General features: G+C 39.3%; 5 protein-coding genes across 59 annotated transcripts; 3 read left to right on the forward strand and 2 right to left on the reverse strand.

The window, feature by feature from the left end:
- Window positions 1-1,243: 1,243 nt before the first annotated feature.
- LOC123718800 (chitin-binding domain protein cbd-1-like) lies at window positions 1,244-8,756 on the forward strand. The gene is made up of 8 exons (XM_045675698.1): window positions 1,244-1,260; window positions 3,021-3,205; window positions 3,932-4,168; window positions 4,757-5,008; window positions 5,415-5,666; window positions 6,077-6,328; window positions 7,075-7,326; window positions 7,754-8,756. Exons 1-8 carry the CDS (start codon window positions 1,245-1,247, stop codon window positions 8,012-8,014), a joined length of 1,707 nt encoding a protein of 568 aa, XP_045531654.1. The 5' UTR covers window position 1,244; the 3' UTR covers window positions 8,015-8,756.
- Window positions 8,754-16,108, reverse strand: LOC123718799 (uncharacterized PE-PGRS family protein PE_PGRS54-like). Of its 19 annotated transcripts, none has more exons than XM_045675695.1 (5): window positions 16,058-16,108; window positions 13,926-14,107; window positions 12,677-12,877; window positions 11,880-12,006; window positions 8,754-11,513 (listed from the first exon to the last, which is right to left on the reverse strand). In XM_045675695.1, exons 1-5 carry the CDS (start codon window positions 16,062-16,064, stop codon window positions 8,794-8,796), a joined length of 3,237 nt encoding a protein of 1,078 aa, XP_045531651.1. In that variant the 5' UTR covers window positions 16,065-16,108; the 3' UTR covers window positions 8,754-8,793. The 19 variants fall into 19 exon arrangements, with proteins under 19 accessions (XP_045531651.1, XP_045531653.1, XP_045531644.1 ...); XM_045675697.1 differs by having other exon boundaries at window positions 8,754-11,225; window positions 11,676-12,006; XM_045675688.1 differs by having other exon boundaries at window positions 8,754-11,450; window positions 11,676-12,006.
- A 5,753-nt stretch (window positions 16,109-21,861) lies between these two features.
- On the forward strand, window positions 21,862-31,503 carry LOC123718796 (uncharacterized PE-PGRS family protein PE_PGRS54-like). Of its 37 annotated transcripts, XM_045675664.1 has the most exons (8): window positions 21,862-21,946; window positions 23,715-23,902; window positions 25,893-26,804; window positions 27,660-27,929; window positions 28,612-28,908; window positions 29,139-30,678; window positions 30,847-30,882; window positions 30,943-31,503. In XM_045675664.1, exons 1-8 carry the CDS (start codon window positions 21,940-21,942, stop codon window positions 31,416-31,418), a joined length of 3,726 nt encoding a protein of 1,241 aa, XP_045531620.1. In that variant the 5' UTR covers window positions 21,862-21,939; the 3' UTR covers window positions 31,419-31,503. The 37 variants fall into 37 exon arrangements, with proteins under 37 accessions (XP_045531620.1, XP_045531598.1, XP_045531594.1 ...); XM_045675642.1 differs by having other exon boundaries at window positions 29,139-30,882; XM_045675638.1 differs by having other exon boundaries at window positions 29,139-30,810; window positions 30,847-31,503.
- A 6,231-nt stretch (window positions 31,504-37,734) lies between these two features.
- On the forward strand, window positions 37,735-46,454 carry LOC123718751 (uncharacterized PE-PGRS family protein PE_PGRS54-like). The gene is made up of 14 exons (XM_045675519.1): window positions 37,735-37,757; window positions 41,295-41,482; window positions 41,769-41,966; window positions 42,329-42,586; window positions 42,968-43,247; window positions 43,389-43,661; window positions 43,740-44,279; window positions 44,532-44,591; window positions 44,733-44,795; window positions 44,931-45,122; window positions 45,159-45,266; window positions 45,303-45,506; window positions 45,579-45,668; window positions 45,909-46,454. The coding sequence occupies exons 1-14, from the start codon at window positions 37,751-37,753 to the stop codon at window positions 46,394-46,396; spliced, it is 2,949 nt and encodes a 982-aa protein (XP_045531475.1). The 5' UTR covers window positions 37,735-37,750; the 3' UTR covers window positions 46,397-46,454.
- A 2,740-nt stretch (window positions 46,455-49,194) lies between these two features.
- On the reverse strand, window positions 49,195-54,133 carry LOC123718801 (E3 ubiquitin-protein ligase RNF113A). The gene is made up of 7 exons (XM_045675699.1): window positions 53,905-54,133; window positions 52,869-53,011; window positions 51,986-52,135; window positions 51,446-51,573; window positions 51,112-51,173; window positions 49,921-50,089; window positions 49,195-49,397 (listed from the first exon to the last, which is right to left on the reverse strand). Exons 1-7 carry the CDS (start codon window positions 53,996-53,998, stop codon window positions 49,235-49,237), a joined length of 909 nt encoding a protein of 302 aa, XP_045531655.1. The 5' UTR covers window positions 53,999-54,133; the 3' UTR covers window positions 49,195-49,234.
- Between the last annotated feature and the right edge of the window lie 11,107 nt (window positions 54,134-65,240).

The raw sequence follows: 65,240 nt of genomic DNA on the forward strand, positions 1-65,240 counted from the left end.
TGGGGACCGCACCTACAACCTTCGTCACACGCTAACATCGTCGACGACCAATCTCTTTCCAAGCGGTTTGATCCCTTGGCGTTGCGTAGAGATGTGGAGTCTATCTGCATCTTCTACAGCATTTACTATGCCGCTCGAGGCAGAATACGAAATTCCACCCATATCAGCTCGACGTCCATCGTTCCACAACTGAGGGTTTTTTAAGGCAGTTTTTGCCGCGCACCACCACTTTCCGGAACCAGCTCACGCTTTTTCCGAACCAATTCGACTTAGAATCCTTCAAGACGAGAGCGTACCCATTCTTAAATTCTCATGCATTGAGAGTGTCCATGGGTGGCAGTATCACTTAACATCAGATGACCTTCCTGCCCATTTGCCCACTGTTCTATAAAAAAACAGAAAATGGTACGTAGTGCTTGTAGTGGCCGCCATTTTTAACTGAAAACACTGAGCATTAGTAATACAATTAATTAGTCTTGTTTTAGTAATGTATTATCAGTGTTTACATGATAAACGATTCTTAAAACTGTTAACATAGGTTCTCAAAACTAATGTGGATAAAATATTTATGTATCTATAAATACATAATTATGTAATAGATTGGCGAATGCGACTTCGACAAGGAGTCCATGTGGGAGTTGCCTAGTCACACATATATATATATATATATATATATATAAGTGATTGTCGTTGTACCACGTAACACGTTACAGATTAGAAATTATAAAATTCTACAAAATTATACACAAACCATCTACTTCGCAGCCTTCAATTAATACTAGGATATGTAAAAGTTGACAGGAGGAAGAGGGAACAGGGAGCTACATCTTCAGCAATTTCACTTTTATCACTCATACAAAGTGTGAGCTGAAGTCGCAGAGGTCGAATAAAATTCGTTACAAAGTTCTATCAGTAAAACATCAGAAAACGTTAAAATCTGTGTTTTCTATGCAAAAAAAATATTCCTACCCAAATGTGTCGCCCTATGCCAGCCTTCTGGTAAATCCGTCACTGGGCTCGTATGTTGCCGTCCCTAGGCTATAATAATTATAATTTATTTCTGTTTTATTTATTAACACTTGAGTGTGCATGGATATCACTTAAAATCAGGCGAGCCTGCGTTTGCAGGGTGCACCCTATTGCACCCTAGGTCTATAACAAAACAGTTTGATTGTCGCTGTCATTGATATTATTAAGCCTATTTAAGGATCCTGCAACAGAATTTCTATAGGATATTCACCACCATGGACATTATGATAGGTAAGTGAACATCGACGCTTAGTTCCACTCCTCCTCCTAATCAGAACTTATTAATATTGTTATTAAGCTGAACTAGTTATTTGAACGTGTGACTCTTATCCCTGGGTAGGATGGGGTCCGGGTGAGCACTGGACTATCTATGTCCCTTTACACTCGCACGCAAATCATCGTAAGGCCCGGATCCAGAGCCGTTCTTCATTACTGAAGAAGCAGTAAACAACAGTGACAAATCAACTTCTAACTTCTTCTCTTTGTCCTTGTCACAAGAGACAGTCCCTTGTGCAGGGGCTATTTCAGCTCAAAGAAGTCAATTACTCACATAGTCGTAGGGAATTGGCCTACGGATCTCGTGGTTTCCACAAGCCTTTCCAAGTTATCGGAACCTTTTCGTCCACAACATGTCCAAAGAAGTTCAGGTTCCTTTACTAACGCCCTAAATAAAGACGGGTTGTCACTAGTCTTAGAATTGGAAAGTTCGCCCTTTCACTGTCCAGGGAATCCTGAGTGTCAGCCTCCAACAGCAGATTTCAAGGACTATCCGCTTTCGGATGCTCACAAGGTCTACATAAGAAAATGGGGAATTCTAAAGTCTCGACCGTTCTTTTTGGTTTAAGTGTTTTCAATAGTTTTATAATGGCGTCTTTGGTCATTAATTTTCTTATTTTTCATTAAAAAATCCATAAAACTGAATACGATAACTCCTTTACTGGGCATAATATTTTGCTTTGATCTCCTGCTTACCTCCTGATATCACTTAAGGACAGGTACTACACCTACCTTACCTTACACCTACCTTTTAGGCTCTGTGGATTTCTGAATCTGTTTGATGATCATTTGTCAATCTAATAGGCATTTAGATGATCAGCCTCCTGTCTGGCACACGTCCACTTTTTATTGCCAGTTCTTCTCTTCCGTTCTAAGCCCTTGATTTGAGAACTGGCAGTAAATGTAAAATTAGAAGCTTTTAATGTTAACTCCTTTTTTATTGACGTTTATATGTGTACATTGTGTTACCTATTGAATAAATCATTTTTGACTTTGACTTTAGGTCTAAAGCCGGTTTCCTCACGATGTTTTCCTTCACCATTCGAATGTTAAATGCTCACATAAAATAAATACTAATAAGTGAGTCTCTGTGCCCCTCTCTGCCATATACCATCAGCTGTTTCTTTAATGGCAGAGAGGAATAGCGGGACGGGAAGAAGCTTTTGCCAAATGGGCACACATATAAGCAAGTTTGAAATAGAAATGACCTTAACTGTTAAAGTATCTGAATTAAATGGTTATTATTATTATATGCCTCAAAATATATTCCCAGCGTAATAATTAAAACTAAATCACACTAAGCTATCCTTCGTCTAACAAATAGTGTTTAAAGTGTGATAAAAAAGAGACTAACACAAATTTTGGTTTATGATAAATGTTTGGGATGGGCCTCAGTATGGGATGCCAAACCTGTGTGGACGTTGTCACCGTCTCACCAACCTCAAACAGGCACTGAAGCTGCCGCATCCTCAGAGCAAGCGCTAAAACGGCTAAAATATTAGTCTTCAAACTGACGTCTAATTTTGACTTAATATTCTTATAGGGTAAATAGAAAATTAAAAATGTGCACTGTAGCAGTCTTCTTACAACAAGGCTTCAAGAATTAGATTAGTTGAAAGCACCAGCTGTGGACACCATTAGCCCACCTTAAATCTTTACTGTTCACTTGAATTCCAAGGCCCAAGAGCATATCCAAAATTATATTCTGATTTCAGTCAAATTACTCCTGCTCTCACTGGCGTATGTCAGCGGTCAATATCGCTACAAATGCCCGGCGATAGGTCACCACCTATTACCACATGAAACGGATTGCTCCAAGTTCTATTACTGCGAGTATGGCGTGAGGCGTAACGATGCGAGACAGTGTCCGGCAAGGACTCTTTTCTCTTATGAAAAGCAGGTCAGTATTCTAGACGTTTTGTTTAATACCGGCTGCTGAGTTTCATCAGAGGATCGAGACATGAAATTACACCCGTATCACCTGTACCACCTTCCACAACTGAACACAGGTGATACGGATGGACCCGATAATACTTCAATAGGCTGGCTGGTTGAAATATTATCGAACCAATTCGACTTGGGTCCTTTAAAGAGCGTACCAATTATTAAAAGGCAACTTGCAAGCCCTCTCAAGGCTTTGAGAGTCCACGGGCCATATCCCTTAACATCAGGTGAGCCTCCAACCCGTCTTACCTATGTTATAAATAAAATTTTAGGCTTTAATGGAACAGATTGTTTTTGTCAAACGCGAAGTCTTCAATTTTCATTTGTCTAGAGAAAACATTTTTGCTAATCTGTGCAAGGATATACATATTTTAAGACATTACTCCGGCTTTGACCTCAGGAATGAGAGTCGCAGGGGTGGTTGATGCAGCCCGGAAGGCTGTGCACAAATGGACTGCCTGTGAGCATTTACCATTACACAGGAAAACTTTCTGAGGAAACCAGCATACTTTAGAACCAAAAAGTCCTGAGTGTCGCCAGGAGCTGATCACCTACTTGCCTATTAGATATACAAATGATTATATAACAGATACAGAAATATGAGGGCTTCTGGTTTATTTTATAGGTTTTGGACACGGTATGATTAGATGTTGGCTCAGATGCTTTGGTACCACTTTTACAGATTTGCGATCACGCGCATAACGTCAAATGCAACACTGGTCCCACTCATCCTTGCACTGAAGAACCAGTTTGCGATTGCTCAAATCAACCAATATTACCCAATGGATGTCCTTGTGACCACAGCATTCAATTGCTATTGCGTCATGAATCTGATTGTGGGAAATTCTATCAATGTCATAAAGGCAAGAGGGTCCTAAGAGAGTGTGCTTCTGGGACTCACTTTAATGCCAAATTGCAGGCAAGTTTTATCTTTTTGAGGTTATAAATCATAAAACAATAACTTGACAGTGTTTAACTTCACATGTTAAAGTTACAAGGATGTAAATATACCAAAATTCTGAATTCCAAAACTTCACACACACCTCAATTACAGACCGCGCAAGGTTGGTGGCAGTGTAGGGAAGCCAATTATTGGTTTAATAGCTTCGCCACACATTTAAAATCTGAAGCACTTCGCATTGCCATCAATCTTCGCTTAGCAATGGCCATATGTACTCAACATAAGTGTCCCTGTGGCTTTGACATAAGTAGCCTTGGACACCATTTCGCTCGTTGCCAAAAGAGTGCAGGTTGTTTTTCTCACCACGCCGTCCTCAACGAAATCATAAGCTGCTCTCTTGGCTCAGTCAATGTTCCAGCCAATTTGGAGAAAACCCCGTCACACCTTCCTCGGACAAGCATAAAAACTGTCGTGACCGTAGAATAGACGGAAAATTAGTTATTATTATTACTTTTTACATAAAACACACAAAACACTTTCAAAGGTTTCTATCAATTACCTTTTAGCTTTATAAAGGTTTCAAAATAATTAAATTATTCTTTAAAGATGTGCGATCATCCTTCCAAAGCTGGCTGCGACCCTTCTTGTGTTACCACTACTACTACCACTACAACTACTGAGAAACCAGCTTGCGATTGCTCCAATCAACCAATTTTGCCCAATGGATGTCCTTGTGACCACAGCATTCAATTGCTATTGCGTCATGAATCTGATTGTGAGAAATTCTATCAATGTGATAAAGGCGAGAGGGTCTTAAGAGAGTGTGCCCCTGGGACTCACTTCAATGCTAAACTTCAGGCAAGTCTTTTGAAGCAGTACAGAATTTGTTAAAATGTATTTTTATAAGTTGTATTGCAAGATACTATACGTATATGTTGACCATGAAGTGATATAAAGATATTATTTCAGTAAAGTGTATAGCTGCGAAAGCAGTTACGAGTGGCGTGTCGTGTGGCCACTGACCTCATGTGAATGAATGAAACATTAAAGCACATATTCTTCCAGCCTATTGTCAACGAAAAGTAATATTTTATCAGGCACACTACTGCTACGATATTATATATATTTTTATATAACAGGGGTAAACGGACAGGAAGCGCACCTGATGTTATTGGATATCTCCACCTATGGACACTTACATTACCAGAAGGCCTTTAATTATTTTATGTATATTTCATTTGATGACATTAATTTTACTTTACAGGTATGCGATCATCCTTCTAAAGCTGGCTGCGACCCTTCTTGTGTTACCACTACTACTACCACTACAACTACTGAGAAACCAGCTTGCGATTGCTCCAATCAACCAATATTGCCCAATGGATGCCCTTGTGACCACAGCATTCACTTGCTATTGCGCCATGAATCTGATTGTGAGAAATTCTATCAATGTGATAAAGGCGAGAGGGTCTTAAGAGAGTGTGCCCCTGGGACTCACTTCAATGCTAAACTTCAGGCAAGTCTTTTGAAGCAGTACAGAATTTGTTAAAATGTATTTTTATAAGTTGTATTGCAAGATACTATACGTATATGTTGACCATGAAGTGAAATAAAGATATTATTTCAGTAAAGTGTATAGCTGTGAAAGCAGTTACGAGTGGCGTGTCGGTGGTCAATGACCTCATGTGAACGAACGAAACATTAAAGCACATATTCTTCCAGCCTATTGTCACCGAAAAGTAATATTTTATCAGACACACTACTGCTACGATATTATATTATATATATTTTTATATAACATGGGTAAACGGACAGGAAGTGCACCTGATGTTATTGGATACCTCCACCTATGGACACTTACATTACCAGAAGGCCTTTAAATATTGTATGTATATTTCATTTGATGACATTAATTGTACTTTACAGGTATGCGATCATCCTTCTAAAGCTGGCTGCGACCCTTCTTGTGTTACCACTACTACTACCACTACAACTACTGAGAAACCAGCTTGCGATTGCTCCAATCAACCAATATTGCCCAATGGATGCCCTTGTGACCACAGCATTCACTTGCTATTGCGTCATGAATCTGATTGTGAGAAATTCTATCAATGTGATAAGGGCGAGAGGGTCTTAAGACAGTGTGCCCCTGGAACACACTTCAATGCCAAATTGCAGGTGAGTAAGACATAGAACAGCATGCAAGTACTATAAAATAACAGTAGAAACTTACAGCAGTAAAAGTTTTATACTTGTTGTCACAATGTTTTGAAATCCTAATATACCACGGTTTCTGCAAGCATTGTATATTCTCATTGATGAAGTTCATTAAAAATTTTGGAAGAATGTTTGATATCAGTCCAGTAGTTTTCGAATTTTACTAATATATACGAATCTATCTTCTTAATATTAGTAAAGTTATTCAATTTAAGTGGACAACATATAAAACACGAATTCATGAAACATTTCTAAGCCAGTATAATTGGGCGATGGATATACTTATATACTAGTTGCACCCCACAAATTACCAATTCAGTCTGAGTCTCATGTCGATACAAAGCAATCCGCGATAAATGTCCAAATAAAAACTAATATTCAAATAAAACCAGCAGTTTCTAAGTCAGTTGTTTTAACACAAATAATTATTCTAATTGAACCAGTATTTTCTAAGTTAAAACCTAAAGTAACTAAACAGCCGTCCGACCGACGCACTGTACTGAAAATGGCATGATAACTTAAAAAGGCCCCAGACCAGGTACATGCAACTTCCTCGGTAACCCGCACGCTCACGAGGAGACTCTGTGATCGAAGTCGCATAAACGGCTAATTTTAGTAATAATTAACAGTGAAACACTTTCAAATAATTCTGTAAACACTGCCTTTTAGCTTCATTTAGATTTCAATAATTAAATTATACCTTACAGGTATGCGATCACCCTTCTAAAGCTGGCTGCGATCCTTCTTGTGTTACCACTACTACTACCACTACAACTACTGAGAAACCAGCTTGCGATTGCTCCAATCAACCAATATTGCCCAATGGATGCCCTTGTGACCATAGCATACGGTTGCTGTTACCTCATGAATCTGACTGTGCTAGATTCTATGAGTGTGATCAGGGAGAGAGAGTCTTAAAAGAATGTGCATATGGGAATCACTTTAATGCTAAATTGCAGGTATGTAGCATACATTTTTTTTATTTATCATTCCACTGAATCGAACATTCTACAAGCTATAACATATCGTAGGAAACTTCGCTTACCCAAATCAATTGTTTTCCGAAAAAAAAGAAGACATTTCTATTATTACTAGGATAGTAAGTACATTTACATAAATAGTCCCAAAGTTATGGAACATGAAGGGAAGTAACATAGTATTTTAAAAGAAAGGATATTAATTATTTTTAATCAAATTAAAAACATACATAAAACTGCCAAAAAAGTATTTTTTTGGAATTAATTAATTAAATTAAATGCTCAAAATGTTATCCTCTTGTCTTACGCAAATCGCCAATCTTTTAATGAGTCCGCTGCCTGTTGATTTTCGTCGACGATTGGAACTGCTCTTCGTGATTAAATATAAATCGAAATATTGAATTTCCAGATTTGCGAGCACCCCTCAAAGGCTGGTTGTGACCCGTGCATAGTTTCTAACAAATGTGTAGGATGTCATGTTCCACACTGGGCCCACGAGACTGAATGTGACAAGTTCTACAGTTGTTCCAATGGCAAGGAGGTGCTACACACCTGTCCTGCCGGTCTTAATTTCAACGAGGCTCTGCAGACATGCGATTTTACTTGCAACGTCAGTTGTAGGAATAGATCTAGGTTGTTTTTCTTAGACTTTACACGTAAACGGCGTTAATATGTATGATGTCGATGTCTTTGCTGTACTTTTCATATTAATTTTTGCGTAACAAAAAATATATTATTAGACACAGGCTTTATGGGCTAGTAAAGGCTTTTAAAACCGCTCCTTTTACTGGTATTAATCATTTCAAGAAACATTACTTATTATTTTTTTCACCTCACCTTTGGTGAGATTTAGCATAAAATTTATAGTCACTGCTGAAATCGAAAACGTTTTTGACGGGCGTCCTACTATCTTTGAATAACCTTCGTCGGGAGGAAACCTGCTAGCCTTAAACCCAATACGACGATGTATCAGGCACAGGAGACGGATCACCTACTAGCCTATTAGAGTTATTATTATGAAATAGAAACATAAGTCTGTGACCCTAACCTAAAAAGGTTGTAGTGCCACTAATTTATTTTTTCACGAAGAAGGTATACAAAGGTACTTCAAAAGGGTTGAGATAATTTTGAGAAGGTTGAGATCTACACCCCGTGTGTGAAATGTTCGATGACATTAATATAATTGTCAAATAATAAATAATGCATGTTAAAAGTCCTAACTAAATGTCAAAGTATAGTAACTACGTAGTTAAAAGGTAATATTAGTTTTAAAATAGTGCTTCAAGTCGCGTGAAATAAATATTATAAAAAGACAAATGATTACACTCTAGAATTTATGATGAATTCGTAATTTTTCTATTAATAACATGTTTAATTTTAAGGGATGCAAGTGAAAAATAAAAAAAAAGCAATTTTAATTCTTATTTTATTTCAATGAGTCTATTGTTATTACAAATTACCATTTCCTCCGTTTCCCCCGTTGCCGCCATTGCCACCATTACCGGCACCGTTACCTCCATTACCACCATTTCCACCGTTTCCACCATTTCCACTACCGTTTCCTCCATTGCCACCATTACCGCCGTTTCCACCATTACCACCGCTGTTTCCTCCATTGCCACCATTACCACCGTTTCCACCATTACCACCGCCATTTCCACCATTACCACCGCCGTTACCTCCATTGCCTCCATCACCACCGTTTCCTCCATTGCCACCACCGTTTCCTCCATCACCGCCATCTCCACCGTTTCCACTGTCTCCACCGCCGTTTCCTCCGTCACCGCCATCTCCACCATTGCCTCCATTACCGCCGTCTCCACCATTGCCGCCATCTCCGCCATTACCACCGCCGTCACCTCCATTTCCACCATCTCCACCATTGCCGCCGTCACCTCCACCACCGTTTCCTCCGTCACCGCCATCTCCACCATTGCCTCCATTACCGCCGTCTCCACCATTGCCGCCATCTCCGCCATTACCACCGCTGTCACCTCCATTTCCACCATCTCCACCATTGCCGCCGTCACCTCCACCACCGTTTCCTCCATCACCGCCATCTCCACCATTGCCGCCATCGCCTCCGTTTCCGCCGTCTCCACCATTGCCGCCATCTCCGCCATTACCACCGCCGTCACCTCCATTTCCACCATCTCCACCATTACCACCGTCACCTCCACCACCGTTTCCTCCGTCACCGCCATCTCCACCATTGCCTCCATTACCGCCGTCTCCACCATTGCCGCCATCTCCGCCATTACCACCGCCGTCACCTCCATTTCCACCATCTCCACCATTACCGCCGTCACCTCCACCACCGTTTCCTCCGTCACCGCCATCTCCACCATTGCCTCCATTACCGCCGTCTCCACCATTGCCGCCATCTCCGCCATTACCACCGCTGTCACCTCCATTTCCACCATCTCCACCATTGCCGCCGTCACCTTCACCACCGTTTCCTCCATCACCGCCATCTCCACCATTGCCGCCATCGCCTCCGTTTCCACCGTCTCCACCATTGCCGCCATCTCCGCCATTACCACCGCCGTCACCTCCATTTCCACCATCTCCACCATTGCCTCCATTACCGCCGTCTCCACCATTGCCGCCATCTCCGCCATTACCACCGCCGTCACCTCCATTTCCACCATCTCCACCATTACCGCCGTCACCTCCACCACCGTTTCCTCCGTCACCGCCATCTCCACCATTGCCTCCATTACCGCCGTCTCCACCATTGCCGCCATCTCCGCCATTACCACCGCTGTCACCTCCATTTCCACCATCTCCACCATTGCCGCCGTCACCTTCACCACCGTTTCCTCCATCACCGCCATCTCCACCATTGCCGCCATCGCCTCCGTTTCCACCGTCTCCACCATTGCCGCCATCTCCGCCATTACCACCGCCGTCACCTCCATTTCCACCATCTCCACCATTACCGCCGTCACCTCCACCACCGTTTCCTCCGTCACCGCCATCTCCACCGTTGCCTCCATTACCGCCGTCTCCACCATTGCCGCCATCTCCGCCATTACCACCGCTGTCACCTCCATTTCCACCATCTCCACCATTGCCGCCGTCACCTCCACCACCGTTTCCTCCGTCACCGCCATCTCCACCATTGCCGCCATCGCCTCCGTTTCCACCATCTCCACCATTACCGCCGTCACCTCCATCTCCACCATTGCCGCCGTCACCTCCACCACCGTTTCCTCCGTCACCGCCATCTCCGCCGTTTCCACCATCTCCACCGTTTCCACCATCTCCACCATTGCCGCCGTCACCTCCACCACCGTTTCCTCCGTCACCGCCACCACCGTTTCCTCCGTCACCGCCATCTCCACCATTGCCGCCATCGCCTCCGTTTCCACCATCTCCACCATTACCGCCGTCACCTCCATCTCCACCATTGCCGCCGTCACCTCCACCACCGTTTCCTCCGTCACCGCCATCTCCGCCGTTTCCACCATCTCCACCGTTTCCACCATCTCCACCATTGCCGCCGTCACCTCCACCACCGTTTCCTCCGTCACCGCCACCACCGTTTCCTCCGTCACCGCCATCTCCGCCATTACCTCCGCCATCACCACCGTTTCCACCATCTCCACCATCTCCACCATCACCGCCGTCACCTCCATTTCCACCATCTCCACCGTTTCCTCCATCTCCACCATTACCGCCGTCACCTCCACCGCCGTTTCCTCCGTCTCCACCATCTCCACCATCACCGCCGTCACCTCCATTTCCACCATCTCCACCGTTTCCACCATCTCCACCATTGCCGCCGTCACCTCCACCACCGTTTCCTCCGTCACCGCCATCTCCGCCGTTTCCACCATCTCCACCGTTTCCACCATCTCCACCATTGCCGCCGTCACCTCCACCACCGTTTCCTCCGTCACCGCCACCACCGTTTCCTCCGTCACCGCCATCTCCACCATTGCCGCCATCGCCTCCGTTTCCACCATCTCCACCATTACCGCCGTCACCTCCATCTCCACCATTGCCGCCGTCACCTCCACCACCGTTTCCTCCGTCACCGCCATCTCCGCCGTTTCCACCATCTCCACCGTTTCCACCATCTCCACCATTGCCGCCGTCACCTCCACCACCGTTTCCTCCGTCACCGCCATCTCCGCCATTACCTCCGCCATCACCACCGTTTCCTCCATCGCCACCATCACCACCGTTTCCACCATCTCCACCATCTCCGCCGTTTCCACCATCTCCACCGTTTCCTCCATCACCACCGTTTCCTCCATCGCCGCCGTTTCCACCATCTCCACCGTTTCCTCCATCGCCGCCATCTCCACCATTACCGCCGTCACCTCCACCGCCGTTTCCTCCGTCTCCACCATCTCCACCATCACCGCCGTCACCTCCATTTCCACCATCTCCACCGTTTCCACCATCTCCACCGTTTCCACCATCTCCGCCGTTTCCACCATCTCCACCGTTTCCTCCATCTCCACCATCACCGCCGTCACCTCCATTTCCACCATCTCCACCGTTTCCACCATCTCCACCGTTTCCACCATCTCCACCGTTTCCTCCATCGCCGCCATCTCCACCACCACCACTGTCTCCACCATCTACATCGTCGTCACCATCACCATTATCTCCACCAGCACAGTCAGCTTTGTAGGGCCAGGTGCATTTCTGTTAAATACAGAATTAGGAAATATTAGTTATTGCGTTCTTTCGTGTATAAGGCCAAGACCGCCGCCGGTGCCATACATTAATAATAATTGTATGTTGACAAAAAATTAGTCTCATTGCAAAATTAAACAAAAATTACGGATTAGAACCAAGAATATTGTTATAATATTGGCATCTATTGCTCAACTGAACCGCATGGTGCTTACTGAAAAAGAGAAAAGAAGAGTGGAGGCAAGAGAAAACCCGGTGGACACAATTTGCGTTGATAGGATAGCTCTCAAGGACTCTGTAACAATACGTGTTCGCAAGGAGCACGAGATAGATTGTGATGGCGAAATATACTTGATGATGGGTTTAACCCACGGGGGCTGTTCAACCATTGATGCTGATTTCTATACAAAACTAATAGGGTCCACCTGTCTTTTAGTGCCTGTTTAATATATATTTTATGTACAGTCGGTGTGTTTAGGGTGGGCTCAGGAGGCCCACCTGATGTTAAGAGATATCTCTGGACACTCTCAATACCAGAGGGCTCGAGATCACGGTCTTTTAAGAATTGGTATTTTTTGTATTAAGAATTGCTATGAACCTTCTATGCTCACAAGTGCCAGCCTTTTGCTTCAGTGGGCACCTGGTTTCACATAGTGGTGGTGCCCGGTTAATATGTTACCTGCAATTTGTAGCTGAACTCCGTGCCGGGTGCACATGGCATTTCCTGGTAATCTCCATGTACGCATTGGTAGAATTTATCACATCGTGGGTGAGTGAACAGCTTTTCTATTCTGTAATCCCTGGGACATCCGTTTGGGAAGACGTCTGGTGTGTCATTTGATTCAATTTCACATTTAGCCAACACTGGCTCGGTACATCCCTGTAAATATTTATTTATAAGTAATAATACCACTTCTATTTCTACTTCTACTGATCATAAGAAAAGCGTTGGATTTAGAAATACGTCGCCTGAATTTGATGATACTGATTATTGAGGTGTCTCGGTGGACCATGATTGGAACCCCTCCAAGTAATTTTGACTTGCGTCTAAGTATAAAAATAAATATGGTGTATTGTATTGAAATTCGTGAAACGAAACGTACATTACATACTTTTCTCTTAGTTATTATAATATTTCAAGCAGCGTATATTTCAGAACATGTGAAAAGTAACGCAGACCGCTATTTTGACTACATTCAGTCAATTTTGACAGAAATTACACTGACAGATTCTTTCCGTTATTTTCAAGTTTACGTGAATGTCAACTGCGTTTATTTTATTTGGATTTTTTGTAAACTTAATTGAATTGCTATTCCGTACGATCTTAGCGTACATACTGGACACTGATTTCACGCGATCACAGCTTGTGATGGCGTGTGGAAATAGCGGATGTGGACGTGATTCAGAACCTGTCTATGAGTTCTATGCTTAATATATAATGCGTAACTGGATGAATTTGAAGACGATGGGCCCGTTGTCGATCATCACCTCTGTACTGAAGAATTGCGGCAAAAATTATGGAATTCGCTGAAGCAAATGGATTACTGCATTCGCAAAAGCAATGAACGAAAATGTACGAAAGCAAATTGCAAAGCGAAATCGAAAGTTCCTTGAAATACAAGATTGTTTTTCGAAAATATTAAAATGATTTAGTACCACATGTACTTCTAACTAAAATATGCATATTCACAAAATGGTGGTTTTAGTGGGGCATCAATATCGCATTTAAAAAAATGTTAGGTGAGATTAGGTAGTATTTATTTTGGTTGTTATTTTTTTTAATATCTTTCCGGTGCGTAGAAGTGATTGGGGGTGATAACCCTCCTCCCCCCTACTAGCAACCCACAATAATGGCGACGTACTTCTAAAAAATTTTTACGCACTTCGTTAATTATATAAAATCTAAAGAAATATAGAATATCTTTTACCTGAAGTTCGACGGAGAAGTGACTGTTAACAGGGCACTGGGCTTCTTCTTTTCTCCCACCGACACATATGTAAAACTTATTGCAGCTGCTTTCGTGAGCCAATAGGTTCTGGCTGCCATATGGGCAGTCCCATTGTGGCCTAGCGTAGGCCAGACCCACCAGGCACAGCACAAGTAGCTTTACTGTAAATTCAGTCAATAATCTACTGTAGCAAGCTTCTTTGAAGTGAATCTCGCGAATTTGGCAAAATTTCTTTGGACTTGGACTATGGTATCAGTTTGATGGCGGATTATTTTTTAATTTTAGTAATAATATCCGCATTCCAAATTCAAATCACATTGAATCTTTTGAGAAGATGAAAGAAGGAATGGTTTCGCGCGTTTTTAATATTCGAGTTTGAATTAACAGCCATAGCCTCTTCATACAGTATCGATCACTTTGGAAATTAAAACAATATCTACATTCGAAATTCAAATGACTAACAATTCCTGCGGATACAAATGCTCTGCGTGTTCTTTTTATCGACTGCCAGTAACCGCTTTATACAGTTTCTACCTCTTTGGAAATTAAAACATTTACTAAAACAATATCTACATTCTAAATTCAAATGACTAACAATTCCTGCGGATACAAATGCTCTGCGTGTTCTTTTAATTGACTGCCAGTAACAGCTTTATACAGTTTCTACCTCTTTGGAAATTAAAACATTTACTAAAACAATATCTACATTCGAAATTCAAATGACTAACAATTCCTGCGGATACAAATACTCTGCGTGTTCTTTTTATCGACTGCCAGTAACCGCTTTATACAGTTTCTACCTCTTTGGAAATTAAAACATTTACTAAAACAATATCTACATTCGAAATTCAAATGACTAACAATTCCTGTGGATACAAATGGTCTACGTGTTCTTTTAATTGACTGCCAGTAACAGCTTTCTACAGTTTCTACCTCTTTGGAAATTAAAACATTTACTAAAACAATATCTACATTCGAAATTCAAATGACTAACAATTCCTGCGGATACAAATGGTCTACGTGTTCTTTTTATCGACTGCCAGTAACCGCTTTCTACAGTTTCTACCTCTTTGGAAATTAAAACATTTACTAAAACAATATCTACATTCGAAATTCAAATGACTAACAATTCCTGCGGATACAAATGCTCTGCGTGTTCTTTTTATCGACTGCCAGTAACCGCTTTATACAGTTTCTACCTCTTTGGAAATTAAAACATTTACTAAAACAATATCTACATTCGAAATTCAAATGACTAACAATTCCTGCGGATACAAATACTCTGCGTGTTCTTTTTATCGACTGCCAGTAACCGCTTTATACAGTTTCTACCTCTTTGGAAATTAAAACATTTACTAAAACAATATCTACATTCGAAATTCAAATGACTAACAATTCCTGCTCATACAAATACTCTGCGTGTTCTTTTTATCGACTGCCAGTAACCGCTTTATACAGTTTCTACCTCTTTGGAAATTAAAACATTTACTAAAACAATATCTACATTCGAAATTCAAATGACTAACAATTCCTGCGGATACAAATACTCTGCGTGTTCTTTTTATCGACTGCCAGTAACCGCTTTATACAGTTTCTACCTCTTTGGAAATTAAAACATTTACTAAAACAATATCTACATTCGAAATTCAAATGACTAACAATTCCTGCGGATACAAATGCTCTGCGTGTTCTTTTAATTGACTGCCAGTAACAGCTTTATACAGTTTCTACCTCTTTGGAAATTAAAACATTTAGTAACAATATTCACATTCTAAATTCAAATATCCAATATCTACATTCGCCATTCACATACCATTAATTGGCAAAAAAAAATTACACTTTGGTTATTGAAAGATTTTAAAATCATTCCAAATTTAAATTTTTAATCCCTAGAAAAGAAATTTTAGTATTTTTAGAACTAGAACCGAGTAATAAAATAATTACATGATTTTATGATTATTAAACTATGTAAGTGGAATAAGTCAAAACTATTGCCATAATATTTTAAAAAAATGTAAGTTAAGAATATTGTAGATACAACTCAATTAATTTTTAATAATTAAACATAATTTTTAATAAAAAAATATATTTTATATCTCTATAGTACTTACCTATCATGGTTCCAATCAATTCCTTCAATTTTTAAATAAGACTGCTACTAGTTATCCAACTATTTATATTTGATTTAATTAATGATAATCATTGATAAAATTTTATTTCAATCGATAATCTTTGAAACGAGTGATAAATAGAAGACAAAAGATTCCGAATTAATTTAAAGGTGTATTTTTTATAAACAAAGGGGCAAACGGGCAGGAACGGCAACGCACTTGCGAGCTCTCTGGCATTAAGTGTCCATGTACTGTATCACTTAACATCAGGTGAGACTCCTGCCGGTTTGTCCCATTATATAGAAAAAAGACCGGCAACTCACTGATGGGGCTCATCTCACCTGGCGTTAAGTGTCCATAGTCTCACTTAACATCATGTGAACCTGCCCGTTTGCCCTCTGTTCTGTAAAAAAGACCGGCAACACACTTGCGAGCTCTCTGGCATTAAGTGTCCATGGGTGGTAACACTTAATATCACGTGAGCCTGCCTGTTTGCCCATTCAATAAAGGTGTTTTTATTAATAAACTACAAACGCCTTACGTAACATGAATGCGTATGATTTTTATCAAAACTGATCTTAATCTATGTTAAAACGATTAGAAAAACTAAAAAAATACAAATCGAAAATCAAATAATAATTGTAAAGTTATTATTTCATATTAAATTCAATTATTAAAACAGGCAATTATCAAGATCAGATTTTGCAATATAATACTTAGAGCATGGACTTACTTGATTTAGTCCAAAGACGTTGCCAGTATTTTCATTTTTAGAAACAAAAGAATGCGTTTCGCGCGCTTTTTTGTCATATTTTTTAATTGGTCCGCGTGTTCTATTTCTTGACTGCCAGTATCCTCATATGTCGACCTCTTTGGTTATTGAAATCTATATTAATACATAAAGATTACAATTTGTATGTATGTTTGTTACGAATTGGCTCAAAAAGTATTGGACCAATTTTAAAACTTTAACGTTTTGCACCATTATCATTGATATAAGCTATTGTAATTGCAAGAAAAATATAAGGGTCCTACTAAAACTACACTAACGTTACACAAGTTTTGTGCCTATTAAATATCTTACATCGCATGCGCTGCGAAAACTATTAATGATAGAACAAAAAAATATTTAGCGATATTAAAGAACATATCAACATCTACAAAATAACTGTAGTTATGTCACTATAACTACTTTTAAAACATTTTATAGGAATTTTGAGGAAAATTAGACCATGTTATTTATACCTTTGCCTAAATCCTAACCTAAATAAACGATGTCTAAACAATCAAGCAAGGCTGTTAGTACTTTTTAGTTCGAATCGTCCATTCGGAAGATAACACGAGTTTAATAAAATTGGAATTAAAATAATTCGCCGCATCTGACAATGGCTTTCTTAATCACTACGTATGAGTATTGACTGTAGACTGTAAAGTAATAATTAAATATAAATAAATACATTTTTTCACACATAGTACAAAAGAAACGTGAAATACAAAAAAAATCAAAATAATAATAAAAAATTGTACTAATAATTAATCGGCAAGCCGGTTGGTATTCTTTAAACAGCTTGTCCTTGGACATAGGCCTCCTATCTGGTTCTAGCTTTACGCATCCACATAGGGCCAGCTACGCTCAGCACATCTTCCCATCTTTTTATTTGTCTTCCTCGTTTTCTTTTGTTATAGCGAGGAAGCCATTCCACCACTTTCTTCGTCCATTTATCTTTATCCTCTCTCATAATGTGTCCTGTCCATTTCCATGTGCGAGGACAGGACGGGCCGCTAGTAATAAATACAGTACTAACACGTTCCAAATTCAAATAACTTTTAAACACAGACAATTGATAGGAACAAAAGAGAAAAGGATATTCGCCCGTCTTTGTTTTTTTTTTAATTTAATTGGTGCGCGTGTTCTATTTGTTGACTACTAGTAACCTTTCATACAATTCCGACGTAATTTAAACGTTAAGTATCAATATTCACATTCTAAATTTAAATAACTTTTGATCGCTACGTATAAGAACAAAAGAATGCAAGCGTTTCGCGCGTTTTTATTTTTACTGTTTCTTTTTAAATTTTTCTGATTATTTTTGACAGCCAGTAGCATTTTCACATAATAACAAACTGTTTAGTCACACATTCCAAATTCAAATATTTTATGTCAAGTCTAGCGTCCTAAACGACAAGAATGATTCAAATTTTATACCAATATCAAGGGCCTCAATTATCTAACACGTTTAATTAATAATTTGTTTAGTAAAATACTCATTGTATGTAAAACAAAGAAATATTAGATTTTTGAATATAGAATGTGGGTATTGTTGCTAAATGTTACGTAGACGTATAACAAGTTTTGTTTAATAGACAACTTGGCGTCACACAGCTTAAAATAAGATACCTATATCGCTGGAGCTGTAATAGTTATTTATTAGGTAAACAATCCATCGATATATAAGCGACTAAACAACGCGAGTTTTTATGAGACATTTCATTTAATATCCAGAAACTATCAAATTACAAAGCCGTTTCTATGGGACTGGGTCGCTGCTGATCATCCTGATCGGTCCACGGACAAAGGAGGATATATATATTTCATTCATTATTAACATACTATAAATCTTATTTAGTTTATATGACAAAAAAATCTTCCTAATTCGTGTTTTTTTGAAGTCGGTTAAACGCTGAAGGTCTAACAAGTAATGTAAGGTTAAAAGTGCATCACTCTCATGACTCTCATTTTCCCTAAAGTACTACAGTACGCAATATATCGCGCATTATCATATATATTAGTCACTATCATTGTCTATCAGTCTTAAATATTTAAGCTTTGGAGTTTAGGTACTTTAATATATTGGTCGAAATTCTTCCAAAGAGAAGAAAGTACAATTATTTTTCAACGAAACTAATTTTCTGTGTCTCTATTAATCGTTTGGGTTTCAAAGTGATTTGAATTTGGAACGTGTTTAAAATGTATTCAATCTTTCAATAGATATTATAGAGGTAACTGGCAGTCAATAAATAATCTACGCGTACCATATAAAAACGCATTCCATTTTTGAATTTGGACTTGGTATATTGTTACTAAATATTACTATAACCAAAGAGTTTGATATTGTTGTTGGTTACTGGCAGTCAATAAGTAGACCACGCGTACTAATTAAAAAGCATACAAATAAAAACGCGCGAGACACATTGGATTTTTGAATTCGGAATGTTTATATTGTTACTAAATGTCACTATTTTTTGACAACAATTCATTAAAATACAGATGCTGAGATTTGGGAACTTATTAAGTTAAACTTAATAATAAATTTAAAAAAAATATTTAATTATAAATGTTTTTTTACTATTATTTTCTTTTGCAACTGTTTCCAACACGCCTGAGTGAGTGTGTCATACCTAAAGCCACAAGCGACAAAGGCGGATTACGAAGTTCCACCCGTATCACCGTATTCCGCGCACCACCACGAAGAATTCTTAAAACCTTCTTACTTGCGAGCCCTCTGGCAATATCTATCCATGGGCAGTGGCATCACATAACATCAGGTGATCCTGCCCATTTCCATTAAAATTAAACAAAATTGAAATCGGCTTAATTTCTTTCATTTATAACAATCCTATCATTATTTTATTTATCTTTAAGATATGATTAAAATACAGAAGCAAAAATATTTAAATTAATTTGTTATTTATAAAAATATCTTTTATCATCGTTTAATCTAAAATGACTTTCATCAAAGCAAAAACATTGCATTTAGGTTATTTTCCTGGTGGGTTTTACCGACGATATCATGAAAAGTGATAGTGGTACTCCCCGTCTACTATATTCTCCAAAAGAAGCCTTGACAAAGTTTGACCAGCACTAAACCACGACTACCAGCGACTTCCAAGCCTCAACAAACCTCATCTCAAAATGGAGTTGGGGCCAATGTTACCTTAATAAACATCTCCCTCTAGGAGCGACAGACAGTCCCTGCAGAGGCTGTTTCAGCGCAGAGGGATCAGTTACAGGTGGCTTCTCAAATTAGGGTTTAAGTGCGGAAACGTACCACGAAATGACAGTGCACTACACATGTAGATAGGCCTACTTCTTTTCCTAGTAGAAGAAGAAGTTACTAGAAGGAACCGGAAACCTCATATAATATAGGTAATGAGTAAGTCTTCCAATCGTTGAAGTCACCTTCATCTCGACGTCCGTTGTTCCGCAACTGGTTTAGTTTAACTTTCTTTTCTGGGACTATCGCAGGGAAGTAGGTGAGGGCAGTACTCCTAGATGAATATATGGATACGCGAAAGCTCTGTTCAATGGTGCAGCCGCCGAGCTTACAATCGATTGATTACTGTTTGATCTTTTGATTAAAAGAACAATGAATTGATGATTCTGAGCCGTGTATGAAGCTCTTCAAGCGTGATAACGGCTAACACCAAAACAACCCAAAGTCAAAGTAAAAAATCATTTATTCATATAGGTAACACAATGTACACTTATGAACGTCAATAAAAAAGAACATTAAATGCTTCTAATTTTACATTTACTATCAGTTCTCAAAACAAGGGCATAGAACGGAAGAGAGGAACTGGCAATAAACTCTCCGCCACTCTTTTTAATCGCCAAGTTTTTTTTGTATTACACAACGTTTGTATGGAGCTGCAATGACATCAGCAGGATGCATGGTGAAATAGGAGCACGCACTTACATTCTCGTGGGAACAACATGCAAATACATAGTCGAAATAACTAACATCACCGCATACACGAATTCAACCACAAGGAGCACCTATTCACGAGTATCACACATGGCCAGCCATCGGCCCCCTCGCCATATATTAGGGAGAGAGGCAACGCGACGCATGTGAACTTGGCTACAGAAGAAAATAATAATAATTCTGATTATAATCAGATAGATCAGGTATACCCAAATAATTTGATACCACATGGATGACGGTTTGTTCCCACTTTACATTAAAACAGTAGTGGATGTTGACGATCGCCCCAGAGTCTGGAAATGCAGCTGAGAGATTCAGTCGTGTCACCTCTTCATACTGGAGCAATTTGTATCCAGCTAGGGTCGTTTAAATATTCATTTATATTATAATACGCCATATAATGATTAAAAATCCCGAAAAACTTAGATATTACAAAACCAGAGGACATTATTTACTAATCTGTGGTCGAGTATAGTGTCTAATATTAATAAAATGGAGCCACGGACCCTTGTTTGTTTGGACCCCAGTTCTGCCGCGCACCACCACTATGTGGAACCTGAGCTGCCCACTGAAGTATTTCCGAACCAATTTGACTTAGGGCCCTTCAAAAAAAGAGCGCTCCAAACCACTTCGGCACAGGTCAGCAAAGCACTTGAGAGCCTTCTGGCAATGTGAGTGTCCCTGCCCCGTTCTGTAAAAAAATCCATCAGAAGCAAGCATCATCCCTCTGTCTTCTTTGCCGATGAGTAGGGAAGTCTGTGGTACAAATTTAATGACGTGGAGTAAGTGATACCTGTATCTTTATAACATATTTCGTTTATTTTATTTTTATGATATATCGCAAACTTTTGCTGCTGATTGCCTAAATTATACGCATTTTGGACATACATGATTTTTTTAATAGAATAGGGGGGGGGGGCAAACGAGCCCACAGGATGCCCATTTTTTGTGGGTGCGTTGGCAGCCTTTTAGTCATCAAGGCGATGGCTGATGATAATTACAAAGAACATTGAATTAACAGGAAGGATTAGGGAAATGATATAATCATATCAATTCATTTATCATAATCAGCACATATAGTATATATATTAGCTTTGATTATAATTTAATCAGTACGAAAATTAATTAAAGAGAAGAGTGTTGTAATCGTAAAAAATTCGCGTCAAATCGGACGCTATGATAAGTGAGTATATTTTTTAAATGCGTAATTGTTTACTAATTAAATTTTCTGCCGAATGGAATCGTTTTAGGTCTGGGCCTCAGATTTCTGTATCTTTTTCGTGATATTATAGGCAAGTAGGTGGTCATCCTCCTGTCACACGCCGTCTTGAGTCTAAGGCAAGATTCCTCACGATGTTTTCCTTATACGAGCGAATGTTCACATAGACAGTCCATTGGTGCAAAGCCGTTCTTCCTCTCAGGGATGAGAGTCACACGCTGAAGCCACTAGGGCAACACTGCTCTGCCGGTAGTTAGATTTTCAAATATAATAGTAAAGTTAGCTGCTATTTATTTATTTGTTATATTATTATTGGCCTGCTATGTGTGGTTTGAGCCCCGGGTGTGCCCCAATGGACTTTCTATGCTTACTTCAACATTCGCTCAAACAGTGAAGGAAAGTAAAAGTTTCTTGATAACTGTTAGATCGCAGCCCTTTCTGGACCTCTAGTGACTACCATCACCGTAAATCACTGCAATGACACTGAAACACGCTAACGAAGTTATATACAACATCTCAACATTAGCCACTGTCTTCAGGTCAGTTAGTGGTGGACGAGGAGCCTCTACCTTGGAGGAACAGTACACCATCTTCCCTCTACCTAGTTCTTCGTCGTTTAAAACGTAAAAGGATGGAATTGTCGACGTCCAATCCCTTTCCGAGAGACTTGATCTTCGGCGTTGCGTAGAGACGTGGGATCTCTCTGCATCTTCTACTGACTTTCATCAGAGTTCAGAGTTTCATCATCGACGTCGAAGTACATGAAATACCACCCATATCACCTCGACGTCCCTTTTATATCTGAGCGTTTCGTTAGGTAGTTTTTGCACTACCACTATATGGAACCAGCTACCCACTGCTTTCCGAACCAATTAGACCTAGGATCCTGCAACGTAACAATTCCTAAAAGACCGACACTTGGGAGCCCTGAGTTGCGAGCGAGTGTACACAGGCGGCAATCACATCACATCAGATAAGCTTCCTGTAAGTTGTCTATAAAAAAGGCCGCCAACGCACTCGCACCTCTGGTCTACCTCACGCCTCTGGCATTAAATAGCCAAAGGCGTCGTCAGATATTTCCGAACCAATTTGTCTAAGGCCCCTCAAGAAAAGAGCGTATCAATTCCTAGCAAGCCCTCTGGTATTGACAGTGTCCATGGGGGTTAACATCAGGTGAACCCCCTGCCCGTTTGCCCCAAAAAAATGGAATAACTCAGAAGCGGTAATTAAATATTATCTACTATTTAGCTACTTACTTATTATCGGTAGTGCAGAGATAACAGGCCATTTCCTACATGTAATCATATGATTCAAATTCACGTATTTAATTGCGCAATGACGAAATGTGATTTGAAGCTAGGCTTCATTTCGAAGTCCGGGAAAAGGCTATTTTTATCCTGGACGAGTCTATATGAAAATCTTAGTATGTAGTATCTTAGTACAAATTTCTGGTTAACAATCCTATCCATCAGCAAACATAGGTTTAATATAGGAAACGGGGAGGAGGCTCTTCTGATGTTAAGTAATTTGGCATGGCTGATGGCCTGTAAGGGCCTTTACTTGATCGCCTGATGCCCTCGAATCTGTTAGTCATGATGAGTTTGTCTGGATTTTCTGGAAGTCTGCGTTTTACATGTAAAAAACTCAGTATGTAACAAACTATCGAGAGACTATTTTTCACCTGTAACGTTTTACCTGTATTCGTCACGTTACCCATGTTGATTTGTTCCAGTTAAACTTCTTCTACTGGGCCTCGTAGGTCTATCCTACGCCAGGCCACAGTTGGAATGTCCTAACGACGGCCAACAATACCTGATACCCCACGAAACCGAATGTAACCAGTACTACATATGCGAAAATGGACGGCGTGTTGCGTGGTCGAAATGTCCGAAACAAACGTTCTTTTCGTCGGAAAATCAGGTAAGACTCTTCTCGCTGCTCCTCCCCAATGCTGCTACGAAAGTATTTGTAGAGAACTGTCCTAGATTCAATGAAATTGAGGCATATTACTGATCGAGCGAACATATTTAAATTTTGTGTTTGAGACAGCATTCAGTGCCTGGTAAGTGACGTCAGAGCTGGTGCTGTCACCCGAATAAGTATCGCAATACAGCGAGAAAATAGAGCATTACACCACAGGGAATTTTTTTTAATTTGTTTTTATTTTCAATTTATCCACGGAAAGTTTCACGAACTTCGTAAAATTATTCAATGTCAAAAGCTGATTGCTATTTTCTAATGATAACGCAATCTAATTATGATAAAAGGATTATATATATTGATTATAAATCAAAGTTATCAATAATACATTGAAACTATAAATCTAAAAATTTATGATGCTAGCGACGATAAGGACTTTCCTGAAATTTTAATAAATATTAATGTAACAGTTAGCATGTAGTAGATAATAATGTATAGTCGATTACCTCGATTCTATTTTCGTTTCCCAAATTTTCATTCATGAATCTGGACTTGTTCCCCTGGACGAGCTACTACCTGATTTTTATCCATTGGATAAAGAACTATTTTATAAATTATTTTTCCTGCAATAATAATACCAATCATTTATGGTGGCTCCGCTTATGCATTGTCAATTTCTTTATAATAAATTTTCAAATTTTGCGAATATGCCTTTAATAAATAGAACACATGTACTAAATCTATTTTAATATCTTAGAAAAACAATCTTGTATTTCAAGGAACTTTCGATTTTGCTTTTCAATTTTCTTTCGTACATTTTCATGGAAACATGATATATTCTACATTGCTTTTGCGAATGCACTAATCCATTTTCTTCAGCGAATGCCATATTTTTTACCAAATTCCACATCATGACCTATTAAGTACAGAGATGACGATCGACAAGGGGCCCATCGTCCTCAAAGTCATCCACAAAAGCTGGTCGTATACCAAGCATAGAACTCATAGACTGCTCAGGTTCTGGATCATGTCCATGAAATGAATCTGTCAAAATCTGCCTTCAAATATTATGATAATTAATAAAAAAGTATAAAACGTACGTTTCGTTTAACGAATTTCAATACGATACAGTTACATATTTAAAAAAAAAATCTTAGACGCAACTCCAGTCAAAATTACTTGGCCTTTCTAATCAAGGATAAATTTTTAATTTGTCCCTTTAAAGCTGGCATTAGCTCGCTGTATTGCGATACTTATTCGTTGAAAGCACCAGCTCGGGTCACCTATCAGGTGCCAACTTAAATCTTTAATAAGCTGTGCACTAGAACCCCTCGGCCCATGACTGCCCCAAAGGGACAAAATGAAACTTGGAGGAAAGGCATATTATTTTCCATTTGCTCTGCGCTCGCTCCAGCTTTTGTGCTTGTGCACACAAGTATATTTGTGTTTTGAAAATTTATACTTTAAAAAACTATACAGTGTGTGTTCCAGAGGAAAAAAAACTAGCACAACAACCTTTTAAGTAAAAGCAGTGTTGGCCTATAACCTCCCTCATCGTAGGGTCGAACCGCGGCTTTGTGTTTCTTCCTATGAGCGCGTTTAACATCCGCACGTACGAAGGAGAACATCGTGAGGAATCATGCCTTACACCAAATTTTGGCGTATGTCAGGCACAGATACATAAATCTGAGGCCCAGACCTAAAGAGGTTTTAGTGCCACTGGTTCTTTCTTTTGGTATTTATTTCAGTTATGAGTTTCGGACTCATAGCTGAAATCAATTTGTAATTTTAAAAACCTTGCTGTGTTTATTATTTGCTATTATTATTAGAAGACTAGGCTGTTAATGTAACGGCTAATAAAGATGTTTGGATGTGACATAACAAATGTGGTGGACAGAGAAATATTCTCTAATTTGTGGCCCACCGTCACATAAATTATGTATTTTGTTTTTAATAAATAAGATAATTATATTTTTACGTTATTTTACAGAGCTGCGGTGATTTTCTTGCTTCGAACTGTAACCCCAGAAGAGGCCGAGATGGGGAAGATGGCGAAGATGGCAAGAATGGGGAAAACGGTGGTGGTCACGCCGGTCTTGGTGGGGCTAAAGGCCTATCTGGTGGCGTAAATGGTGGTAACGGTGGCAACGGCGGAAATGGAGGCAATGGAGGTGATGGCGATGGAGCCGGAAGTGGTGGAAATGGTGGTGGTGGCGGTAACGGAGGAAATGGCTCCGGTGCTGGCAACGGTGGTAATGGAGGAGGTGGCGGTAACGGAGGAAATGGCTCCGGTGCTGGCAACGGTGGTAATGGAGGAAGTGGCGGTAATGGTGGAAATGGTGGAGATAGCTCTGGTGCCGGAAATGGAGGCAACGGAGGAAACGGCGGAAATGGTGGAAATGGTGGGGAAAACTCTGGTGCCGGAAATGGAGGCAACGGAGGAAACGGCGGTAATGGTGGAGGCGGAGGTAACGGTGGCAATGGAGGAAGTGGTGGAAACGGCGGAAATGGCGGAGGTGGTGGAAACGGAGGAAATGGTGGAGGTGGAGGTAATGGTGGCAATGGAGGAAGTGGTGGAAACGGAGGAAATGGTGGAAATGGAGGCAACGGTGGAGGTGGTGGTAATGGAGGCAACGGTGGAGGTGGTGGTGATGGCGGCAACGACGATGGAGGCAATGGAGGAGGTGATGGAAATGAAAGTGAAGGAGACGATGAAACCGGAAGTGAAGGTGGTAGCGGCGGTGGTAATGATTCAGGCACTTACCCAAATGGCTGCCCGAAAGATTACACAGTAGAGAAACTTCTCCCACATCCGGATTGTGATAAATTTTACCAATGTGTACATGGAGATTATCAAGAAATGCCATGCGCCCTTGGTACTCAGTTCAGCTACCGTTTGCAGGTTAGTTCACTTTAAAAACTAAATTAAATTAAAATATAATAAGTTATGAATCAGGCTCCAATACAATACAGGTATGGAGAGTCAGACCTGCAGCTGAGTTTTATCATCGGACGTCGTGGCATATGAAATTCCACTCGTATCACCTCGACGTCTCTTATTGAGCGTTTGACTCGACTTGGGTTCCTTTAATAGTGTACCAATTCTTAGAAGGCAACGTACTGATTGGCCGGAGGCCACTGGCAACTGGCAGGAGCCAGTTTTTCGTTATAAGTGATTCGTTAGAAGTCTTGTTAGTTTATTAACCATACAACATTTTTTTTGTTTCAATGTCTTTAAATTTATAAGGCTTTCCCATTCCTCTTTGTCTTGAGTAACAAACATTCAGTCTTTTACCTCATCTATCCAACTTCTTTTGTATTCATCTCTTTCCAATAGGTCCGGTCCATTATGTTGTTTCAAGATTTTGATATGCCCATTTCAGCCTTTAAGCATGTACAAATCTGTACGTACTGTTTGGTTACAAATATCTCGATTTTCAAGTTTAAAATGCTTAATTCGGTTACTATATAACATGATTCTGAACTTATGCAAACAAAAATTTGATTTCCTCTGAATACAATTTTGAAAGCTAATCAAAACTGCATGCACTTTTTACAAGTGTATCTTATTCAAGCCAATAATAATTTATCTTCTCAAGTCTCTTGTTAATATGACATACAGGAGTTGGCTTCAACCCTAGGCCTACAATATTTCTACCTATCTCTAGACGCAAGTTGCAATTTAGACAATTGCAGCTATAAAAAAATAATAAAAAAAACTAATAAAGGGAGAATATTACCAATACACTGGTTTTAGAACTGCACCTGGCCATACCTGTCCGACTGTGGTGACAATGAAAGCAATGGTGGCGGCGGAAATGGAGGCGGAAATGGAGGAGGAAATGGAGGCGGAAATGGTGGCGGAAACAACACCGATTATGAAACGTACCCAAACGGCTGTCCCACAGACTACTCAATCGAAAAGTTGTTCCCTCACGCTGATTGCGACAAGTTCTACCAGTGTGTACACGGTGACTACCAAGTAATGCCATGCGCTCCTGGTACACAGTTCAGCGACAAATTACAGGTAAAGAAATAGTTATGATTAATTATCATTCCGTGTTAAGAACGTCTGTGCACCAATCGACTTTCTATGGGCGCATTTAACGTTCGTTTGAACGGTGAAAAAAATCATTGCGAGGAAATTGACTTGACTTAGACTTAACGGCGTGTGTCAGGCATACGCCAATTGCGACAAATGTTACTAGTGTGTACATGGAGGGTACAAATTGCAGGAAAAATAAAAAAGTGTAAAATAACAAACAATATAAACATAATAGCTTATATAAGCACATATAAGCTTCACCTACTAGGAGTACATATCACTTGCCCCGGGGAACAAAGTCGTAAAGGACTATCACGTCTATTTTGACAATTAGTTATTTACCAGCTATTTACACGAAATACATAACAACACTGTTCCTTTCATTTGATATATATATATATATATATATATATATATATATATATATATATGTATATATATTTGTACATGTATGGTACTTATTATCCATAAAAATTGTCATAAGCATTTCCTTCTTTTATTTTTCCAGAAAAATAATTTATTTTGCTTTTACGACTTTGTTTCCCGGGGCAAGCGATTTATTGTTCTTTATTGGAAATTTAAAAATTTTAAGGGCTGGTCGCTGAAATCACATTTGGTATAATTCTGTGAACATACAAAAATGCTAATTATTGTTTTGTGGTAGAAATGCACTTGGCCAAACCAATCTGATTGCGGTGAAGACAGTGGAAACGGTGGTGGTGGAAATGGAGGCGGTGAGGGCGGAAATGGAGGCGGTGGTGGTAATGGAGGTGGTGGTGGAAACGGAGGCGGAAATGGAAATAATACCGACTATGAAACATATCCCAACGGTTGTCCTAAAGACTACAGCATTGAAAAGCTGTTTCCTCATCCTGACTGCGACAAATTCTACCAGTGTGTCCACGGTGGCTACCAAGTAATGCCATGCGCACCTGGTACTCAATTCAGCTACAAGCTGCAGGTAATTAAGATGTTATATATTCTAGATTATATATTTGGAATGTGACTAAAATAAAAAATCACTATATTTTACGATACTTGGTAATACAGAGACATATCTTGTTCTAATATAAATCTGGAGCTCGTTCCTTTAACATCCTATTACCCTAATAGGGAAGACATACGAAAATTTTATTAATATTACTTAAGAAAAAATAAATAGCATTAAAACTTTATATTCTCTTATTACAGAAATGTACATGGCCCCATCTTTCTGACTGCGGTGACGGTGGGAACGGTGGCGGCGGTGGAGGTGGAGAAGATGGTGGAAGCGGAGGTGGAGATGGTGGAAACGGAGGTGGTGGCGGAGGTAGTGGAGATGGTGGAAACGGAGGTGGAGGTGATGGCGGAAACGGTGGTGACGGCGGCAATGGTGGAGATGGCGGCAATGGTGGAGATGGTGGCAACGGAGGTGACGGCGGTAGCGGAGGCGACGGTGGTAATGGCGGAGATGGTGGTAACGGAGGTGACGGCGGTAATGGTGGAGATGGTGGAAATGGAGGAGATGGTGACGGCGGCAATGGTGGAGATGGTGGAAATGGTGGAGATGGCGGAAATGGCGGAGATGGTGGAAACGGAGGTGACGGCGGCAATGGTGGAGATGGTGGAAATGGAGGTGACGGCGGCAATGGTGGAGATGGTGGAAACGGAGGTGGAGGTGATGGCGGAAACGGAGGTGACGGTGGAAACGGAGGTGACGGCGGCAATGGTGGAGATGGTGGAAATGGAGGTGACGGCGGCAATGGTGGAGATGGTGGAAACGGAGGTGGAGGTGATGGCGGAAACGGAGGTGACGGTGGCAATGGTGGAGATGGTGGAAATGGAGGTGACGGCGGCAATGGTGGAGATGGCGGAAATGCCGGAGATGGTGGAAACGGAGGTGATGGCGGCAATGGTGGAGATGGTGGCAACGGAGGTGACGGCGGTAACGGAGGCGACGGTGGTAATGGAGGTGGAGGTGATGGCGGAAACGGAGGTGACGGTGGCAATGGTGGAGATGGTGGAAACGGAGGTGATGGCGGCAATGGTGGTGGAGGTGACGGCGGTAATGGTGGAGATGGTGGAAATGGAGGTGATGGCGGAGGTAATGGCGGAGATGGTGGAAACGGAGGTGACGGCGGCAATGGTGGAGATGGCGGCAATGGTGGAGATGGTGGCAACGGAGGTGACGGCGGTAACGGAGGCGACGGTGGTAATGGAGGTGGAGGTGATGGCGGAAACGGAGGTGACGGTGGCAATGGTGGAGATGGTGGAAATGGAGGTGACGGCGGCAATGGTGGAGATGGTGGTAATGGAGGTGATGGCGGAGGTAATGGCGGAGATGGTGGAAACGGAGGTGACGGCGGCAATGGTGGAGATGGCGGCAATGGTGGAGATGGTGGCAACGGAGGTGACGGCGGTAACGGAGGCGACGGTGGTAATGGAGGTGATGGTGACGGTGGCAATGGTGGAGATGGTGGAAATGGTGGAGATGGCGGAAATGGCGGAGATGGTGGAAACGGAGGTGACGGCGGCAATGGTGGAGATGGTGGAAATGGAGGTGACGGCGGCAATGGTGGAGATGGTGGAAACGGAGGTGGAGGTGATGGCGGAAACGGAGGTGACGGCGGCAATGGTGGAGATGGTGGAAATGGAGGTGACGGCGGCAATGGTGGAGATGGTGGAAACGGAAGTGGAGGTGATGGCGGAAACGGAGGTGACGGCGGTAATGGTGGAGATGGTGGAAATGGAGGTGGCGGCGGCAATGGTGGAGATGGTGGAAATGGAGGTGACGGCGGTAATGGTGGAGATGGTGGAAACGGAGGTGGAGGTGATGGCGGAAACGGAGGTGACGGTGGCAATGGTGGAGATGGTGGAAATGGAGGTGGCGGCGGCAATGGTGGAGATGGTGGAAATGGAGGTGACGGCGGCAATGGTGGAGATGGTGGAAACGGAGGTGGAGGTGATGGCGGAAACGGAGGTAACGGTGGCAATGGTGGAGATGGTGGAAATGGAGGTGACGGCGGCAATGGTGGAGACGGCGGCAATGGTGGAAATGGTGGCAATGGTGGAGATGGAGGCAATGGTGGAAATGGAGGTGGAGGTGATGGCGGTAACGGAGGTGACGGCGGCAATGGTGGAGGTGGTGGAAACGGTGGTGATGGAGGCAATGGTGGTGGCGGTAATGAAGCTAACAGATGCAAAGAGAACTGCCATGTTCCATTCTGGAGACATGAAACCGACTGTGACAAATTCTGGCGATGCGACAATAACGAAGTTGTTCTTGGAGTTTGTTCTGAAGGCCTTAGGTTTAATGAGGAAAAGCAGACCTGTGACTTCTCCTGCAACGTTGATTGCCAGAGGGCTGATATTCAGTCCACTGCTACCATTGATGGCTTAAAGGTATTCCTTCCATGGAACAAAGTTGACTCCCTTCTAGAAATCGCTAAAAACACCAAGAAAATAAACAATCGCTCATACTACGGGTACTAAAATATATTTAAAAATAATTTGTCCAAAACACTCAAAATGATTGTATAGAAAACGTTGTTATTTTTTATTAAATTGTTAATGTGAATTGCTATTTTATTTTGACCACTTTTAACTAATTTGAGGTTAACAATTTCGGCACTCAATTTGATATGTTGTTTTACAAAAACGATGTGTGCAAAGATTTTCGAGTTTGTAACAGATTTTCATATCTGGCTTCATCGTGCGACTCTTATCACTGAGAAAACCACGACTGTGCACCAATAGACTTTCTATGTACGCATTAAACATTCAATCGTTGAAAGGAAAACATCGTGAGGAAACCAGCTTGCTTTAGGCATAAAGTTGGCGTGTCAAGCTGATCAACTACTTGCCTATCAGATTGATGATTATGAAACAGATATTGAGGCCCAGACCTATAAAGTTTGAAGAGGCCCTAGAGGTTAGACAAGGTTCATTTTGATCGGAGAAAACACTTTATTGTTACAGTTTTCAATTTATTCAAAAACACTTTTTTTAAACTCTGTGAAACTTTTGGATACTCATTAGAGGGCTCGCGAGTTCGTTGTCCGCCTTTTAATAATTACGCTTCTTGTAGAACCCTGCCTGTAGGACATAGGGATATCGAATTGGTTTGGAACTCCCTGTCGTCTATCGACACTCAATGCCAGAGGGCTTGCGAGTACGTTGTCTGCCTTTCAAGGATTGGTACGCTCTCATCTTGAAGGACCCTAAGTCGAATTGGTTCGGCGAAAGGGCTCACACGTGCTGCCTGTTATTAATAAATACGTATCTTGAAAGAATAAAATCAATGACCGAACTGACCGTTTATTAATTAATAATTATGTTTACTACGTAGGTATATAAATATTATATCTGTATATTTGGATGTTGGAAATATGTACGTAATGACGAAGGAATTTATAATTCTACATTATCTTAGGATTAGATTTTTATCGATAAAATCAGTTCCAAGAACTGAATAATTCGTTTATAGGCGAACAAAGAAATGTTAATTCACGGTGCAGATGATGGATGGTGTAAACGCACCTGGACAGACAAAACTTAATACTGTGTATCTAATATACCGCGGCCCAAAACTACTCCAAAGGGAACAAAATCAAAGTTGGAGGAGAGACTCTTATCTTCTCCCCCTGCTCTGCGGACGCGGCAGCTTTAGTGCTTGTCTGAGGGTGGTGAGACGGGGCTAACGTGTCCACACAAATAGCATCCATAGCATAAAACGAGGTTAACGTAAAAGGTTAACGTATAAAACTTCCATACATTTGACCTAGGTAATACATTTGATTACACCTACAAAAAAGGCCTACAGGAGGTCCAAACACGTCTTAACAGATCCGAATGATCCAATCACCGTATGACAGATTTAAAACAAAATGGCACAGTCTAGTGACCTTTGGTCCAGACCCCCTATCCCCGCGTCGGCCCGAACCGAGGTCCGAGTCTCGGATGAGAAGCCCTTGAGAAGCGCTTGGCGCGGGAAACGCCTATTCCGACCGAGCTACGCTCCTCAGCCCGAGCTGAGCTGTAAAGGTCCTTATTATATATTTTTTTTAAATCTCCAACATATTACTGATCGACTTGGTTATCTTTCTCTACGCAGAGAATCTAATGTGTACTATGGAGAGTATTGCTGCCTCGTTTCAACACCGTAAGAGCCGTAACAATTAAAATCCGTTAAGAAAAAATCTCTGTTACCTCCCTTTGCGTACCGCTTCAGTAGATGTTTCGGTTTTGCCAGCCTATTCTTTTTTAATTTATCAGTAAATAAATGACCAGTACGTGGCTTATAGGCTAGGTAACAAGTCCTAAGTCATCATTTTTAAATACGCAACATGGTTCTAGGTGCTATCTTCATCTCCCGAGATAAAATCTTTTGCTTTCGGACAGGATTTCTTCGAATTATTTCCCTTACTGCTTTGACCATCTTTTTCGTACGAACACTATATGGACGGCCAGATCTTTTTCTGTCACAAGCAGAGGTCTCGTACTCGGTATACAAACATTTCACTAATACCAAGCGTATGGAATGTTTTACAAATTGCATCTGGCTCCATACCTACTTTGTGTAATGCAATCACAGCGATTCGGCACCACACTCCATTTTAATGTCGCAAAATATTGTACAATGTATTGGCGCCAAAATAAGAAAACACAATGAACAATGACATAAAAATGACAGATTCCAAATTCAAATGTAATATTTTGTTTATTTTCAATGGTAACAGTATTATGGTCAGCAAAAAAGTAAAAAATTCTACTCAAAATTTTAGATTTTACTATTTTTTGCTTAAAACAGCAGATTTGTGACAGATAGGCACCTCACAATGCTTTTTTTTAATTGACCATCCTTCTACCGAATATATCCAGCTCTGGATTAGTGTTTATGCAGTTGAGAAGAATTCTAATAAGACTTGAACTCCTATATTGGTGACAGACGGAATTTGAAAAATTCTGCTGATTCTGAACTTTGGGAATGAAGGACCCCAATGTTAATTGTATTGTTCTGTATTTCTTCATAAAAGACCGGCAACACACTCACGAGCCCGCTGGCATTGAGAGTGTCCATGGGCGGTGCTATTATTTAACATCAGGTAAGCCTCCAGACTAGTTGCCCCTATACTTAATAAAAGGCCGGCAACACACTCACGAGCACGTGGGTAGCGTTATCACCTAACATTACTCTCCCATTGTATGGTGAAAACATTTTAAATGTACTAACTGGATGGTTAATTCTAATGAAAAAATCCTGTACTAACAAGTGTTGCATTAGTTACCTCATGAGACCCGCGTGTACTAGCTGATCTACTTATCAGAAGCGGGCTGTTCGGAGTATTTCTTATGTTTCCACAAGGGAATCGGTACATAACAGGTTAAAGGAATTATATATTATGACCCATTATATTCTTGAAACCTTGTTGTATACACAAAATAATATAAACGATATTAAAACATATGGTGACTTTCACCAGTATAATATTTGAAACTGAACTAATCTAAGCGTTTGACCAATCAGGCCCCAGAAGATAAACCACTCCTTATATGAAAATTGTATTCATTTTTAGAACAAACTCCCAAGGGAAATTAGACAATTATCACTAAGTTCAAAGCCCTCGTTAAACGTAAATTAATCAATAAACCTTTTTATAAATTTGACGAATACTTAATGATCGTAAAGCTAAGGATTGATTTGCTCCAGTTCACCATTTTTTTATGACTTAAGGCGATTAAAAAGAGTGGCGGAGGGATTCTTTTCTGTTTTTCTTGTCCGCTCCACTCCTTTGACATGCGAACTGGTAGTAAATGTAAATTTAAAAACCTAATAAGGTTGGGGAAAGAGTCTTTTCGAATTATAGTATGTATGTACTTGTAATAAAATCTCTTTGGCTTTACTATTTGTATCTGGCTGGTAGTGGTATCATTAAATGTTTAAAGAACATTCCAAATTCAAATTAGGAAAATGTGTGATTTTTATTTGTTTCTCGTACTGTCAAGACGAGTGACTAGTAATGAAGAAATTCGATACATTTTAAAATTTTACCACAAATGCGAAGAAACTTTTCCCCCAACCTATTATTTTCTGTTGACGATCGTAAGTGTACTTGGTTACCTATATAAATAAAGTTATTTTGAGTTTGACTTTGATGAATCACGGAACAGAGACCCAGACCTAAAAGCTTAGGCCAGTATACATAAATAACCACTAAAACACGCGATTATATTTGTGATTGCATATCTTTAATTGCAATATTTCTACTTTTTTGATTGTATCGAAACTAATAGATGTTAACTTTCATATCAGTCTCCGAATCTTTCTTTGGAACGCTTATGTTCCGGTGAGAATTACGTAATTTATTTTGCGGAAAATAATGAACTACTCAATCGGTATTACCTCTTTTGATTTTGTACCATTTGGAGTTGGACGTGAGGATTAAGTGGTAATTAAAGATTTAAGTTAACGTCTGGTAGATGGGTACCGCCAGGGGGGTACCTGGTGACCCCAGAGCTGATGCTTTCCAAGAATAAGTATCGCAATACAGCGAGGAGCCAGCGTTAAAGGTACACTGCCACAAGGACCAAACTTTATTAATTTCTTATTTTGGAGTAGAGACTCTTGGGCCGCGGGGTTCAAGTGTACTATTAATGAAAGAGTTAATGCGGCGCCTGGTGGCATCGGCACCAGAGCTGGCCTTTTCTTGACGAATAAGTATCGCACTGAGGATTGGCATTTTTATTTATCCCACATTTATTATTATTAGTATGTAGGTTAAGAATATTGTAAATACTGTATATTTGTGTGTTCAGTACATAGGTATTAGATTACTAACTAAAAGTATATTATACAATTGAGAATTATTTATTTATTTATAAGTTCTAAAACAACGTGTATGCATAAGTCTCTACATGAAAATATGACATCACTAAATTTACACATACACATCAATTATATTAGAACATAAGCAAGCTAGCTAGGGCAAAAATTAAACAAGCAAACACAAAAATAACTAAGTAGAATCTTAAACCTCATTAAGAGCATGATAAACAAACTTGTAAGTTGGAAGATTGTTTTAAAGTATATCAATATTTTCATTAATGTTAGTAATTAACTTGTAAGAGCAAACTGGGCTATTAAAAGTAGCAGATAAGCGAGCCGTATAGAAGACTTTTGGTTCTAGTAATTCTAGGATAAAGAAAGGATAATGCAAAAAGATTATTATGAGTATTAAAGTTAAATATTTTATATCAATAAACTATGTCCAAACGAGCCTCGTACATTTGAAATCGACGCAAGTGTAGATGATTGCAAAGCTTTCTAAGGAAACGTTTTCAACTATTTTAATGGTACCTATGTATGTATTTTGAAATGTTTTGTCCAGATTACAGTAGCATATTCCACAATACTAAGGACAAGTGTTTTGTAAAGAGTTACTGTACTTTGAGCGTTTGTAAAGGATGAAGAGGACCTAGCATTTTATTAGCTTTGTGGGCAACTGTTTATCATCTGTAAGTACATTTTATGCTTTACATATAGGTTGCCCTCAGGCGAAGAGTCGAGAAAACTATTAGGCTTCAAGAGCAAGCGGGGTAGGGACTGTGCGAGTCGACATAGCAAAAGGGTTGTTCCCAGCAGCGGTGACAATTGTTCGGAACGTTGTTACTCCGCAAGTAACAAAAGCGGCCCCATTTGAAGAAGTGCTGTTTCATCATTAAATGCACCGTCACAAACACCTTCGCCAAGGTACACAAAATCACAATAGGTCCAATTTTCAACCAACAATTTACTTAAGCACCTGGGATGATTAAAAGTAGCGTGGGTTGTCGTCCATATCGTCAGGTAGACCCTGAATACAAAAAAAAGACTAGACCATATACATTTTATTAAACAATCAACAAGAGCAGTGTTAGCCTAGTAGCTTCAGTATATGACTCTCATTCCTGAGGTCGTGGATTAGACCCTGGCTGTGCACCAATGGCCTTCTTTCTAATGAAAACATCGTGAGGAAACCGGCTTGCCTTATACCCAAAAAGACGGCGTGTCAGACACAGGATATTGTTCACCTTGCCAATAGGCAAATCTGATAAGATCACATCTAATATTGGCAATCGATCATGGAACAGATACAGAAATTTGAGGGCCAGACCCAAAAATGTTGTAGCGGCTCTGATTCAGTTTCTTTTTAAGTAGTCAACGAATCCTTTACAGACACAGGCCTGTACATCTGGACCCGTGGATGTTTTGAGACATTAATATATCAGGTAAATTTTTAAAGGAATTTATTAACTTTCTGTCCATTTGATATGATTGACCTAAATTTATTTTTATTTATTTATTTCGTAGGAGGGTATTAGAGATTACTTCTGTGCCTGACATACCCCCTCCTCTTCGTGTATAAGGCCGGTTTCCCCACGATGTTTTTCCTTCATTTAATAAGCTCATTGGGTCCTGACAACATGATTAGAGCCGCAAGGATAACTCTGACATTTAGAATGTTTGCTAATCAGTATCCTCAGATCTAGAATCTAGGTGATCAGCCGCCTGTGACACACGTTGTCGTGTTGGATCTAAGGCTCGATTTCTCACGATGTTTTCAGCCAACACAACTCTCAAATATTAAGCAGTTTAAAGATGTTATTTTACACGTATTAATTAAATTTTAATAATTTCCTCCGGAAAGATTAAAATATTAACATTGATTTTGGCTGTCATGATTATATTTATTTTATCAATTAATCCCCTTATCAAATGATATCGAAGAATCCCGACATTATAAATTTTTGTACATCGATATATCAACAGTTTTGGACGAGAAACTATGATAGGTAAGCATTTTCTATATATTATATATTCTGTATGTAACATTTGTAAAGAAATCTCTGGATCTACTAAACCGATTTCGAAAATTCTTTTACTAGTAGATAGCTACGTGATTGGTGTATGTCACCAATAACCCAAGAAATTAAAAAAACCTTGTCGGGACACCATCACTTAATGATTCACAAGAAAGGTTTAGATATATAATTGTGTTGCTTCTTCTTCAATAGCTCTATTAATTTCTGAAGGTTGTGTTAGTGGCTCCGCTAAATTTCCTCCCCTCTCCCGTGTCTTCGGCAAGCCAATGGGTGATAGTAAAACCTATAAGACCCTTTATTTGATCGGTCCAGCGAGTAGGGGATAGGCCTCGAGGTCTGGTACCCTCTACTCTGCCAGTCTCGAGGATATTTTCTAGACTTTCTGGTTCCTTGCGTATTACATGTCCGAAAAACTCATGATGTGTTGGTACCAAAGTTACCTGTAACCGTCTCAGTATGAAAACGTTTGTTTCATTAGCTGTTCAGGGAATTCTAAGCATCCGCCTCCAGAGCATCTGTTTTTCAGGTGTCTTTATTGTCCAGGATACAGCGCTATAAATGAAAATCGGAAATCCCAGAAACTCAGCCAGATTCTTCTTTGTTTTTAAGGAAATGTTTCGGTCATTACGTAGAAACAACAGTTTTGTCATTGCGTTTTTGGTCATCTGGGTTCTGGTTCGGATTTAGTTTACTCTTCCTCCTTGACTGCCCATGAAGGAACTGAGCTATATAAACTGGCCTGCTGTTTCTAGATACAATACAATTAATTAATTTCTTGTAAGAAAGAAAGTGATTGAGGGATTAATTAATTAATCAGCGATCAAAATAGGCAACGACTCGTTGCATATTTTCAGCAGCTCCATGGAGACCTTTCACCAAGTCCTTTTGGCAAATTTACTGAGTTTGTAATATTTCTTTAATTCCACATAATTATGTTAGTGTATATTCTCGGATTGGCGGACCCTTGCGACTTCGACAAAGAGTCCCCTCGGGAGTGTTCTGAGAGTTCTCTGGCGCTTTAAGTTCTCATGTCATTTTCACACGTGTATATCTTTTATACCACATATGTGATGTTTGACGATAAGAATGTTATATTATTAGTATTACATCCTTTTTCCTTCTTTGCGTCTGAGCCGCAAACGTAGTGTTATGGTCATTTTGCGAGAGGCCATGTAGATGGACGTGTCAAGGTCCTGTCCTGTCCTACAAAATACGAAATATACATTTGTTTTTTGGAAGGTAAAGTATAACAATTAGATAAAAATGTAGACGGAAGCTAATAAAAACACGATAAAATTGTAAAACAATAATTTTACATGGAATTAATACGTGATAAGCGTAATTAGATTGATAAGATTAAAAAAATGGCGGACAGTTTATTAACGACTTTGATTTGAGCACTATACAACTCTATAAAGCTTAAATTTGGCCCCACGTGGAATACTGTTCTCACCTCTGGGCGGGAGCTCCCCAGTACCAGCTCCTTTCACTTGACCGTATTCAACGAAGAACGGTTCGAATCGTCGACGACCAATCCATTTCCAAGCGGTTTGATCCCTTGGCGGTGCGTAGAGATGTGGGGTCACTCTGCATCTTCTACCGCATTTACCATGAACAGTGTTCAGAGGAGTTATTCGGATTAATACTTGCAAAACTTAGTTGCATCATCGGACGTCGATGCATAATACTAAATTCCACCCGTATCACCTCGACGTCTGTCGTTACACAAATGAGCAGGCAGTTTTTGCCGCGCACACCAATATGGATACAGCTGCCTCTGAAGTATTCCGAACCAATTCCACTTAGTATCCTTCAAGAAAAGAGCGTACCAATTCTTAAAAGGGCGGAATCGCACTCGCGTGCCATCTGGCATTGAGAGTGTCCAAGGGCGGTGGTATCACTTAACATCAGGTGAGCCACCTGCCTGTTTGCCCCCTGTAACATATAAAAAGTGGGCTGAAAATTACGTAGGCTAGCTTAATTTATTTGTTGATATAATTTGATTTTATTATTTGTAGCGATAGCGATACAACGATAGCGGTCGTACAATATTTCGATATGATTTTTATAGTATGGTTTCTGTCTGTTTAATCATCAGCTCATGAACGTCGTGGTCAGCAACGAAGCATCTGGAGCGGACTATCTGTTTCTACTGGTTTCTGACCAGCGCCTCTCTTATGATAGTGTAGTTTTGAGATCGATGAGTCTTTCACTTGATCAGTTCATCTGGTTTGTGAACGGCCACGTGATTGCACTCCGTGTTACCAACTACGATCAGATTCTCCAAGTTCTCGTCGCCTCTGCGCATAGTATTGCCAAAATAAGGTACGCTGTAGGCATATGGTAGCCCGGTGAGTCCATATGCAGAGTTGGGTTAGGATCGATGTGCTGGTGCTCTTCGCAGTCCACAGCTTTCCGAGTGAGCTAGCAACACATCTCAACAGCATCGATCGTTTGACAGTACGGTTTATCTTCCTCGAAATAGGCTTCAGTTTCCGTGACTACCTCTTCATCAGCGCAGGAAAAATTCCTGGGGGCCAAATCTTTTTAAAAACTTCGGATTGATAGGATCGAACAGCTTCAAATACTGCTCAGAATCATCAATTCGTTGTTGTTTTAGTTTTAACGAACCACAACTTAACGGTTGATTTTCCTGCTGCAGTCCGTAAGGTTTATCGAGCCCGGATTTGGCTTCAATAGGCGCCAAAAAGCTTTATTAATACACAAAATTCCTTTCTATTAATTTTCATTTGCAACAAACAAAAGAACCTTACCTCAAAATACTATCGCTAACTAATAGTACGTCCGTGTTTTGAAGGAAAAACAACCAATTCAATAATATAATTTAGGCAGCATAGGAAAAGTTTTCGTCTCAACTTTTTGTACTTTTTTACAAATCCAAGTACCACAAAGGAGTTCGGAGTTATACATAGCCATAGTTATATATACTCACAAATGATGGTAAAAGAATTTAGTAAATTTTTCTCTTCTTTTCTACCCTTAAAGACAATCTACTGAAAACACCAAACCAAAATAGTCGACTTAATGTGGTAAATTCATGGTTATAAGCGTACGATAGCTAGATCTGAACCACCGCCGTACTGTCGAAGTGGAGTTGTAAATATGATACTGGCCGACCCTTCTACTACCTGCTCACCCACCAACTGTATCCTGGACCAGGCTGACCTGGCTGCCAGCTTCGTTTACCATTTTTCTAAACTATTTTGTTCGTTTTCCATTTTAGTAACATACGAACATATGGACCATTACTATGCTACTCCATAGACTGCTATTCTTCCAATTTTTCTCTCCATTACATCTTTTTCAGAAAAAAAACCAAGACGCTTAGGCCAATATGAGTAATGTTCTTGAAAAGGTGTATCAGCCGTTGAATACGTGGACTTTTACCATGTCTCGCTTCTGGCGATTGCCGGTTGTTCGTTGGGGTATGAGTGGCTAGAGTAGCAAGTTCACAGCGCCTTTTTTTTAACGAATTTCCTCTTGCAGTGAATTTACTTATACTGGGCCTCGTAGGCCTGGCCTACGCTCGGCCGCAGCTGGACTGTCCATCTGATGGCAGACAGTACCTGTTGGCACATGAATCAGATTGCGCCAAATACTACGTGTGTCAGAATGGAGAAAAACTTGCGACATCACAGTGTCCTGTCGACACATATTTCTCTTTAGAAAATCAGGTATGAAACTCACCTTCAAGAAAAGAGCGTACCAATTCTTTAAAGGCTGGCAGGCACAAACGAGGCTAGCATCATGACCGTTTGCCCCACTATAACTAAAAAAAGGCCGGCTACGCACTTGCGAGTCCTCGAGTGTTTATGGGTGGCGGCATCACTTAATATCAGGTATGCTTCCTGACTATTTGCCCCCTGTACTAAAAACAAAGTAACTAAGCGTAGCTCTGCCGGAACCGTAATTGTGTTTGATTTAGAAGGATTTTTAATGTTTTTTTTAACATATTTTCAGATATGCGATCAACCCAGTAGGGTCTCATGTGGGCAAAGGGCGCTGACATCTTCAGTACAAATAAATTGTCCGACGTTTTTCTTCGGTGACTTTTTCATTCCGCACGAATCTGATTGTTCGATGTATTACAAGTGCGAATCGGGTAGGCCCGTGTTAAAGTCATGTGATAATGGAGGACATTTTAATCCTTCCGCTTGGGTAAGTTAATATATTATGATAACCTACAAAATTTAGGCATCTTCTATTATGAACAATGATTCTTAAATTCCGTCATCCACTTTCAAACAACGCCTATTTTAACGCGAAGCACGCTGGATTATCACCCCCATCCCCTGCCGTTGCACGTGGGGGATTTTTTAGAACAAGACAGGAGTGTAATTTCATTGCTTCTCCATCTTTCCTAGACATTTTAATATGGTTTCATTTAAACAGGCCTGCACAGGCATGCTCTCCAATAGGCCACTCTCATCATGTGGGATGTGTTTTTCCTTTACCAGTTCCAGTGAATGTTAAATGCCCATGTCATTTCTCTATATGTCTAAATTATTATTTGATTTCAGCGTTGCACCTTACCAGAGTTAGCAGGCTGTCTAATCAAGAACGAAGCTGATGAGAACGTATCAGATCAAAACAGTCAGAATTTAAACCAAGATCAGACAGACAATAATGATAGAACCTTCCCAAATGGTTGTCCCAGGGACTTTCGTAATGAGAAATATTTCCCCCATCCAAAATGTGATATGTTCTACCAATGTGTATATGGAAGCTACGTTTCGATGCCATGCGCTCCTGGCACTCAGTTCAGCTATAGACTCCAGGTAATTGCCACTTCTACAGTTCTTAAATTAAAATTAAGTAGATAAACACAGTAGCATCTGCTACGAGCCGGACCGGAAGTCTATTCCAGTCAGCTTCTTGGTTTGGGAGAGTGTTCTTTAGAAGAATTGTTTTAAATTAGGTGGTGTGTAGTTTTAAAATTGGTTTGAGATTGAGGAGATGTGATTTGATACATTTGACTTGACAACGATTACGGAACGAATTAATCTCGTATGTCGAGTTCCCACTGTATTTTGTTTAACAATGCACATTGTCTAAATGTTTTCTTGTGTAATATGTATATATCTGTAAGATTACTAATAAATAAAGGAGATGAAGGAGTCTTTTATACCATTAATTATAAGAAAACATTTACTTTACAGAAATGCACGATGCCACATCAATCTGATTGTGGTAATAGCGGAGAGAACGATGGAGGTGATATAGATGGCGAAGACAAAGGTAATGAAGAAAGGGGTGGACACGGAGGTAATGGAGGCAATGGTGGTAATGGTGGAAACGGAGGCAATGGCGGAAACGGTGGTAATGGCGGCGGTGGAGGTAATGGCGGCGGCAGTGGTGGAAACGGAGGAAACGGTGGAAACGGAGGTGATGGAGGCAACGGTGGAGATGGAGGTGACGGCGGAAACGGAGGTGATGGAGGCAATGGTGGAGGCGGTGGTAACGGAGGCGATGGAGGCAATGGTGGAGATGGTGGTAACGGAGGCGATGGAGGCAATGGTGGTAATGAAAATGGTGGAAACGGAGGTGACGGCGGAAATGGAGGTGACGGTGGTAATGGAGGCAATGGTGGAGGCGGTGGTAACGGAGGCGATGGAGGCAATGGTGGAGATGGTGGAAATGGAGGCGATGGAGGCAACGGTGGTAATGAAGATGGCGGAATCGGAGGTGACGGCGGAAACGGAGGTGATGGAGGCAATGGTGGAGACGGTGGTAACGGAGGCGATGGAGGCAATGGTGGAGATGGAGGCAATGGTGGTAATGAAGATGGCGGAATCGGAGGTGACGGCGGAAACGGAGGTGATGGAGGCAATGGTGGAGACGGTGGTAACGGAGGCAATGAAGACGGCGGAATCGGAGGTGACGGCGGAAACGGAGGTGACGGCGGAAACGGAGGTGACGGCGGAAATGGAGGTGATGGAGGCAATGGTGGAGATGGTGGAAATGGAGGCGATGGAGGCAATGGTGGAGATGGTGGAAATGGAGGCGATGGAGGCAATGGTGGAGATGGAGGCAATGGTGGTAATGAAGATGGCGGAATCGGAGGTGACGGCGGAAACGGAGGTGATGGAGGCAATGGTGGAGACGGTGGTAACGGAGGCGATGGAGGCAATGGTGGAGATGGTGGAAATGGAGGCGATGGAGGCAATGGTGGAGATGGTGGAAATGGAGGCAATGAAGACGGCGGAATCGGAGGTGACGGCGGAAACGGAGGTGACGGCGGAAACGGAGGTGACGGCGGAAACGGAGGTGACGGCGGAAATGGAGGTGATGGAGGCAATGGTGGAGATGGTGGAAATGGAGGCGATGGAGGCAATGGTGGAGATGGTGGAAATGGAGGCGATGGAGGCAATGGTGGAAATGGAGGCGATGGAGGCAATGGTGGTAATGGTGGAGATGGAGGCAATGGTGGTAATGAAGATGGCGGAATCGGAGGTGACGGCGGAAACGGAGGTGATGGAGGCAATGGTGGAGACGGTGGTAACGGAGGCGATGGAGGCAATGGTGGAGACGGTGGTAACGGAGGTGACGGCGGAAACGGAGGTGAAGGTGGAAATGGAGGTGATGGAGGCAATGGTGGAGACGGTGGTAACGGAGGCGATGGAGGCAATGGTGGAGACGGTGGTAACGGAGGTGATGGAGGCAATGGTGGAGATGGTGGAAATGGAGGTGATGGAGGCAATGGTGGAGACGGTGGTAACGGAGGCGATGGAGGCAATGGTGGAGATGGAGGCAATGGTGGTAATGAAGATGGCGGAATCGGAGGTGACGGTGGAAATGGAGGTGACGGTGGTAACGGAGGCGATGGAGGCAATGGTGGAGATGGTGGAAATGGAGGCGATGGAGGCAATGGTGGAGATGGTGGAAATGGAGGCAATGGTGGTAATGAAGATGGCGGAATCGGAGGTGACGGCGGAAACGGAGGTGATGGAGGCAATGGTGGAGACGGTGGTAACGGAGGCGATGGAGGCAATGGTGGAGACGGTGGTAACGGAGGCGATGGAGGCAATGGTGGAGACGCTGGTAACGGAGGCGATGGAGGCAATGGTGGAGATGGTGGAAATGGAGGCGATGGAGGCAATGGTGGAGATGGTGGAAATGGAGGCAATGGTGGTAATGAAGATGGCGGAATCGGAGGTGACGGTGGAAATGGAGGTGACGGTGGTAACGGAGGCGATGGAGGCAATGGTGGAGATGGTGGAAATGGAGGCGATGGAGGCAATGGTGGAGATGGTGGAAATGGAGGCAATGGTGGTAATGAAGATGGCGGAATCGGAGGTGACGGCGGAAACGGAGGTGACGGCGGAAACGGAGGTGAAGGTGGAAATGGAGGTGATGGAGGCAATGGTGGAGACGGTGGTAACGGAGGCGATGGAGGCAATGGTGGAGACGGTGGTAACGGAGGTGATGGAGGCAATGGTGGAGATGGTGGAAATGGAGGTGATGGAGGCAATGGTGGAGACGCTGGTAACGGAGGCGATGGAGGCAATGGTGGAGATGGTGGAAATGGAGGCGATGGAGGCAATGGTGGAGATGGTGGAAATGGAGGCAATGGAGGCAATGGTGGTAATGAAGATGGCGGAATCGGAGGTGACGGCGGAAACGGAGGTGACGGCGGAAATGGAGGTGACGGTGGTAACGGAGGCGATGGAGGCAATGGTGGAGATGGTGGAAATGGAGGTGACGGCGGAAACGGAGGTGACGGCGGAAACGGAGGTGACGGCGGAAATGGAGGTGACGGTGGTAACGGAGGTGACGGTGGTAACGGAGGCGATGGAGGCAATGGTGGAGATGGTGGTAACGGAGGCGATGGAGGCAATGGTGGAGATGGTGGAAATGGAGGTGACGGCGGAAACGGAGGTGACGGCGGAAACGGAGGTGACGGCGGAAATGGAGGTGACGGTGGTAACGGAGGTGACGGTGGTAACGGAGGCGATGGAGGCAATAGTGGAGATGGTGGAAATGGAGGTAATGAAGATGGCGGAATCGGAGGTGACGGCGGAAACGGAGGTGACGGCGGAAACGGAGGTGACGGCGGAAATGGAGGTGATGGAGGCAATGGTGGAGACGGTGGTAACGGAGGCGATGGAGGCAATGGTGGAGATGGTGGAAATGGAGGCGATGGAGGCAATGGTGGTAATGAAGATGGCGGAATCGGAGGTGACGGTGGTAACGGAGGCGATGGAGGCAATGGTGGAGATGGTGGAAATGGAGGTGATGGAGGCAATGGTGGAGATGGAGGTAACGGCGGTAATGATGGTGGCGACAATGAAGCTAACAGATGCAAAGAGAACTGCTATGTACCTTTCTGGAAACACGAAACTGATTGTGACAAATTCTGGCGTTGCGTCGATAATGAAGTTGTTCTTGGAATTTGTTCTGAAGGCCTTAGCTTTAATGAGGAAAAGCAGACTTGTGACTTCGCTTGCAACGTTGTTTGCCAGCGGGCTGACATTCAGTCCACTGCTGGCATTGATGGCCTTAGAGTGTTTCTACCATGGAACAAAGTTGACTCCCTTCTTGAAATCGCTAGAAGTAGTAACAAAATGGACGACCAATATGAAAATTAATTATATCTTACAAAACATTTCAATTGTTATATTTCGTATTAAATCTTGAATTAAATTATTATTTTGTTTTATTCATTTCAAAATAGCTCAAATAAATACTGATGAAAAATGAATTAGGTCTGGGTGCCAGATATCTGTATCTTTCATAATTCTTAAAATCCATATCAACCTTTTGTGCCTGACACAAGCCGTCGGCATTTTAAGCCTAAGGTTCTGATGGATTTTGTAGTTAAGTTCATAATTCAATTTGTGATAATTTATTCAGATAAGAATGTTGAAGCCAAGGATATATATCTTTATTTGGCTCACATGCATAGACCACATATACGCTCGATCCCAAACACACGACCTATACACGGCAGCGGTTGGCACAAAACTAGCGGACCATCGACCGATCGTGCTTGCTTGCACTAAAACACAGCTACAGAATGTTCCAAGATATAAAACATTAATTGACAATAATAAATTAACGATCCTTCTAGAGCAAATTGATTTTAAGCCGAAAATAGAAATAAAGTGTCCTATTGGTATATACAACTTCATACAAAATAAATTAACTCAAGCATATAAAAAATCTGAATTTACAGTTAAACTTAAATCTAACTCTCTTCGAAATAGTAACAATTGGATTAATAATAGAATTATTAATGCATGTCAGTACAGAGATAAACTTTTTACTCAATGTATAAAAGATCCAAACAACTTAATACTAAAACAAAAATATAATAAAACCAGAAATTATGTCAATAAATTAATAAATAAAACTAAAAATAAAACAATTAGAACCAATATAGAAGCTAATAAAAATAATCTAAAAAATCTATGGGACATATTAAACCAACTAACAGGAATAATTAAAACAGCCATCGACGTAGCTATACATAACTCATTTGCAAATCAGAATATTACATGTAAAGATATTGCAAATAATTTTGCAACTTCCTTCCACAATAGTCTTAGTAATATAGCAACCAACTGTGTAAATCCACTGTTAGATAAAGGCTCTTACAAGCGTGCAGAAAATACTAGTATGAGATTTCAGTCAGCAGACCCTAAATCAGTTGCAAAGATAATTAAATCATTAAACGACAGAAAGTATCCAGGTGCAGATAAGATACGAGCTATAGATATTAAAACATTATGTAATAAAATCAACGTAGCCATAGCTAACCTTATTAATACGAGCATTTACACTGGAAAATATCCTAACTTATTAAAAACAGGCATAGTACGACCAATATACAAAAATGGTAGCAAAAAAATATATAATAATTATCGTCCAATAACGATATTGCCAACAATTAACAAAATAATAGAAAAATACATATGTGGACAAATTCAAAATTATTATAAGAAACACAATATTCTTTCTAACAAACAATATGGATTCCAACCAAATAAAAATACCACACAATTGCTATCCGCATTCACAGACCACATTTAGATAAAAAAGATCATGTTCTAGTAGTGTTTATTGACTACAGTAAGGCATTCGACACATTAAAGCACAGCGTAATCCTACAGAACTTAAATGACTGCGGAGTACGAGGAAACCTACTCAAGTGGTGTGAAAACTATCTGCAAGACAGAACTTATCGTGTTAAAGTGTGCAACGAAGTTTTCCAATATCTATTACAGAAGGTACGGCTCAGGGCTCAGTCATTGGGCCTTTACACTACCTTACCTACGTTAACACATTACCTAACATAATAAAGTATTGTCAGATATTCCAATTTGCAGATGATACATGCCTAGTAGCCGCTGGGCCTAACATCCAAGAAGCAGAAACAAAGCTACAATCTGATTTCGATACATTGGCTAAATGGTCCCACGACGTAGGACTTGTACTAAATCCTAACAAAACAAAGTTCATGCATATCCGATCCAGTTGAGTAGTTGAACCACGAGTGTCATAATAAATCATGGACTGAAAATTTTCTGGCGTTCCGTTTTAGATTTGGCGCCAATTCACAAAAACAAATGACACATGAACGCAATATACTACATTAGGTTACCAGAGTTCTAAAATTGAAATTCAATTTTTTTTTCATTAGCAATGTTTCTAACTGGCCAGATCGAAACATTTTCAGTGTTACCCACCTAACATTTCTATTGATGAGTATTAAGATACTCTAGGAACAGATAAAATAAAATATTGCTGATATAATAAATATTTTTATTAATCATAATTTAAGCAGCTTTTTCGGGAACCAGAGCGCGGTATTGTATTATATATATTATGGTATTGCGCATATTTTGTATCAGGCGTTATTTTTTTATTATAATTTTCATTAAGAGGCAATATACGCTACCCCTTTCGCGCCTCTCTTTCCTTTGGAAGGTGTTGTCCATTACAGGCGTTTAGGGTTTGTTCTGTGGAATTCAGCTGGTCTCGCGGCCAATGCCACTATTTTTTAATATTCTTAGAAAATTATTCATTGAAAGCAATGACTTACTATTAATTTTTTTTTAATTTGTAGTTGAAAGTCGGGAATACTAAAAATGATTTAATTTTAAAACTGTTTACGCCATCCAAGGAGCCAGCGAAGACAGTAAAAAACTCATTATTTATAGAATACGGCAAACGAGCTTATGAGACGCCCTTTCTTAGCGGGTGCTTAGCCGGCCTTTGAGGAAGGAGTTCTCTCTTATTTTGAGCAGTTGAAGGTTGTTTCTTAAGGGAGATCACCGGGAGTCGATTCCACAGTTCGCAAAAGAAAGTGTCTTGTGAAGCGACCTGTGGAAGACTTCCAGCTCTTAAGGTGATGCTGATGAATAAATAAAATATCGATTTTCGTGTGAACAGGTAGAAACAAAACACATATATTTAAAGTATTATCAATCATCATCATCATCTTCATCATCATCAATACTCTTCATCTTCTCTTCTATTTCCTTTGCCGGATTAAATACTCCCCCAGTTTGGGCGTTACATATAAAACACCTTTGGGACTTCTTGTACTGTTGCAACGCGCACTTTTCGCAAAAATAATGTTTACACCTGGAAAAAAATTGCGCTTAGAATATATCGTCGCCCATGGGCAGTTATGGCTTACTATATTATAAAACATATGTTATGTTTGCATATATATGTCCAAAAAACTGTCGAAAAATATAAATTTATAACCATCTACTTGGTACCAGGAGAGAACCGAAGTGTCTCGACAAGTTGGTCTCGACTAAACTTAAGCAAACAAGTCTTCTCTGGCAGAGGAGATGAGAATGCTCCTCCTCAATTTGAGATGATGTTCAGGGAATTGATGCGAATAGATAGAGGAATGAAGTGATGCTCATTCACCAACCTAAAGGGGGACTAGTCTAGCCACTAACTGTCCCGGAATGTCAAAATGTATATATGCCCTACGGGAAATGTTTCGATAGCGCGTTTTAATGTGTGACGTCATCGGACCGATCATACCAAAAGAGGAAGACAAGTATAGTCTTCCTCCAACCCAAAGACTAAAGAGAGGATCCTCTACCGTTTTATGGTGTGACGTCATCGCCAAAAGGGAGTTTTAACTCACCTAGTAACGACTGGGTCCTTAAAGCTGTCCCTACATATGAAACACTTAAACGGCAGCTCCTCATCACTATGTATCTCATAGTCCGACTCGTCTTTCGTCTCCAGATCCTCTCTCTCCAGTTGCCAGCCGTGTTTATAATCAGATCTGTCGTGGAGGAATTTACAGGAATCTGTAATGTGACAAAAACTTTGTTAAATATTACATTCAATTCAATTACAAAGGGCTCGCGAGTGCGTTGCCGGCCTATTTTTGTAGAACGGGGCAAACGGGCACGTCTGATATTCAGTAATACCGCAGCCCATGGACACTCAATGCTAAAGAGCTGGCGAGTGCGTTGCCGGCCTATTTTTATAGAACGGGGCAAACGGGCACGTCTGATATTCAGTAATACCGCAGCCCATGGACACTCAATGCTAAAGAGCTGGCGAGTGCGTTGCCGGCCTTTTTTTTATAGAACGGGGTAAACAGACAATAGGCTCAGCTAATCTTGAGTAATACCGCCGCCCATGGATACTCAATGCAATTCATGCTGGCGAGTGCGTTGCCGGCTTATTTTTTATAGAACGGAGCAAAAAGACAGGAGGCTCATCTGATGTTTAGTGATACATACATATCACCCAGAGACACTCATAGCTAGTAGACTCGCGGGTGCGTTGCCGGCCTTTAAGTAAGGTTCATTTCAAGTTATATTTCGGTATATAAATAACTTATATACAATTATAATACATATTTACAATTGAAATTAAAGTAACCCGAGGGTTATAAATAATAATTAAAAATCTGTTTTTTTTAAATATAACAAACAACAACAAACGGTCAAAAATCGATGACGTAACATGCTTGTAAATAATGCCTTCGCCTGTCTAAGTACATAATGATTGGAAATATTAATTTGTATAATTTCAGAAATTTATTTAAAACTAATTAAATTCTTATTTATTTTGTAGACTCTGAGGTCTTTGATTCTAATCACGGCACACATGGAGTAGTAACTCTCTCATATTTAAAAAAAATTAGACTTGTAAACACAGACGGCTGACCACCTACTTGCCTGTTACAAAAAATGATTACAGACACAAATCTGAGGCCAAGACTTAGTGTGCCATTCAGGAGTTGTCAAACATTTTTGTAGCTCCACTGGTTTTTATGGATATATTTTTTTAAATATTATTTTATTTATATCGTATTTACCTCCAAAACCACAAAACCCTGTCTCCTTATAATCTTTACATATATCAGGTTGATAGTCCCATCTGAAAAAGGTATGAAAAAATGTTGTTAATTATAAAATAAAATTGAAAAATGTTGTTAATTATTCCAATAGTCTGTTAATTACAAAAAAATAACAATTCTCTAGAATGGGCCAGTTTCATATATCCAAAAAATATTAAAAACAATACAAACTCTTAATAAAATAATATATTTACATTTTTATAATAGGTATAAAAAATAACAGCTATAAATACAATTGTACCCTCAGTCTTTTGATAATCATACTTAACTAAATCTCTACTCTGAGTCTTACCTAACTGTAGCTCTTAAGTTAGCCGGTGCTCGTATTGGTCCTTTCCTCACAAATCCTGAACTGGCATTCCCTGCTGCTGTATCTCGCTTTTTGTAGTATTGGGCATAATTATTTATACCACGGTATACCTGGAATATTTAATATTGTATAGTGTATCAATTTTCAAAAGGCTGTCAACACATTGGCTAGCCTTCTGGCATTAAAAGTGTCCATGGGCATCAACAACACTAAATGTCAGGTGAGCCTCCTGCCTGCTGGCCCTCTGTTCTATAAAAAAAGTTACATTTATGTAACTTATGTAGGCTTAATTGTGTAGATCTATAATATAAGTAATAACTGTGTGAAATAAATAAATGAATAAAAGCTATACAATAGTATACCTATATTATATATACTTTAGTAACTGAAGATGTAATACACCAACAGCTCACAAGATTAATGTCTAAAAAGGTGTAAGTAGTAACAATAAAATAAAATTGAAGCATTATATGTTAAATATTTTGGTTAATATATCACAAGCTAGTATAAATATATAACTACCTTGTCATCCGCTTGTCCTTCCAATTCCTCATTTATCTTTTGTGCCTTTTCAAATATTGCTTGAGCATCTTTATCTCTCTCTGTATCAAGTTCATATGTTGCTGTAGCATTTTCTCTTTGTTGTACTACTGACAATGTTGTTGTTTTTGGCTGAAAGGTATATTATATGGTGATATATTATATGTGTGCGGCATAAAAGATGGACATTTTAAATAACAAATTGGACTGGACTTAGTGGAAAGATATTAGGGTATAGGATAGTTAGAGTATGGCCTAGGTGAGAATAGCTTATCAGCTACTCTCACTATCATATCATATCATATCATTGTGAGGCGCCACAACCAGGCAAGGCTGAGCTAAAGATGCTGGTCAGAGGCAGTGATTCTGTGCCTAAAATTAGATCAAAACTCACTGAAATAAACCGGCTAGAGTATAGTGTGCTTGTTACTCTCTTGCCTGAAATAGCAAGATTACCAAAACAAATGTAGTGGATAGGTGACATAAGAACAAAAGAAAAGATGAATGATGTAATAGAACTGGCAGGAAATAACTGAATGAGTTTTGACAATACAAAGAGTAATGGCAAAATATGTAGGCTTTTCCCTAAGCGGGGCCATACAAATACACATACTAAAACTATACTGTAAACTAATGATAATAAAAAGTTATGTTGTATAAAATTACTTTAAGAGAATATTGCTGCCTGTTTATTATACACTCTTGATTTTAGAATTAGTAGTTTACTGGCATTCATAAGTATACATAGTTACCTATATAAATAAACATTATTTTGATTTCATTCCTTTTTTTGTGGAGCGAATTGTTTTATTAAAATAAGTTATGTGTTTATATCTGTTACAAAATAAATCATAAAATAATATACCTTATCATCCTCGCTACTATCACTTTTTTCAATAACAACTTTCTGTTTTTTCTCCCCAGTTCTTTGAATATTTGGGTTTAGCTTCTGGGGTCTTTTTGAAGGCAACACCACAGTCTGTTCATCTGAATCTGAACCATTTTTCTCTGAAATAAATGGTAATGATATAATAAAATTTGTTTAAATAAAACTTTTTTACTTGACATACAAAATTACAAACTCAAACTGTAAGTGTGTGTGTACAGTTTAATTAAAACATGAAATAAAAACTTGTTTTAAAGTCAATGACACAGGTTACATTTACTGAATAAAAATCCGGTTCCCAACAGTGATGCCAACTTGGGGGTTTCGCCTCCTAATTCTTGGGGAATATAGATGAGTAAGGATTTTTTGGGTGTTGCTTTATTTTTTCTTCAAACAAAGCTTGTTACATTGCAAACTACATTTTACATTTAGCCTAAAATCCAACCAGCAATCTAAGCCAAAAATTAACTCGAAGCATGGTTATATGTGGAATATCACAAAGCTACTTTATACTTCTTGAATGTATTTTTAATGGATATTTGAATTTACCTTTCAAACAGAGGGTTGAATTCCATATTTATGGTGTATTTGTAGTTAGTTCTAGGGGGAACATTCTGTAGGAGTTGGCATCACTGGTTCCCAAAGGATATTTCATCGCGAGCAACGTGTTGTTCGTTTCAATATGTATAGCGTGCGTGTTAATACTTGTATTATCACACTTGCAATATTTTGACATTGTATTTTGAAAAACATAACCTCGTTAACTAAAACCAATTAATATGTACACATAATTTAAACATATACACGGTGAAGTTAATCTATAACAAAATTAATATCACGGATAAACTTTTCTTTGTAATGTCTAGTAACAATCGATTTTTTTTGCTTAAAACTTTAGTACCTAACCGAAGTAGGAGAAACGCCTTGCAGTATAAGTGTTTAGTGATTAAAATTAACTAATACAGTTATAAGTAGGTCAAAAAGGCGAAAATTACTTTAAAACAGTTAACGGTACCTTCTGAGCTTGAAGTTTTTCGTTTTCGTCCGCCTCTGTTTTTCAAATTACGTTTTTTGAAAGTTGTCGGGATTTCTACTTCGGCATCCGACATAACGAATAAGCTGGGTGAGTCTCTATTTATTTTCAGTAATTATACTTGAATTAATATTATGTCAATATAATTGACAACAATTAATTATTATTTTTACATAAGAAAAAAAATATGTTGTTCGTAATTGTTTTGATTTTTTACAAATTTATGATGGTAACAATTGACATAAGTTATGACGTGAAAGACGTCCATCAGCTTAACATTGACAATCGTGCAGGCCAAGAAAGGGAAAGAAAACATTGACAACGACTAACCCCTCACAGACTATTAAGCCATAAAATAATAACTATTTTATTATTATAAACACTAAAATTAGAAAACTTTAATAAAGACAAGTACATTTTATTCGTTTGCAGATAGCAACAGATGTTATAAATCATACAGCATTGTCTGTGTTCTAATAAGAATTAAAAATCAATTGTGTTCAACGCTATATACCAAATTACTTTATAATTATTAAGTGGAGGCTACTGCTTGTTTTTTATTGTAAACAATACACTTTAAAAGTTACAGTATTTTGTATAATAAATAATTTGTGCTTTTATCCCGAGATTATAAGTAATTAATAGGTACATTTAAGATGCTCTAATAATTGTGTAAAACTATACTAATTGTATTTAAGGCCATCAATGAAATTATATCATATCTATAAAGCCTACAATTATGAACGCAGGTTGTTTTTCTGTATATCTGAACATTTATTTTTCTTTTTAATAAATTATGAGAGTAAACTAATAAATTGAGCTTTTATCTTGTATTATAACAGTAATTAAAATAATAAACTAGGGCCTTAAAATGCTTTACAGGTGAGAAAACATTAGAAATTATGTTTAGTGCCATCTAACAAATTATATTAGAACTACCAAGCCGAAATGTAGGCACAGGCAACATTTGTGTTAGGAAATAGAAAAAAGACTTCCCGAACTTACAAATGACGCAAAAATCACGACTAAATGTAAATACGATAATAACCGATTAACACCAAAGACGATAATAAATTTAATAATTACGAATAGTCTAGATATTATCATAATAATATAATCATTATAATTGAATATTGATTATTACTGCGATTAACTTTCTAATCTACAAACAAACAATTTTATCTAAACTAATATTATCAAATTGAAGATTACCTATTATATGTTAATTAAAATGTTTTAAATAATAATAATAGTAATTAATAAATTTATAGCGGACCATGAAAATATTACGAAAATGAGGGAAGACTGACCCAGCCAGGGAATACCACGAATGTGAAGCCATTGGCACCACTAAGCCCTTCTTTTCCTTTTTTCTTTTTTGTTTGATTAATGGATCTCATACGAGCATATCATGTTTATTGTTTGGCTAAAATCAATATTATAATTAATTATAAATATAAGCGGTATTTAACATTATATAACAACAAATCTGGTTTGAATATTACTGTCTAAATCTCGCTTACTGTCAAAGTGGCAAATTATAGTGAACCCTTTAAAATCCCACCACCTTGAACCTCTGATCCTAGATGGTTTCCGTCTGTTACCTTAGGTATGTGTTAACATCATGGTACCTATAGGGCTTAGGTTAGGGGGTTAACTTCATACACTACATATATACAGTTATTCCTGTTATGTGTTTAAGTGTAAAAGTACCTATCTGAAATAAAAGGTTCTTATCGTGTATAAACAATTTAATACAATAATATAATTATTATTTTATTTCGAAAAGAAGTCTGTTATCTTTGAGTGAGCGACATCACTCAAATGATAAACATTTAAAATAATCGATATTAAGATATATTAGTTTAGATTACTTACATATATATGAATATTAGTTAATAATCTCACAAAATAATAATAATAAATATGTTTATTAAGGAATATAAGATATATGTATGATTGATTCCACGTTATTTAATTTGTACCGCAGCCATTCCTCTCCTCGGCAAAGAAGACAGAGGGTGTAGGCCGAGAGAAAAAACCCGGCGTAAAAAGCTCTCGGTAGTCTTTTAAAATAACAAATCATCATACAAAAGCACTATGGCAAACATAGAGAATTTTTGACGCTTTGAATTCATTATAATGACCGGAATGAACATGAATTTGAAATTTACACGATATATTTTATCGCAAGCCAAGTAATAATAATGTTAGTAGTAGTTAGTATTAACGGCGCGCCTCAGCGCTCCAGCCCTCCATTGCGTACCGCATTCGCAATTCGTGCTGGGACCTATGGCCTTAAACATCGTGTAGCCAATAAAACCATCTTTATCGCCTAGACGTCCGTCGTTCCACAAATACACGTTTAAAGGCAGTTCCTAGGCACCACCACTATGTGGAACCAGCTGCTGCACACTGAAGTAACTAGTCTGGCCATAAATACTGTTACATAAAAACTTTTTCATTTTCAACTTTTTAATTATTTTGTATTTGGAACACTAAAATAGGATTGTCTTGCACAAAATGGGTATGGAGCCGTCAGTCATATTCCAGACACTTCAAAAGCTTGGTGTTAGCCGTATGTTGGTATTATTAACAGATACAACAATACTTCGTCTGTCGGAGACCAGAAAAGATCGGAACTACAAAGGCTGTTAATGCTGTTAAAGCCAGAATTTGACGAAACCCCATTAGAAAGCAAAAAATCTTATCGCAAGAAATAAAGATTCCCGCTAGGACTCTGTCGCGTATTATAAAACAAGTCCTGAAGCTCGGTGTCCATGTCTTACTGTCGATGTAGAGGATATACCGTAAATCATCTTTACAATTAAAAAGAGTGGTTCGATCGAAACGCCTTCTAATGTTTTTTTTTAAATATACCGTGGACTTTCCAGCAGGATCCTATACCTGGTCACAAGGGACAAAATACCCAAGCCTGGGTTGAAACTAACGTTCCCTACTTTAAAAGAGCTGAAGACTGGCCAACATCTAGCCTAGACCTCAACCCTTTAGACTTCAAATGATGGTCAGTTTTAAACGGCGACATTGAGTCTCTTAAAAAATCTTTAGAGCAAGCAGTGGCCAAATTTCTTTTGGAAACAGTGCGTAAATCCATAGATTCGTGGACAAAGATATTAAAGGCCTCTATATAAGCCAAAGGTGGCCATTTCGAAAACAAAAATTTATTTGTTTTTGCTGAGACTTTAATAATTATGTAGTTATACATTTTAATAATATAACATTACTTCATTAAATGCATTTTCATTTCTAAAAGAACATTTAGCTGGTCTAAATAAAAGAGCGTGCCAATTTTAAAAAGACGTACGTCGTCAGCACGTTTGTCTCCTATTACATAAAAAAACAACGTCAGTCTAATAATAAATATGCCCTTTAGTTTTTCATTTATAAAATTGTAAACTCTCGTTTTCAAGATACAATAGGTTGACTTTATTCATATTCTTTATAGGTAACAGGAGTATCACTTAGATTTTGGAACCCATAAAAAAGTCATGATAGTGTTTCGTTAACCCAGCCCCGGACAAAAATGTTTTTTAAAGATGCAAAAACAGCATTCAAACAAATCAAGACAAAGTGTTTCGCACCTCACATGGCGCAGATCCTGACTGGCCACGGGGTGGGGTAACTGTGATGACAGAGACGACCAAACTTGTTCATTTCCTTGTTGACTGTGCAACATTCGGAAGGGCCGGGTGCTACCTGGAGCTCGAGACTGGCATGAGGATATCCCGGGATGGGCTATCCGACATGCTGCTTAGGCACAGATCGCAGCTGGAAAAATTCTGCGGCAAGATTGTCAAACATGTCACTGACAATACCACGAGAGGTAACGCGGGTGGCGCCGGTCAGCGGGCTCGACTCGCTCATAAATATCATGACGATATTTCCGGAGTAGTTGTCGCCCGGGCCTGGCATGGGACGCCAACCCTCTTAGTTAATAATGTCCCTTTTTAAGAAAGGAGAGACTTCGACACTCCCCTGCTACCTAGCTACTCGATCACCTATCTGACTGACTGCGTGCCCGATAGGCTGGTATGTAGGGGTCATTAATAAAAAAATAAAAAAAAACCAGCTCCCCCTAATTGTATGTTAGTTATAAGGTCATATTTTAACAGAATAAAGACAGTTGACAACCAGCTTCAAAGTGTTCGTCCAACCGCCACCGAACTTAGGTCCAGCGAGATAGTACCCAACTTCAAATTACCCACCAATTAATTGGTTTGATTTATTCAAATTATCGAGAATTTTTCAACTCGAAAACCGTTCAAATTATCGAAAGATTATTTAAAAGGAGCTTTGTCTGTAAGTGTTTGTGTTTAGACAGACACAGATAAGGAACAAATAAATCAAGACACGACAATATTTGCAGCATTGAGTCAATATTTGGATAAAGTCATTTACAAAAATAGAATCGTCTCCATGCACTAAAAACTTATTCACTTGGAAATTACTTTCTTTCATCTTAATCTCATGATTCCAGTCAGCTTCCGTCCTGCCCTAGTGTATGACCACCCCGCGATGGCCCAAGCCGAGGTCTGAGTCTCTCAGGAAACAGCCCGAGATGAACTGTCAAGGCTTTTCAGGCATTCTATTCCATTTCCATTTCTCGAAGGGGTTGGCATATACCACGGCTCTTCACTTGCTACAGTTAGCAAGCAAGAGAGGTACGTAACATCTTCATCATCTGCTAGTTATGGGTAACTTGTCCCTTCTTCAGTACCTCCTGGATTTGATCCTCAATGCCTACCCGACCCGACTTCACCATCCACGCCTGCTTTATCCTACTTGTTAACCGCTACACATTCATCTATACGACTAATGTCTCTCTTCAAGAGGATGAAAATCCAAATTGCTCGGATAAATGTCATAATTCCTATACAATTTTCTTCGAAAGATTGTTTGCATTGAATGGACTCCAAAACTAATGGATATGATTCTTCCGCCATTAGAATCCTAAAACCCTGGTGAACATGGGCTATAGAGTGTTTTCGATAATGTAACATGTAAGAGCCAAAGCTGTACATTTTAATCACTCAGTCTTTCTTAGTTTTATAAGCGTGGCGATTTTATAAATCGTCTGATTTATGCCCCGAGAGTATAGCCAGGCATACTTTTACATTGAATTCATTGGCTACATAACAAATATGTTTCCATTATTTCGCGTATATAACAATAATATCTTTTATTATTCAAAGCACCCCTGTGACCCAGGAACCACAATTTAGTCCTTCGAGCAATCCGGGTCCTTCGCGATCAGTTGATGGCGTTCGTGGTTTTCTCCGTTTTCCTGAAAATCGGTGCTGTGTAAAACCATACCAATGCTGGTTTGTCGGGTCAAGGTCCCAAAATATTTATCAACAGAAAAGAGGAGTAAAACATTTTCAAGGATCCAGAAGGGTTAAAAGTATATTGGCGTCCTTCACACTAAAACAGGGCAAGGTGTGAAAATACCTCTTTAATATAGTTACCTCAAAATATATCGTTGCGAAAAGACAGAGCACTACATCGATTGAGGGCGAGTGTATTTATCCGATAAGCAGTCAAGGAGTAAGCGAAAACGGAATGGGAAAAATAACCCACATGACCTGACATGAAGTCGCAATGACAGAACTAGTGTTTATGGAAGATTTTTGAAGAATGTTTCACGCATTTCTTTAGAAACAAAGATAATTGGTTGAGACTCTGGTATTTTCAATATTCGTTTATAGCACTGAGTCCTGGACAATACTGACATCTGAAAGGAGAAAAATAGATGCGCTGGAAATATGGTGTTGGATGTGGATGCTAAGGATTCCCTGGACAGCTAAGGAAACAAACGTGTTCATACTAAGACGGTTACAAGTAAAAAATCTTTTTACAGTCTTTTTACACTATTTTACCAACGTACTCTGATATTTTTGGACATGTAACACGCAGAGAACCAGAAAGCCTAGAAAAAACTCATCTAGGCTTTTTGGTTCTCTGCGTCTCAAACTCACTTCGTGGCCGATACCGTACTCGCTAGAAAGATTAAGTAAAGGACCTTACAGTTTTTACTTAATCGCTAAATAGCTTGCCGAAGATGACCTTAATAAATTAAGAGTGCGACTAAAGAAAAATATGATAACAATTCTAGACAAGATAAAAAGTCAATTGTAATTAATATTAATCGTGTTTGCGTTGCTAAGGTCGCAATTTTTCAATGCTATATTTCATACTCCTGTGTCGATCAGGCTAGTTTTCTATGCTGGATGCCCTCTGCCCCACTTGAGGGACATATTACCATAAGTGAGGCATCATCAAGAGAGGCGTTGGGTTATGAAGATGAAGGAAGTAAAAAAGTAGTTAGACAGTGCTTGCGGGATGAGAACTTAATATATACCTACAATATTTTAGGCTTCTGATCTTTTTCTTAATGGGCAAGTAGGTGATCAGCGTTCTGTACCTGAGACATGTGTCTAAGATTACCTCCCAATGTTTTCTTTCATGCAGTACTACCTTCATAAAGAACAGTTTATCAGAGCCGTGGAAGACTCGACATAAGGTCCCTCAAGTAGGGACTGAATTAACCGACTTGGATCATGGATTTCTCTTTTACGGTAGTAGAAGTAAGAGGTTGCACATATTGATGGCATTTTACGGAAATCTGAGATTAACTTATTAGAAGTTTCTTGCAAATATCTTGTAAAAAAGACGTCTTCAGCTCTTCTATAACCTCTATGAGGAATGGATTTGTTAGGCAATATTTTTTATATCGGATTTGGAACTTATAATTGATATTTTTTTATTACCGTTATTATTGATTACAATATCGCGATGATTATCAGCAATTATTATTAAGTCGCAATAGGCGTCAAATAAAATGTCCTATTTATTAGTGATTATAATTTTTAATATCTTTTTTAAAGAATTCATTTAACATTTCGTGAAATGTCAAAATGGCGTCTAAACAAGATGGCGTCGCAGCCTTTTATATGAGATACACTTAAACATATTTCATCTCATTCTTTTTAAATGTCTTTATGCTCTTTTTTGGCAAAGACCTCCTTCAAATCCTATTCCCGTCTGTACTGTGCATCCTGGTATTTCCCTCAATTAAGCCTACAAATTCAGACGTAGTTCGAATTCTTATGGGCGCTCTGAAGACAAACTTTCTGAGAACCAGAGCAAGATAGACGGAAAACGATACCAGCGCCAACTACGAATTAAACTGGGCAGACTAGGTTGCCAGATTTTTTCAGCCTATAAGGCAAAAATAGTTTATATTAAAAAATTTATATTTTTCGTTATTTTTCCCAACAGTTTTTTACATATTTATAAAAATCTACACAACTATAATCGTTACTAAAACATTCTTATTATATGACATTGTATAAATTGATGTGACATTTGCATGCCTATTTATAAATGGCTGATTGTGTGGATATTTGTAGTTGATCGATCTAATTGTACCACCACTATCTTGGCAAATAAAAGATTTATTATATAAACTTTTTATTAAGTACGAAGGATAACGGAAATGATTTCAGTATTGGGAAACCCTTTGATGACTTTCTTTCAAGCTTCAATCGCTCCCATACCATCAGCAGTTGTATTTGAAATTCTAAAAACAAGCACTTCATATCTCCTTCTTAAAGGCTTAGATGTGGACATCTTCTTGAATATGTCGCAGTCACATTTAAAGTTTAAAAAGAGTATCTTCGAGAGAATCATTTCGTGATAACATTATTGTAAAACTGGAGAAAATCGTTGTTTAGTAATTTTAGCGTCAGCTGTTAAGCCACGTGTTATTTTATTTTAATTTTTAAAGATTTAGTAATCAAAAAATGTGTACGAACAGTACAAGTGTACACACGTAAGAAGTGAAACTTCTTTATGACCTTATTTTTCGAAAAACGATCTACTATATGCTACTTTACAGAAATAGGTTAAATAAAGTTAAATTAGATGAAATTAGAAATGAGATTTTATCTTATTACTACTAAGATTATTACAGAATTTCATTAATTGTAATAGAATTATTACTATCATTGTCATCGTTATAATATATTTTTATTATTAATGGCTTCGAATCTCTTCGAATCAGCCGTAATTGGGTCAAGATAAAAGATGGCGCGTAACGGAAAAATGTGTCGGTTCGAATACAGTACATTTTAGTCAATTTTAAACTAAGCCAAAAATACGGGACCTCTGACAACGTAGAGTACCTAGAGGTCATTTGTAATCGGCGCACGAGCCTTAAAAAAACAATTTGTAAGACGCGCAGACCGCGCGTCTTACAAATTGTTTTTTTTCATTTTCGTTTATCGTCGCTTGGTAACAAGTCGCCGAAAATATGTTTGTCACTTGGGGGTAATCTTGATAACATTTTATTCTTATCATAACAATGGAAAAATACAATGCAAACAATATAGTAATCATTATTTTATTGTTCATGTTTATAACTGCGCCCGCGAACTTCGTTTTGCCCTTTGCTTACTTAGCCTACCTTTCTAGTGAATACCAACATATAGAATGCCCATAGAGCTTTGTCGAAATAAAATCAAGTTCATGTAATAAATAAAGCACTAGAATTGCAGCATTCTTCAAGTTTCGAGCTTATGAACATATTTTGCGATTTTTATTTATTTATATATTAAATTAATAAAATTTTAACTTAAAAACTTAACTCTTTGTATTCATCGTTTTCGTTATTCGATTCCGAATTGAACAATATTTTTTGAGACGCCGCGGACTCCGCTTCCTTCTTATTTAGATATTTGTTTATGAAATTTTTTTCTGCATAAAAATCGATCAAGCATTCTTCGAGTTAATTAGCAACACATATTGCGAATCATTCATCTCTATATACTTATATAAAATTCTCGAGTCCATACTCCTCCAAAACGGCTCGACCGATGCTTATGATTTTTTTATGCATATGTAGTAAGTCTGAGAATCGGCTACCACCTTTCAAACCCCTTAGTGATAAGGGAAATCCACCCCCAAATATTTAAAAAAATACAACCCTAAATTTTGACTCTTTTTTTATTTATTCTTGGTTTAAATTTTGACACCAATTTCTTTTTTTACACTAGTAATCCTCTAGAATTTATTTACATAGCAAAACAACGTTTGCCGGGTCAGCTAGTATCTAAAGATATTTCTACATGTACATACGACAGTGCCCCTATGTTTATCAAAACAACAAAACAATAACCACGCACGACACTTGTTTTGATCATATCAGTGTAATACCTAAACTGGAACGATTTTCCTGTAGTAGAACTTTTGTATACTACTTATTAACGGCTAATGAATGTTGAAACGTTGGCTAACGAGAGTTATGTAACCTAACATAAGTTAAGTTACATGTACATTTGAGTTTTAGAACGGTAACTGTTAACAAGTCTACTGTCCATTAGTTTTTCGATTATAAATTGTAATATAATTCTCGTTTCCGAGATACAATTATAATTATAGTCGATTTATATTCTTTATAGGTATAAAACTTATAAATAAATTACAGTTTTTTTGTTATTTTGTATTATAAGCCTTTGTTTAACCATGAAAGACAAATGATACCTATCTTCAAACAAAGTGTTGCAGTTGAATATTCCTTCAATAACGCTGACATTAACTCGGCCCTCGTCATTATATTTTATATAAATATATATACATATATTAAAAGTTTTTTTAGCTAATCACCAGAAACTGATACCATGTGGCGAATATGGCTTTATATATTTTGGCATACAAAAATGTCTACGTGCGTGAGATTAATATTAAGTAAAACAACAGATACTATGTTATTCATGTCTTACATAGAAATATAAATATACAGTATTTACAATATCTTTAACCTAACATAGTAATAATAATAATTAAAAATTAATTATTAGAAAATTAAAACAAATTTACAACGTATGGTCCCTGTGGTGGACTTGTAATGCTGGCATGTCTTTCGTTAAAAGACCAGCTCTGGGGTCATCTACCAGGCGCCAAAATCAATCCATAATTAGCTGTGAACTTGAACACCACAGCTTAAGTCTACTCCAAAGAGAAACAAAATCGAAAGAACCCAACAATATGAAACTCCAACAGAGATAAATCTGTGTGAGTCGTCTTAAAGAAGGGAACGAGGAAGATGTTGGAACTCGATTGGAAAGTACTAACAAAACAACATACTTTCTCTTAGTTTTTACTTAACCAGAAAGTGTTATAGAGAGATTCTACAAGGCCGTGCGTCATAAAGAAGACGTGGAAACGACCAGGGATGTCGATCCCGCAGCTTCCATTGTACAACGCAGACGATTCACATGGTTTCGTCTGTCCAAAAGAGGATACCTTCTTTTGATGCAGAGCTGGGGTTCGACGACCTCAGGTTATATAAACTTGGTACTGTTTGATATCTCATAAAATTGTCTACGTCTACATATTATGGTCATAATACATTTCTGATAGACATACTTTAAATTTCCCCTTAAGAAGACCCACAGAAGTAAACCAACCTAAACTGGTAAGTAAAAAAGGTTGGGTCTTTCACCGTACTATCATTCTTTGTACGACTGATGTATCTATAGTTTATTCATTAAAATATTATCACAGCATTCATCAATTAACTACACTGTTAGGGTAACTAACCTCTATAATTTGTGTATAGTTTGGATAATTGGAGAGCTCAAGCAGAATTGGGAAATTTGCGACATATTTATTTCGTAATCATGATAACATAAGTTAACATTAATTAAAAGGAACAACAATTATATTAAAGGTGATGTGTGGGGTGTGGGGTGTGCTCATGATGCAGGTAATCGCTATGGATGGTTCTAATTAGGGATACATTGATACGCCCTTTTGCCGGTACCAATGCTTATTGAATTAAAATTAAATTAAGGTATAATATATGATGTTTAGTTAAAGTTTTTAATTTTTATTAAAAAATATAAACAGTCACAAAGTTTGGTCAATAAAATTAGGAATTAAGAGTAATAATTAAATTAAAATAAAACAAACAACTGTTAATAATTAAAATTGACATTGATATGATTTTTGTAATTCTGCATTATATTTTATTTCGTATCGAAAACGCGAAATGGAGTACGTGGGGACAAAGCGGGTGAGAGAGACAACAAACTGAATAAGACGCGGGGATTCCCGGACATCGAACAAGATGAAAAGTATTCATGGCTATATATCGGCAAACACAAAGTATCGCTGATGTATCGGTAATGAATGCATGGTTTCATACATAAACACACCTTTGGCAGAGTTAGAGACGCTCCTGAGACCTACATGTTACACACGCTTGCACTCACAAAATTAGGAGAAAACCTTGTTGT

Source organism: Pieris brassicae, chromosome Z (genome assembly GCF_905147105.1).
Source record: "Pieris brassicae chromosome Z, ilPieBrab1.1, whole genome shotgun sequence".
In the NCBI taxonomy this organism is placed as follows: domain Eukaryota; kingdom Metazoa; phylum Arthropoda; class Insecta; order Lepidoptera; family Pieridae; genus Pieris; species Pieris brassicae.

Excerpts from the sequence above, each read along its gene's own strand:
- LOC123718796 (XM_045675636.1), top strand. Across the intron at positions 23,903-25,892 it reads TCTTTTCGTCGGAAAATCAG|AGCTGCGGTGATTTTCTTGC; the intron begins GTAAGACTCTTC and ends GTTATTTTACAG. Across the intron at positions 26,805-27,659 it reads AGTTCAGCTACCGTTTGCAG|AACTGCACCTGGCCATACCT; the intron begins GTTAGTTCACTT and ends CACTGGTTTTAG.
- LOC123718751 (XM_045675519.1), top strand. Across the intron at positions 42,587-42,967 it reads AGTTCAGCTATAGACTCCAG|AAATGCACGATGCCACATCA; the intron begins GTAATTGCCACT and ends TTTACTTTACAG. Across the intron at positions 45,669-45,908 it reads TGGAGATGGTGGAAATGGAG|GCGATGGAGGCAATGGTGGA; the intron begins GTGACGGCGGAA and ends GTGGTAACGGAG.
- LOC123718801 (XM_045675699.1), bottom strand. The coding sequence starts at position 53,998 with ATGTCGGATGCCGAAGTAGAAATCCCGACAACTTTCAAAAAACGTAAT. Across the intron at positions 51,574-51,985 it reads AAGGACAAGCGGATGACAAG|GTATACCGTGGTATAAATAA; the intron begins GTAGTTATATAT and ends TAAATATTCCAG. Across the intron at positions 51,174-51,445 it reads AACTTAAGAGCTACAGTTAG|ATGGGACTATCAACCTGATA; the intron begins GTAAGACTCAGA and ends TACCTTTTTCAG.
- LOC123718800 (XM_045675698.1), top strand. Across the intron at positions 5,009-5,414 it reads ACTTCAATGCTAAACTTCAG|GTATGCGATCATCCTTCTAA; the intron begins GCAAGTCTTTTG and ends TTTACTTTACAG. Across the intron at positions 7,327-7,753 it reads ACTTTAATGCTAAATTGCAG|ATTTGCGAGCACCCCTCAAA; the intron begins GTATGTAGCATA and ends TTGAATTTCCAG.
- LOC123718799 (XM_045675677.1), bottom strand. Across the intron at positions 12,878-13,925 it reads ACTTCTCCGTCGAACTTCAG|GGATGTACCGAGCCAGTGTT; the intron begins GTAAAAGATATT and ends AAATATTTACAG. Across the intron at positions 12,007-12,676 it reads AGTTCAGCTACAAATTGCAG|AAATGCACCTGGCCCTACAA; the intron begins GTAACATATTAA and ends TGTATTTAACAG.